The sequence below is a fragment of the Camellia sinensis genome, chromosome 15, assembly GCF_055761805.1.
Source record: "Camellia sinensis isolate YWXY chromosome 15, ASM5576180v1, whole genome shotgun sequence".
Lineage (NCBI taxonomy): Eukaryota > Viridiplantae > Streptophyta > Magnoliopsida > Ericales > Theaceae > Camellia > Camellia sinensis.
In genome coordinates, this window is record NC_138975.1 from 143,359,307 (window position 1) to 143,431,395 (window position 72,089).

The 72,089-nt window shown below is 35.4% G+C and overlaps 3 protein-coding genes across 9 annotated transcripts; 1 reads left to right on the top strand and 2 right to left on the bottom strand.

Moving 5' to 3' along the window:
• The first annotated feature begins 22,922 nt into the window (after positions 1-22,922).
• On the top strand, positions 22,923-33,726 carry LOC145788580 (uncharacterized). Of its 7 annotated transcripts, none has more exons than XM_082910223.1 (7): positions 22,923-23,156; positions 25,695-25,820; positions 25,945-25,988; positions 26,452-29,439; positions 30,051-30,155; positions 30,308-30,482; positions 33,118-33,726. In XM_082910223.1, exons 1-7 carry the CDS (start codon positions 23,154-23,156, stop codon positions 33,325-33,327), a joined length of 3,651 nt encoding a protein of 1,216 aa, XP_082766349.1. In that variant the 5' UTR covers positions 22,923-23,153; the 3' UTR covers positions 33,328-33,726. The 7 variants fall into 7 exon arrangements, with proteins under 7 accessions (XP_082766349.1, XP_082766354.1, XP_082766351.1 ...); XM_082910228.1 differs by lacking the exon at positions 33,118-33,726 and adding an exon at positions 31,308-31,530; XM_082910225.1 differs by having other exon boundaries at positions 22,945-23,156; positions 25,641-25,820.
• A 2,665-nt stretch (positions 33,727-36,391) lies between these two features.
• On the bottom strand, positions 36,392-55,692 carry LOC145813908 (DNA-binding protein RHL1-like). The gene is made up of 11 exons (XM_082910230.1): positions 55,332-55,692; positions 55,076-55,186; positions 53,422-53,490; positions 48,842-48,928; positions 48,531-48,742; positions 48,179-48,292; positions 44,662-44,836; positions 39,914-39,953; positions 39,771-39,826; positions 37,024-37,065; positions 36,392-36,783 (listed from the first exon to the last, which is right to left on the bottom strand). The coding sequence occupies exons 1-11, from the start codon at positions 55,662-55,664 to the stop codon at positions 36,748-36,750; spliced, it is 1,275 nt and encodes a 424-aa protein (XP_082766356.1). The 5' UTR covers positions 55,665-55,692; the 3' UTR covers positions 36,392-36,747.
• A 4,153-nt stretch (positions 55,693-59,845) lies between these two features.
• On the bottom strand, positions 59,846-63,705 carry LOC114278160 (uncharacterized). Its single transcript, XM_082907805.1, has 7 exons — positions 63,491-63,705; positions 63,284-63,380; positions 62,953-63,102; positions 61,224-61,396; positions 60,340-60,460; positions 60,221-60,273; positions 59,846-60,137 (listed from the first exon to the last, which is right to left on the bottom strand). Exons 1-7 carry the CDS (start codon positions 63,499-63,501, stop codon positions 59,861-59,863), a joined length of 882 nt encoding a protein of 293 aa, XP_082763931.1. The 5' UTR covers positions 63,502-63,705; the 3' UTR covers positions 59,846-59,860.
• Between the last annotated feature and the right edge of the window lie 8,384 nt (positions 63,706-72,089).

Genomic DNA, 72,089 nt, shown 5'->3' on the forward strand with positions numbered 1-72,089 from the left:
CTTGAATGTGTCATCTTCATTATCATCATCAACGCTATTAAACTTGAAAGTTTTGCTTCAAGTATAACGTATACTTCATCATCTTATAAGTTTATCTGTCTTGCATTAACATTCTCGGTCGTTTTTGGTCGTTCTTGTTTCGTTTGAGCTGTTCGATACTGGTTTGTTGACTATTAGAATTATGTTCGGTAATACAGTACTGAACATAATCCTTTCGTTCAATACATAGGTTCCGAACATTAATGCAGATAGTCAGTTATGTAATTTTCTTTGTTAAACTAACTTAGAATGGAAAAGAGTGAATTGGAATGGATTTAAGTTATGTATTTTGAATGGATTTAATTCATGTTATTTTAAGTTGTGAATTGGAATGGATTCAAATTACACAGTGATGAACAAATTTTGTTCGGACATACAGTTCTGACAGGATCATTATTGTTCGACAAAACAATTTTGAACAAAATACATTTTTTTCGGCTACACAGTGGTGAACAAATTGTTTTGGGCTACATTCAGAATTCTGATGGCGATTCAGACGATGATTCTGATGGCGATTCAGACGATTATTCTGTTTTTCTTTATCTTGCAAACGATCATACAAATCCCGTAGAAATTGGAGTATCTTCGATCGATCTCAGTGATGACGAAGATACAAAAAGCAATGAAGAAGATGATGATGAGAGGATGAGAGATGTTACTGATTCAGCGATACGGGAAGCGTTCAGAGAAGATTAGAGTCGTCGGAATGCTCCGTTGACGGCTGAGACAGCGACGAGAGTGATGGAGGGTTGGGGCCCAAGAATTCTATACTGGACCAAAGCTCCAAATTCTGAAGATTGAGTGAGTCAGGGAAGGAGAGGAATGAAAAATTAGATGGGTGTGCATTTCATTGTGAAAATATTATGAATATGGGTAGATTTGATAATAAGTGGGGTGTCCAAAAAAATATTATTAAAATTTAGGGTTTAGGGTTGGGGTCCAAAGAAATGGGAGGTCCAAAGAATTTTTGTAGGTGCTAATAGCAACACTAAAAAAAATTACTTTTTTATCAGCTTGCCAAAACGCCCCCCACAGCTTGCTCACATTATTTATTGTCCAGTATTCAGTTGCCCAAAACATCAATATAAAATAGGATAAATTACAAATATACTCCATGAAATTTGCTTAAAATATGAATTTCCTTTTGTGGTTTTAGAAATTATATCCCACCAATTGAAATTTCTAATTTCATAATAAATAGTCTTTTTTATTAATAAATTATCAAATTAATTAACAATTTTTAATGATATCAAAGATTTATTTTAATTAAGAATTTAGGTAATTTATTATTATACAGGAGAGCAGTTAGAAATTTTATTTTTTCCATTAATTCTATTAAATAAAAAATTATGACAATAGAATTTTTATAATTTTCCAAACTATAAAGGACAATTCATATTTTAAACAAATCTTAAGAAATATATTTATAATTTACCTTATAAAATAATATGCACACATTTTTTCATAGCTCAATTTTTTATAGCTCAATTGGTTGGACACCCCAATTTTTTCATTTTTTTAATGCCATTTTCTCCATTAGCTAAATGACCAAAATGCCCAAAACCCTAACTCTAGCTCATCATTAAACTCCAGCAAGGCTTCCAACTATGGCCACGTCTTCATAGCTCTAACTACTCCTTCTCAACCACCTTCGCCAAACACAATTTCTGGTCCCAAGAACATGAACGAGATGAGATTGGGTGTAGAAATCTTAACCCAATTCAGATTGAAACAACAACAAACTCTAAGAACTTTATGTTGGAAATGGTTATAAAATTCTGGATAAAACCAGAATTTTTTCCTAAGTTCGGTCTATTTTTTAGGTGGGCCCCGAGTGTCGATTTACTCGGGTCAAAGTGGTAACGCGTTCTATGCCGCGTTGTGATTCATGTGGTATATTTGGTTGCTCAAAACCATTACCGAGTGAATGGGAAATTGAAGCCAAAGTGTGCTCCATGGAAATGGAGTTTTGGTGGAAATTCCTTAAGGTGGTAAATTGGCTTGTCCCACATTGATTTGGTGGGAAGTTTTGAAAGGGTTTATAAGGCTTAGGGTGAGATACTTGGGGTGTGCCCCAAGGGTACCCAAGTGTTTTAGAGGGAGAGGTTATGGGTAAAATGGGCTAGACCCATTGGACCCAAAAATCACCACACACGCGCGCGCGCGCCGCCGTCCGTCCGGTCGCGCGGGTACGTGGTTGGGTTGGGCTTCTAATCTTTTTGGGCCAAAAACATTTGAATTTAATTTTATTTTTTATTAAAATAAAATCCAGAATTCAAATTAAACTGGTTTGGATTTATTGTTCATCCAAACAGGGCCCTTCCCGTTTTCAAACAAAATTAAACTGTTTTGGATTTATTGCTCATCCAAACAAAGCCCTTCCCGTTTTCAAACAGAATTAAACTGTTTTGGATTTATTGCTCATCCAAACAGAGCCCTTCCCGTTTCTATCTGTTTGAATAAACAGATTCAAATCTGTTTAAATTTGAATCTAACAGGTTTCATACCTGTTCAATTCAAAACCAAAAGCCACCTTTACATCTATAAATAGACTAGCCTCCCATTTGGATTTCATTCCAATTTTCGTACTCCATCCTCTGCAAATTATATTCTTCATCTTGCTGCATATTATTTCCGAAAGAAAGAGTGTAAACACTTAGTGTGTTTGTAAGGCAAACAATTAGTAGTACTGCTGTTGTTTGTGGTAAGATCATTTCATCCTGGGAGATAGACGTCCAAATTCTGAAAGCACCGTGGAGAGGACGAATCTGTCTTAAGGACACAGTGCTAAACACTGGACTTGATCAGAAAAGTTATTCAAATAAATTAACCAAGTAAGTTGTTTAATTTTATTCTGTTTTTTATTATGTTTATTTAATCAGATTTTATTTTTGTTTTTGTAACAAAATAAAATCTGTGATTTTATTTATTTATTTTTTATTTCGAGTTTGGTTTTTTTTTTAATCAAACAGATTCTCTCCTTTTCTCTATTTCTTTTATTCTTGTTGTTGTTTTGTACACAACAGAATTTAATCTTTTTAAATACAGTGAAGATTGTCCAACACTTTAGTCTCAGGGACGATCCAAAAATTTTCACACCTAATAGAATTGTTGATTTAACCAAACACAAGCGCTTGAGCGATGGACACGAAGATAAGAAGCTCTTGATGTGTTTTGCATTGATGTTTTCATATTGCACAAACAATGACTCAAGGGAATCAAAATTTGAAATATAGAGAAATGGGTATTGATATTGACCTCATTTTGAACTCACTATCTCCAAAACGAACTCATGAACGCATTTCCTGATCGCGAAGTTGACCCAACGAGCGAAATCGCTTCCAGATTCGACGTTAATAGCATTTAAGCAAATCCTGAATCTATTAAGTGATGAAGATTTGAGGGATTCAAAGATTTTGCTCAAACAATTCTAGAATTTGTTGGGTCCCAATCGAAGCAACTCTAGAACTTGTTCTACATAACCTAATTTGAGATTGGTTGTAATGGTCCAGAGGGAAGGGTTCTAGAGCAAAGAAGAAGAATGGGTTGGTAGCCGAGGGAGGGAAAGTAACAGGGTTCTGAAAAAAGCAGGGGATGGAGACTGACCGTCGATGGGGTTGCAAAGGGGGTAATGGGGAGGGGCGACGGGAAAAGAGGGGATTATGGGCATTGGAAAGGGGCACCAGAGGGCAAAGGAGGCTCCAATGAAAAGGGGTGATGAAGGTGGAGAAGGGCGGCAAAAATGGCTCCAGCGACAATGTTGGTCTTGGCAGCAAGTGGATGAGGTGGGTGAAGTTAGGATTAAATGGGGTGTTCAACAAAACATTCAAAAATTTGAAAATTTATTTGGGGTGGTTAAAGAAATAGAGTGCCCAACCTATTTGTTGGGGTGCATTTAGAAGCTCTCATACATATTTGAAGACCGATAATATCTTCCAAATCTCGTTTCCTATATATCTCTCTTGTATCTTCTAAACATATATATTTTTGCCTCATAGATGTGGCATAGCGTATATATAGAAGAATAGGAACAATATTAATGTAATTAACACTCAATTAAACTCATATTAAAATCATAATTGTTTTGACATAAAATCTCAAAATGATATAATAATAGCATCAGTTTAGTAATTACAAAATAATAAAGCGATATAAATTATAATCAATTATATTTTTATTAAAATATCTCAATAGGTTGTACATTCTTATTGAAGCTTGAGGTTGACAATATTCTTAAAGAGTTTTATCAATCACATCTTGTACTTCATTTCAAGGGAAAAAATGTACAGATGCTTTAGTTACTAGTTTTGGTAGAAGGAGGGATAGAAAGGAACGTTGTTCAGGTCAAGATGACTAACTTGTCAACAACTGATGGTCGAGCAAAGATGTAGATGCTTTTAGCATATTGATTGTGCATTCATGAGATTATTTGATTGTATAACATTCCATTATTCATAGTTAATTGAGATTTATGTTCATTGAACAGTTTTAGCAAAGGCATTAGTTGGCTCTTAGCATCGAATTACTATTTAGCGAAATATTTTATCCACATATAGACGATGCATTTGTGCTTTTGTGTTGAGCATTGGAAGTCTTTTGTTGTAAGTCTATTATGGCATTGACAGGTTCACTGCATGTAGTTTACAAGTATGGATTATGAGATTTGATGTATGACATATTGAGTTATTGAGGAGTCATCTGACTACTCAATAGCTGAATCATTTTTTTTCGCTTCTCTTTGGCACTTTTGGATTGGTCATATTGTCACAACAAAATAAGATAGGAATTATTCTAATAGAAATTTAGGTCTTTGTTCACTTGAGATAAGTTGTGTAGGACAAATATTTATAAAATTATAAAATATTTCAGCCACCAAGCAAAGACAAAGTGAAAAGTAAGTTCTTTTTGTCTTATTTGAATTTTGTTATTCTTCACCTTGAATCAATTAAAAAGCTTATGATTTGTTTCATCCCATTTCATTTAGGGGAGAGGGACGATGTGAGTCACCTAGTCTACAAATTTGTTAGTTGTTAATATTACATAATTTTGGGCAAAACTTAACTCTAAAGGCTAGCTGTTAAGGTAAGAATGGCTTTGTGCTTACATACTTGACATTATTTTACTAGTAATCATCGTCCTCGAGTATTTCAGGTCTGATACTATGTTACACGATTTTTAATATAACTCAATTCAAAAGTTGGCTGATGAGATAAAGGTGCCTTCATGCTTCTATACTTAATATCACTTTAGTAAGTGGGATTTTGCTTTATAATTAATTAAAATCACCTGTTGTGAAAACAAAGGTTCTCAATAGATCATGTCCTTAATAAAAATAGTATTTGTGATTGATACCACGAATTATCAAGTTCATTAGAGCCTTTTTCTTGGCTATTTTATAGCACAGAACAATAGAATCATACTTTATCAAACTCAATTCTTGGTTAGTTACTTTAGTTGAATATCAAACCACTAACTACATGTAGTTAGGGAAAGATGACTCAATAAATGATTTTAGGTAATAAAATATTTAGGCTTGTTTTGGGAAGTAAAAAAAAAACTAACTTATTGACTTTTTTGACTTGTTTTTAAAAAATATGCAAAAATATAGAGAAGTGATGTTATCTAAATAAGCCAATAAGCTGAATTTTTTCCGTATTTCCAAAAGAGGCCTTAATATATTATATTTCACCCATGAGATTTGATTAAAATACGAATTACCTCATGTAGTTCTAAAAATTATATCCCACCCCTTGAAATTTTTAATTTCATAACAAATAGCCATTTTTATAATAAATTATCAAGTTAATTAATAATTTTTAATGATGTTAGATTTATTTTAGGGTAAATTATAATTTAACCCCCTGTGGTTTACCCCAAAAACACGGAACCCCCTTATAGTTTCATTTGTAACACTTAAACCCCTAGACTTTATACCATGTTGTAATTTTTGACGGACGTAACAGAAGTGCACAAAATGACGTCGTTTTGTGTACCGCCTGATAAAAAATAAAATAAAAAAATAAAAAAAAAACAAGAAAGGAAGAGAGAGAGAGATTGCAACCAAACTCAGTTCTTTCTCAGCTCAACAATGGCTTGTCTACAATGGCTTCAAGGGTTTTACCAACAATAACAACAACATAAGCCTAAACGGTGTTGCAAAGATCCACAACAATGGTTTCCTCCAACCTTGGCATCGATATCAATGGCATGATCTCCAATGATTCGGTGAGCGCTGGGTATTATGTACAAGGCAATTCGACAATGCAATCAATCAATCTCAAGAGTGGGAACATGATTCAGGGATGGATTGACTACGATTCTGCCAAAAACGAATTGAATGTCTCGCTTTCACTCTCTTCGACAAAACCCAGTTCTTCAATTTTGACATTTCAGATCGATCTGTCTCCGATTTTTGAAGACACCATGTATGTAGACTTCTCTGCTTCAATAGGTCTGCTAGTGAGCTGTCATTATATACAAGGTTAGAGCTTCAACATGAGTGGACAAGCTCAATCTCTCGATCTATCTTCTCCACGCTCTCTTCCTAGACCCAAACAGAGAGGGCACACAACACACACACACAGAACACACACACTCTCTCTCTCTCGACATTGGGGGTGGAGTGGGGAAGAAGAAACACTCACACCACCACAGATGCTCATTTTCCCCCTCCCAGCCCAAGGCCATGTGATGGGTGGAGAAAAGTGAGACACTCACACACACAAGTGAGAGACTCACACAAGGCCAAACCAATCCCTCTCTCTCTTTCTCCTGTCACAGACAGATACACGCATACACTTGCTCTCTCTACCCACTGGCTGACAAGAAAAACCAACCAACGAACCCATCTCTGAGACAGAGAGTTTCAAAGCCATAAAGTGAGGAGAAAACACAACACACACACTCTCTCTCTGTGAGCTGGAGTGGTGTTGAGAATGAGGTGGTAAAAGACATATTTTGTTTAGAGAGAGGGTGGGCCTCGGTGTGCATGGGCAGGGTGGCAGTTTTGAAGCTGAAAACAAAACAAACATAGAATGGACACAACACAAAGGTTGTTTTGCTCACTGGTTTGATGGTAATGATCAACACATATATCTTTCTCTCTCTAAACTCTCCGCCTCATGAGAGTAGGCTTCTCGACCTCACTCCAGACCCGAGCTTCCTTCACTTCAACTACGTCAGAGTTTCGAGGAACTGTGAAGGGATGATGATGATGAAGAATGTCGCTACCTTAACCATCATTTGCATGTCTGCTGCGCCATGCTTGTGCTTGCTCTTGATCTGATTTTAATGTCAAATTCAAACTTTCACTCTCTCCCTTTTTCTGTTTTTTCTTTTTTTTTATTTTATTTTTTAGGCTTATGTTGTTGTTGTTGTTGGTAAAGCCATTGAAGCCATTCTAGACAAGCCATTGTTGAGCTGAGAAAGAACTGGGTTTGGTTGCAATCTCTCTCTCTCTCTAACTTTCACTCTCACTCTCACTCTCTCTCTCTCTCTCTTCCTTTCTTGTTTTTTCTTTTTTTTATTTTATTTTTTATCAGGCGGTACACAAAACGATGTCGTTTTGTGCACTTCTGTAACGTCTATAAAAAATTACAACATGGTATAAAGTCTAGGGGTTTAAGTGTTACAAATAAAACTATAAGGGGGTTCCGTGTTTTGGGGGTAAACTACAGGGGGTTAAATTATAATTTACCCTTTATTTTAATTAATAATTTAGATAATTTTATTATTGTCTATGAGAGCAGTTAAAAATTTTATTTTTTCAATTAAATCTATTAAATAAAAAATTATGACAATAGAGTATTTGTAATTTTTCAAACTATATGAGATAATTCATATTTTAAATGAACCTGGGGAGGTATATTTATAATTTATCCTATAATATGTATACATACATGAAGAAAACTCTCACAAACCATAACCTCTTCCAAATCTCTTTTCCTGTATCTCACTTGTATCTTTTGAACATATATTTTTCTTCCTCGTAGATATGGCATAGTATATATAGGAGAATAGGAACAAATGTAATCAAACTCATATTAATATCATAATTAATATCATTAGTTTTGTGAACACAAAATAATAAAGCAATATAAATTGTAATTAATTATATTTTTATTAAAATATCTTAGTAGGATATATATTCTTATTGAAGCTTGAGGTTGACAACATTCTTGAAGAGTTTTATCACTTGTAGTTCATCTTAGGGGAAAAGATGTTTAGAGGCTTTAGTTGCCAATTTTGGTGGAAGGAGGGAGAGAAAGGGACATTGCTTAGGTCAAGATGTCTAATTTGTCAACAAGGGACGGTCAAGCACAGATGCAAATGTTTTTAGCATTTGATTGTACATTCATGAAATTGTTTGATTGTATGACATTCCATTATTCATAGTTAATTGAACAGTTTTAGCAAAGGCATTAGCTGGCTCTTCGTATCGACTTATTATTTGGTGCAATATTTCATCCACATATAGATGTCATATTTGTGCTTTTGTGTTGAGCATTGGAAGTCTTTTGTTGAAGTCCATTATGGCATTGACAAGTTAACTGCACGTAGCGTACGAGTATGGGTCATGAGATTCGGTGAATGACATATTGGGTTATTGAAGAGTCGTCTGACTACTCAATAGTCGAATCATAGAGGTTTTTATCGCTTCTCTTTGGCACTTTTGGATTGGTCATATTACCGCAACAAAATAAGATAGGAATTATTCTAAAAGAAATTTAGGTCTATGTTCACTAGAGATAAGTTGTGTAGGATAAATATTTATAAAATTATAAAAAAATTCAGCCACCAAGCAAAGACAAAGTGAAAAGTAAGTTTTTTTTGTCTTGTTTAAATTTTTCTATTCTTTGCCTTGAATCAATAAAAAAAATTATGATTTGTTTCATCCCATTTCATTTGGGCGAGAGGGACGATGTGAGTCACCTAGTCTAGGAATTTGGTTTTTTTTTTTGGGTGAATAAGTCATAAAAAAAAAAGAAAAAAAAAAAGAATACAAAGGGAATGCCCCAGGACCTAACACATGCTATAGATAGAGAGCAACGACTAGCAGGCCAAGCATCAAAACCCACTAAACTTAAAACCCTGTCCCAAAAACATAAGAGCAGCACTATAAAGGGCCTAAGAAAATGTTCAATATTCCCATAAAAAAAAAGAGGATTTTTGAACACAAACTTGGACGTCCAAAAATAGTCACATAATACAAAATTTTGCATAGCCCGCAAAAAGTAGGAGAATAAAAATGATGAATCACCTAGAGATATATCTCCTCCCTTGCACAACCTATAAGGGTAGGCAACAAAACAACAAAAAGAGCAACTGTATCCACTGTATATACATCAAAAGGCCATCTGTAAACCCACCAACAACATATATTACATTATAGTTATTGATCATATTACTGCCAACATTCTTTACAATTGCTCCATCCATCTTTAGTCTTGGAGGATTAGTAAATCTCAGCAGCAGGCCACAACTCCAAATTGAATTCATTTTTACAAGACGACCAACTATGGTCCCCTCCTACTTTCTCATATAGGAACCTAATCAGTGTGTTTGGTTTGAGTTTTTTTAATTAAGTTTTTTGAAAACTGAGTTTTTTGGTTTTCGTGTTTTTTTATTTTTAGAGAATATTTTTAAAATTTTAAACATTTTTTTTTACTTTTTTAGATGCACCTTACTTAGATGTATCTAAAAAGTAAAAAATTTGTGAAAAAATATTTTTAAAATTAATAAATACATAAAAATACAAAAAATGTACTGAATTCTTGTATTTTTGGTATTTAGTGAATTTTTAAAAGGTTTTTTTCAAATTTTTTTTACTTTTTAGGTAATGTATGTTAGGTATGTTCAAAAATAAAAAAAATTGCTCAAAATATTAAAAAAAATCAGTAAAAACAAAAAAAAAACACTAAAAATAAAAAAGTAGAATTTTCTGAAAAGTGTTTTTGAAAAATGATAACCAAGCATAGTAATTCACTGAGCCAAAACAAGGAAAGTCCCCCAAGAGAATATAAGGAAAGTCCCTATACAACTAAGCCAAAACCTTCAACTTATTAAATAGAGGCCTCCTCAGGCCATACGTATTTTGAGCATACACAAAACAAGCAAAAAAGTGAATATCCCAATTTAAAACTTTAATTTTACACCACATGTATTGATCAGAGCTATCCAGGACATCAATAATACAAAAAGCAAGATTCCAACAAACCCAAATCCTCCCCGAAATAGCATGCTCATAGTTAGACAAACTTACCCAATCATGCAAAACATGGTTAAGAATTCTAACATGATTACTATCAATCACTTTAGTTTCAAGCAAACCAACAATATTAATGTCCTCCTTCTTCAAAAACTTAGCAACTTCTCGTTGCCTACTAGGATCATTTAGACCCCTAACATTCCAAGCAAAAATCTTTGAAGACATAAAGAAATATATACAAAAAGATCACACAATTTTGGATAAAACTCAAGTGGCTATATGTCTGATACCATGTTACACAATTTTGAAAATAACTCAATTCAAAAGTTAGCTGATGGGATAAAAGTTCATTCATACTTATATACTTGACATCACTTTAGTAATCAGGCTATGTGGGATTTTGCTTTACAATTAATTCTCAAAATCACCTATTGTGAAAACAAAGGTTCTCAATAGATCATGTCCTAAATAAAAATAGTATTTGTGATTGATACCATGAATTATCCTGTAATAAAGTCAAATTGTTGTTGATACCATGTTATCCCTTCCTTCTCTCTATTTCATAACCTCTTCGAGGATCAATTTTGATTTGTTTCCATTGAAAAATGAAGAATGACAAATGATGGAGAAATTTTTTTTCCACCATAATTGTATGATTTTCAGACCCTTTTGGCATTGAACCCACTAGCTTATTAGGATACCAGCCTTTTTGATCTTTGATTTTCAAACTTTTTTGTTTTAATCTCTCCGCATTTGAAGAGATTTGAAATAAGGGTATAAGAGAAATGTATTTCTCTAAACTTCGTCTCATTTCACTAATTTCTCTCATCTTTGCTTATTATATAAATGAGTGAGATGAATTTGAAAAAATGTATTTAGTTATTTTTCTTCTTAAATCACTTATTCTAAACAGGATTTATAAATTTAATAATTAAATAGAAGTTTATGGAGTGAAAAACAAAAGAAAAATGATAGTGTGGATAGTGTACACTTTACTCATTTTCACAAATTTCTCATCAAATATAAGATACAAGGAAAGTAATTTAACTTACGAACTTTACTCTTCTGGTATGAGGTGAAAAAAAGTAAAGAAAATATAGTTGTCTCTCATTTATGTAAGAAAAAAGAGAGAAAATATTAATGGTTAAATTAAAGCCTTCATTTGAAATTAGCTTTTTTAGCTCGGTTTGTTTTAGTTATTTGACTATTTTAACTTGGCATTAATAGTTGTGAAGAAAAAATAAAATAATTTTGATTTAAATGTAATATTTAATCTTATTATTATTTTAATACTTTTTAAAGAAAATTAGTCTAGGGTCACTCTCCCATTTTTAGTAATAGGAGAGATCTACAATATTATTTTGTGATGGCTAAGGTCCATATGTCTTATATATTCTCATTCTCTCTCTCATCTCTATCGCTTCTTCTCTCTCTCTCTCTCTCTCTCATCTCTGTCACTGCTTCTTTCGACGTTGCCACCTCCCCGCTGTCACCTCCAACGAACCTCTTGTTTGAAAGATTGTATCGATGAACCTCTTGTTTGAGCTCAGCGACTTGGAGCTCATCGTGTTTGTTTATGAACCGGAGTTTTCTCTTTCTCTCTCTATCGATTTGTCTTGCCGACAACTAGCTCTCACCTGCGATGGGCTTAACGGGCGTCGAAAGTCGATGTTCGATCATGAAGCAAGAATGGACGAAGCACAACATATGAAGGAAGAAGAAGTTGTCCATTCGCATCAGATCCATAGGAGGTAGGTTATCTATGTACTCTCTTTTCCATCAACCAAATAGTGATATGGTTTCTTCTAATTGGATATTAATTTGTTGTTGGTTATGTTTATATATATATATACATATATCAACTTGGTTGTTTTTCAAATTTGCATATTCCAACTTGTCAAAGAAATTGACAATGAGATTTGTATATTCCCCGTCTGTTTGATTATGCACTAAATGTGTTTGTTGTTATGCTTGTGAGAAGTGGTCAGTAAAATTTCTCTGGCTATATTTGTAGAGAAATTTTATAAATACATAAAATTTGGTTAAAACACAGAGAAAATTTGAAAACCTAAGAAATTTCTATAGCATTTGGTAGAGTTTTCTAAATATGATTTGAGAATAGAGTTGTATTTTGAGTTTTTGAGTTTTGAAATTATGATTTGAGTGTAGAAAATTTGTTTGGTTATGGTTTTTGAATAGACTATTGAATTGAGTTTTGAAAATTTGATATGACATGTGAAATAAGAAAATTTGTTTGGTTATGAGTTTTAAAAAGAGTTTTTAAAACTTAATTCAAAAAGTTATAATTCATAATAAAAAACATAACTCGAAACTCAATTGAAATTTTTTATCAACATTCATAACCAAGCTCTTTTTAAAATTCAATTCAAAAAATGAATTAATAACTTTTTTTCAATTAATTTTTTTTTTCAATTTTTTTCCCAATTAATTTTTTTTCAATTAATTTTTTTCCCAATTAATTTTTTTTCAATTACTTTTTTTCCCAAATATTTTTTTTTGCAATTATTATTTTTTCAATTAATGTTTTTGAATTTATTTTTTTCCCAATTTTTTTAAATTAATTTTTTCCCAATTTATTCTTATAATTGTTATTTTTTCAATTATAATGTGTATGATCCTATTGTCATAAAATGACATAAAATAAATATAAACATTTTAGACCTGAATAAATATATATTTTTTATTTATGTTTGTTAAATTTAGACAATAAATATTTTGTTCAAAGCAAACGTGTTTGTAATTTATATTTTTTAAAAAATAAATGAAAACTAATTAATAAATTTTTTGTAAATAGAAACCAAAAATATAAACGCTACCAAATGCTACCTAAACATTTTTTTCATTTGTTAAATTTTATTACTATGATAAAAAATCCGTGAACCTATACCTTTGTCTTCACTTTCATTATTGTGTCTCACCTGTCCATTTCACCCGTGAAATGGAAAGCACCATCAATAATATTAGTGTGACTATTCATTGATGTGTTTGACATTGAAATGACCACATTACCCCTCTTTTAGCGAATACTAAATTCATATGTTAGAAAAAAAATAAAAGGGACAACATCATAATTTAACTCATATTCTACAGAACCATCAGTCCTCTGCAAAACCTCAGTTGATCAGCTTTCGATAAAAGGGGGGAAAAAAAAAGAGAAAAAAAAGGCCAAAACTCAGCAGTGTGTTTTTGACCATTTGTTTGACCGAGACTTTATATCACTCTGCTAACCAACAATTTCACTTCACAACTTTCAGCAACACTTTATTCATTCCAACAACTTCATTACTTCACAACTATCACCAACTTCTTCACCATTTTCATTGACATTCATTATTCAAATAGTATCAATACAATCAGATCAGAGACCCAAACGATACAACCACCTCCTCCACCATCTACGTCAATTAATTTCACAACCAATTAATTTCATAAATTTAGTCTATATTTTTACAATTCATATCCATGTAAAACAAGAGACCAAGAGCTTTGATCAAAGGTTCTTTCAGAGCTATTCACAATTTCAGAGCTGTAGAAGTAAGTTGAACAGTTCAGCAAACAGGTCGACTTGGCAGTCAACCGGTGGGTCATCCGACAAGTCAACCAGTCTCGCCTGTTCCAGCTTCCAGCAAGTCTCAACCCGAGGCTGAGCTTTGGCTATCTGTTGTTTACCTTTTGCACACCATTTTCATATATCTTGCTATACATTTTTCATACATTTTTGTCACATTTTGCTATCATTTTGCTTACGTTCATAAGTCATGCCGAGAACAAAAAGAACTAGATCAAAATGTGGCCAAATTTTCTCACATATAATCATGAACAAGCTTATCCAAATTTTGCTAACCGACCAATTGTTACCAGGAGAAGGGTAAATCTACCTTTTTAATATGATCCTTTGTTGGTTGGCAGACTGGAGACGATGAGATGGCTACATTTAACCAATTTACCACAAAAGGTATGTTCACGTCTTGTGTATTTATTTTACCTTCACTTGAGACCTCAAGTTGGAGAGAATAGTTTGAAATCTTACGTCAAAGGTAAACTAATCACACTGAACCCTACACTTTGGCACAAATTATTGGAGTTCAGTCAAGAGATTTGCAAAGTTAACTTCAAAGTGAGTCTGACCTAGTTAACATTGTTGGTGATGTAAGTGAGGTTTATACTACAATTTGTGAGAACTGATTTACTAGCACTAATTTACAGGCAAGACATTTGAAACCCCACCTTTATATTCTTCATCGATGGATAGTAAAAAATGTCACTCCCAAAAAAGGACATTCTGATGCTGTTCCATTTTATAATGTTTATTTGTTATATTGTTTTGAAGTTGGACAAACATTAGATTTATGCTACATACTACTGAATGAAATGATGGTTACAAATCTTGGTACTCTCAGTGGCCGGTCACTACATTTTGGAGCTCTACTAACCAAAATTTTCAAAGCTTATCATGTCAGCCTTGTAGGTGAAGCATATGTGAAAATCACTTCACCAATTTCAGAGTATACACTGACCCGAGCTGGCGCTGACAACTTATTGAGATCTATAAATGTTGCAAATGCACCAATAGTTGATGATCCCGAAGACCCCAATGACAATGCCATGCCATCAAATCAACAACCTCAATACTGGACTGATTATTTGGCGATTGAACAAGAACGACACATTGGGTAATCGGTTCGATATATTTGCCGCTACTCAGAACTCACTAATTCAACAATTTGGTGAATTTCGTGTAGACACTGAAAGATGTGATGAAGTGACAAGCAACCGCATTGATCAGATTGACCATTGAGTGACTCAGGTCTACCATTACTACTTCCCTCCATCTCCACCACCACTTGACAATGACACTTAATTTGTTTCAATGAGCGATTAAATAGTTGACGCATGTTATGGTTTTTAGTTGTCTTGTAGATGTACTCATACTTTCTGTTCTTACTTGTTTGTTTCCTTTCTTAATTTTTTTGGTTCATGAATGTAAGCACCATTTGTCATTGTATTTTGTTTGTGTTTGTTTTTTTTTTTTTCCGTATAATTTATTGCTGTCTGTTTTTATTTTTAAATGATGCACCTATCTGTTTATTTTATTTTCCTTTTTTTTTTCATAACCAAACTCTTTACAAATTTCAATTCAAAAAATATTTATTAACAAAAAAAACATTGTTAACCAAACTCCTCTTAACATTTAATTGGAAAAATTAATTGTTAACAAAAAAAAAAAATAGTTATAACCAAACTTTTTCCTTCACTGCTGCACAACTTTTCAGTGAAATTTAAAATAAAATAATATCAATTACTTCCTCTGTCCCAAAATAATGGTCTCTTTTGGGGAATTTAACTTTTTTGGTAGTACAATTATTATACTTTAAAAAAAATTGATTTTTCAAAATTACCCTTTGATAGTACATTTTTTGAGAAATATCAATGTCACAATTGTACTTTTTATGTTGTTAATGAATTTAAAAGAAGGGCAAAATAGAAAATTTATATTATTTTTGTACTTGATTTCTGAAAATGGACTAACATTTTAGGATAATGAAAAATGGAATAAGGGACTAATATTTCAGGACAAAGGAAGTAGTAACTATATACCAGTTATAAAATATTCAATAAATTAATACTATCACTAACACTATTAGTAAAATTTTTAGTAAAATAACAGTTATAACAAAAAAAATATTAAATAAGAAAATATTCAGTAAAATTTAAATTGAATTAAATGTAACAAAAATAATTATTAGTATTTTACCCATTAATTTTCATGGAAAGTTTCTGAAAGCATGTAACTTGTGCATAGCACCTAATTATAGGTATGAGAATGTACGTATGATTTATAAGTTGGTACCACATTTGATAGTACGTAACTTTTCAGAATAACACTTTTTTTTCTTATTAAATATACAACAAAAATATGTCTACAATCATATTTTGGTTCCTAAATTATGGTTGATTTGTTAGAACAACAGCGGGGTAAATAAATTTTAACATGTTACAAAAATATTTTTTTTAATAATTTTTTTAAAAATTATGGTTGATTTTGTAGAACACCAACGGGGTAGATGAATTTTAAAATGTTTTTTTTTTAATATTTTTGTTTTACTGAAATATTTTAATATGTTACAACAAAAACAATTTTTTTAATATTTTTTTTAATTATGGTTGATTTTGTAGAACACCAACAGGGTAAATGAATTTTAAAAAGTTTTTTTTTAATAATTTTGTTTTATTGAAATATTTTCATATTTTACAATAAAATTAATTTTTCAATATTTTTAAAAAAAAATTATGGTTAATTTTTTAGAACACCAACGGGGTAGATGAATTTTAAATTTTTTTTTTAATATTTTTGTTTTACTGAAATATTTTAATATGTTACAACAAAAAAAATATATATATTTTTTAAAATTATGGTTGATTTTGTTGAACGCCAATGGGGTAGATGAATTTAATTTTATTTTTTTATAATAATTTTGTTTTACTAAAATATTTTATATTTAAAAAAGAAATTATTTTTTAATATTTTTTTTTTAAATTATGGTTGATTTTTTAGAACACCAACGGGGTAGATGAATTTTAATTTTTTAAAAATATTTTTTGTTTTACTGAAATATTTTAATATGTTACAACAAAAATAATTTTTTTTAAATATTTTTTAAAAAATTATGGTTGATTTTGTAGAACACCAATGGGTAGATGAATTTTAAAATATTTTTTTTAATAATTTTTTTTTACTGAAATATTTTAATATTTTACAACAAAATTATTTTTTTAATATTTTTTTTAAAATTATGGTTGATTTTTTAGAACACCAACGGGTAGATGAATTTTAAAATGTTTTTTTTTAAATATTTTTGTTTTACTGAAATATTTTAATATGTTACAACCAAAAAAAAATTAATATATTTTTTTAAAATTATGGTTGATTTTGTAGAACACCAACGGGATAGATGAATTTCAATTTTTTTTAAATAATTTTGTTTTATTGAAATATTTTAATATTTTACAGCAAAATTATTTTTTAAAATATTATGGTTGATTTTTTAGAACACCAATGAGTAGATGAATTTTAAACATTTTTTTTAATATTTTTGTTTTACTAAAATATTTTTATACTTTACAAAAAAAAAAATATTTTTTAAAAAATTATGGTTGATTTTTTACAACACCAACAAGATAGATGAATTTTAAAATGTTTTTTTTTTTAATATTTTTGTTTTACTAAAAAGTTTTACAACAAAATTATTTTTTTTAATATTTTTTTTAAATTATGGTTGATTTTTTTTAACATATATATTTTTAATATTTTCAAATGTTTTACACATTAAAAAAAAAAAGAAGTCGAATGTAATAATATATATATAATACTACGAAATTCACATTATTTCTTCACATCACAAATCTAGCCATGGCCAACATGATTTTGACACATAGCAGTAGCAATTGCATCCCTGAAGTTCAATTGGTACGTCAACCTATGTTGTGACATGTCAACATAGTCAGCTTGGCCTTCAACAAACCCGACTTCTGCCGCTTTTGCCGCTATTTCATTATCAGCTTCCATGAAGAATGGAGTCCATAGTTGCATGCAAATGGATCCAATTGTGCACTATACAACATGCAATCACAAGGGGTTGTTGTCTTGTAGACTTGTAATTTGGCATGAACCGCAATATTGGAAAGTGCTTCTTCAAAACACCAAATGTTCTTTCTATGATATTGCATAACGACGAATGTCGATGGTTAAACAATTCCTTGGGTCCAGAATAATGACGACCATGAAACTCTTGCAAGCAATAGCATTGGGAACAAAACGGGACAAGAAATCCAAGCATGTTCGTGAAGCCAGCATCTACTAAATAATACTTGCCTACATGTAAATAATGTAGGTAATGCTCTGTCAAATACATGTACACAAAATCAACATTTTAAGACAGCTCTTGTAATTGCATTAACTAAAATTGCGTCAATATTTATTTGGTGACGCTCACCATGGGGTGGGTGTGAGAAATGTAGATCAGCTCTTGTAATTGAGTCAACTAAAATTGTGTTGTCGTGGGTGCTACCTTCCCATCTAGAATTGATAAATGTGAACAACATATCGAAGTTGCAAGCTGCGAGTACATTTTGCGATACCGTAGCTTTGTGACCACGGAATGTATTATGCCTTGAGGCAAGGACCTACGCATTCACCAATGTGCCATAAATAGCACCGATACAATCCTACTTGAAATATATTAGTTTGACATTAAACGCGAAACAAACCTAGATATTACTTTTAAAACATTAAAAAAAAATAAAATTGTTACTGTTATTGAAAACTTACAGGACAAACATGTAGTCATACCTTGAACCAGGGAAAAAACCTCATATCATTTATAATTTTTGCCGGTATCTCATCTTGGTTATGTGGTTTGATAACCGTTGATGCAAGCTTGCACAGTGCCCGTATAACGATTTTGATGTGCCAACAAATAGTTTCAGTGGAGTGTTGATTTCTATCGACTAGTAGTCTATGCCGGTTATTTTGTGCGAAAGTGTACAAAAAAATGCCAAGCGATTCCTCGACACTGATATGCATATGTTCAATTTCCACAAAGCCATTTTGAAGTAAGGTGTCTTTCAATAAAATGAATGTTTGCGCATCCATTCACATGATGTCCATCATTGTTTATGGATGACCATTTAATAAATTGAAGATGTAATTATCACCTTTGAATGGATAAGTTCGCTGCGGTCGTCTGCTAGTTGACACATTCATATGCTCATTCATAAAAGCAATCATCAAAAAATTCATAAAATCTTCAATAACCTCATCCTCCTCTGATGACCTCTCCATTGCATTGTTTTCTGTGTCGGATGACATATTGTTTCGGCTACATCACAATAACGCATAACTATAAAAAAATGATTAACAACATGCTAACTGTTACAATTATTGGTGAAACTAAAATAAACCACTGGCTACAATTTGTCGGCCTTAGTCATTTATCGAACTAGATGGAAATATACATGTGAAGAAAAAAACATATTAATATTTAGTCATATTGTCATTACTATCTTTTCATATTGTATGTTGTGTGTAAAATTGAAAGTTGAAGCAAAAATAAGAAAACAGACATGAAAGAATGCAGAACAATAAAATTACATCTAAATGTAAAACAGAAACAATTTCAAAAAAATATAGAAATAAACAGAGAAAGACGAATAAAAAAGAGCATGTCATAAGGTGAAAAAAAAATTAAGAAAAACAAAGACATCATCAAATCATGTTGCGCAACCACAAAGAGAACCGCAAGCTCAATCAAGCCACAACTTCTTCCCTCACTGCAAAGTTAGGATCATAGCTAGGCGTATATGGGTAGGAATACGTATAAAAAACCTCCGCCATTCCTTGTTTTTGAATAGTGTTAGGGCCCTAATGTACTGGACTGATGGTATATCCCCAAGCTTTAACAGGGCAACTTGACATGCATCAAGGGAATATTCATCACCACCTGCATTTACAACCTCTGTGTCTATTGATCGGGCACGGGAATGTTCCATTTTTGCCTGTACGTAGGTAGTGAAAACTACGCAAACATCATCAAAGCCACTTGATCGTGACCTTTTAGAACGACCACTATCAGTTTGGCTATTTGTAGGGCCCCTCTTGTGACTTTTGCCCTTTGATGGTTCTATGTACTTATCACCAAATATGTTAACAACAATAGATTCAGCCGCATTACTCCCACCAGCTCCAAGTGACCAAAATTTATTGAGCATTTCATCATCTTCATCAGAGTCAGGAGCTCCTTGTGTGGATGCATGAGCTAAGGCCCCTGTGGCACAACAGTTTTCAATAATTTCGGCCATTTCCTGAAAATACTCAAATCCTTTTGTCCTAAATTTCTTAACATTTTTTTGCTGCCTACAACAATTGAAAATATTAAAAATAAGCGTATTGTATGTGTGATCAAATGTTACAAAAAAAAATTGAAAAAGGGTGCAGGTTAATTCAATACCTTATCCCAAAATTCATCGGGTGCAACAACCGTTTCTACAATGAGATCCCATCCTAGACTGGCCTGTGTCTGCAATCGCTTGAAGGTTTCGTAATCAGCTTTCAGTCGTTGATATGTTTGTCTCACCTGTTTTCGTGTGTATTGAAACTCATACAGATTTTGCAACTCAGTTGCAAAATGGTTCCAATGCCTAACTGTCCACATAGTAGTACGGCTTGTTGTTTGATTTTTTTGTACCTCGTCTCTTAACATGTTTATTAGCTTCATTTCAATTCTGAAACTTCACATTTTTGTGTCTTGATTGTCATCAGAATTGTTGCTATCCATCTAACAACACACAATTTATATCTAAACAAATCTGAATTGGATATTAAAAAATAACAATGCAAGAATCATCTACAATTATGTTTTGGTACGAAAAAAAATTCATCAATTAAAGTTGTTAACAGTGTTGGGAAAAACAGATACAACAAGAAAAAACAGAATATTGCATGCAAAAAAGTTTGTGAAAGAAGCGTACACAGTAGACAATCAGTAGAGATAAGCAGAAGAAAAGAAGCATCAAAGAAGGTGAATGGCGGTCGACCAAGAAGAGAGGGAGCTAGATTGGCGGTCGACCAGTCAGTTGTCCTAGTGGTTAACCGGTTTGACATATCATAACCATTTCCGTTTCTCAACTATTACATAGCAGATCGATTGAAGGATATACGTACCAGAGCAGTAGGAGTGGAATAATTGTCACTGGTGACGGAGTGGGTACAGTAGGTGGATATGCGTTTCTTCGATAGGGGTCTGATTCGAGAATACACTTCACAATTTTAACCTAACACAGATGAATTGGGAATGAATTTGGGGATGTTTGAGGAAATCAGTGAGTTGTAATTTAAAATTTGAGAGAAATTTGTGATTTATTTGACCTTGGTCTTGTCGTTGTTTCGTTGCTCGGAGAGTGAATCTTCCACAATGCACAAAGTGAAACTCAATTGATTTGTGGGAGCTGGTGGATGCGATTTTATGAATGGAGAGGGGGTTCACAGACATGGTTTAGATTTGAAGGTCTCAGTTAACAAAGAGGAACAAGACCTGTGAAGAATCTTGAGCTATGATCGTTCAAAGAGAGGAAGACGACTCGTGAAGTTCAGCCTTAAATTTCTTTCCACGTGAAGCTTTTCAGAAGTTCAGCTTTAAATTTCTTTCATGTGAAGCTTTTCAGAAATTGAGAACATTGAAGACACAGAGTATGTATCGTTGGAAGCTTTTCACAATGGAGAAACGAAGGGAGAAATCTACCAAATGAGAAGTGGAGATGTATTTTGAATTGTATGGTGGAATTACGATTTGAAAATTATATCCAAACATGAAGCGCAAATGGATGGGTAGAAATATATCTTAAGAATACAACCAAACATAGCCTTCAATTTTCTCTAGATTTTTCTGGTTTGAATCCAGAGAAATTCTCCTTTTAGTCTCTCTCTCTCTCTCTATATATATATATATATATATATGTATATTGGTTGTTGTTGTTACTTATTTAGGTGATTGATTTTGTGTATTGCACATCGTAACTGGAAAAGCATAGAAATTTTCTGATTTGAATGCAAAGAAATTCTTGCGAAAATCAGAGAAATTTTCTGGAAATCTAGAGAAAATCTCTAGACTAGAATCTAGAGAAATTGTTTAGCCTTCTCATAATTTCTCTTTGGAAAATTTCTCTAGAGAGAATTTCTCCCAGAAGTCTAGAGAAATTCTGTAGATCGAATTTTTTCTAAGTCAATATTGAGGAATTTCAGATATTATAAAAATATTAAATATTTTTTATACTATAAAATCTTAATATTAAAAATCTTTAAAAAAATTCCTATATTTTATCTTTATATTTATTAATTATTTTAACCAAAATTGCTCATCCGTAAATACCACTACATTTAATGAGAAATAAAATGGAATATTTTTTTTTTTTTTTTTGGGGTTATATAAGATATCTGTCTATCTTACGCATACTGCTGTTTGGGAAGTTTGTTTTTTGATTTTTTTTACTAAAAGATAAATTGGTTACAAAATTTAAAAAAAAAATTTAAACAAAATATCATATTAAATTTATAATTATTTTATTTTTCCTCTTATAAACATTACATTCAATCACAAAAAACCCAACTATCTTTTTAAATACCAAAAAAAAAAAAAAAAATCATTCAGCTTGCTTATTTTGAGTTTTCAAAAAATACTTTTCAGAAAATTCTACATTCTTATTTTTCGTGTTTTTTTTATTTTTACTAAATTTTTTTAATATTTTAAACAATTTTTTTACTTTTTAGACATACCTAACATAAATATACCTAAAAAGTAAAAAAATTATAAAAAAAATCTTTTAAAAATTCACTAAATACAAAAAATACAAGAATTCAGTATATTTTTTATATTTTTATATATTTATTAATTTCTTAAAATATTTTTTTACAAATTTTTTACTTTTTAGATACATCTTACTAATATGCATCTAAAAAAGTAAAAAAATTATTTAAAATTTAAAAAATATTCACTAAAAATAAAAAAAATACAAAAATTAAAAAACTCAATTTCCAAAAAACTTAATTTAGAAAACTCAAACTAAACATCTCACAACTAAAAAAACCTTAAAAAAAAAAAAAATCCTATTCCTAAGCACCCTCCAAGTATGAGTTTCCTCGCTAGAAAATTCAAACCTAACAGCTGTGGTTAAAATGGAGTATAGTTTCTCCTCATCATCGTTTCTCACAGTGATTTGTTGCCTGAACCAAACATGAGAAAGGGTAGAATTTTGTTTTGATCGTAGAAGATCGAAGGAAGAAGGAGAGAACTCTAAATAGCAAAGAAAACAGATTCGACTTCAGCTTCATGTTATGGTAGCTCTCTCTCTCTCTCTCTCTCTCTCTCTCACACACACACACACACACACACTACTATCTCGTTGCTGTTTCTGCTATCTAAATTTAGCACAAAATATCTGAGCCAACTTTTCGATCCTTTTCCCTATATACATGTATGTATATTTGTATATAGATGGGTATAATGAATATGTGTGATTGAATTGCTCCCACATGCATTATACTGATTTTTCAATGAAGCTTTTATTTTGTGTGTGTGTGTGTTTTCGTTTTTCCTTTTGCTGAATTTCCGGCTAACAAATTTGGGGTTGGAGAAATTTAAGGGATTTCTCTGACAAATTTGGCGGTTTGTTATATTTTTCGTTCTTTTCCTCCCCTAAATCTGGGGAAAGCTTCACCTACCATTAAGTTTTTTTTTTTTTTTTTTTTTTTTTCTGAATATTTTTTTTAAAGATATTATTTTGATGGACATTCTATTCTATTCTATTCTATTCCATTTTTTCAGTGGTTACATGAGTGTTTGGTTAGAATTTATCGAATGATAATTTTGACTGGTGGTTGAATTTCAGTTCCATAGGCTTGTGTTCTGTTAGTTTGTCTCCACTGTCTCAAATCTCAATAGAGAGAGAGAGAGAGAGAGAGAGAGAGAGAGAGAGAGAGAGAGAGAGAGAGAGGCACCCAATTTGGGCTTTAGGAGCTCTCTGGAACATGTCTCTGATTCCCATTTGTGTTATTATTTTCTTTTACTACCTTCAAGTTTCTTCAAGGTCAGCATAAAAATAAAAAGAAAAAAAGAAAAAAGAAGAAAGATAAATACATACATTTCTGAATTCAATAGGTTAGCATATGCCTCAGAACAGGTTAATAACATTGTCTCCATTGTTGTCATTGCCATCGTGGTTGGTTTCGTTATCTTGTGTCTGCGGTTTGTATGGTTATTCCTTTTTCTTTCTTTAATGCTTCATTATGCAAAAAATTGCAAAATAGAATATTTTGTGACCTATTTCTGTTTTCATGATAATCAATTCAAGCAGCCTACCAGACAAGTTTTTTTGGCTTTTCGAACCAAACATGCTTAGGGTTCCTCGAGCCTTAGAAGTTGTATTCTATTTAGTTTTTTTTTTTTTTTCCTTGATGAGTTTGAGGTTATTTTGTGTTCTCCCCACACACGTTCCTTTAACAGTCTAACTGGACCTTTTTCGTTGATTGCAAGCATTTGAATGCCTCATTTTTGATAAATGACTATTGTCATATTGGAGAATTTGCTAACGTCATTACTATTAGATGGTTCTGTTTTCATTTCGTAACAAATTTACTGTTTTAATTTTGAGTTAACATGGCACCTAAATTGGAAATTTTTTTCATTTGAAAACTCATTCACCTTATTGGATTTCCCAGTTGTTGTCCTTTTTGTAATAAATTTGCGTTCTATTGTAGCTTACCAATTATTTGAAGAGGTTGTCAATGTTACGCGATCTTGGGTAGAACTCAACCCCAAAAGCTAGCTTAAGGGGTGAGGGTGCCCTCATGCTTATATGCTTAACATTATTTTAGTACTCGGGCAATGTGGGACTTTGCTTCACAGTCAAACCAATCAAACTTGCTCAATTGCACATTAGTTTGGCCCCCTCTACTCATGATTTCTGGGTCCACCACTGGTTATAGCACTCTTTGCAGTTTTCATCTTCACAAGTGATCCTGAATTAGGCATTTATGAAGCCTTTATTAGGATTAAATCCATTAGCTTCCTTTCCTGCTTAGAATGCTTGAGAAGACTGCCAAGATAGAGATGGCAGTGATACAACGACAATAAGTGGGGTTCATTATTGTGCTGCCTTTGTATGACATTTGTATCCTTTATTTTACTCTTCTTTATAAGATGGAAATTTCAATGTTTAGCTCATGTATTTCACTACCAATGCCATTTTCTGTTTGGATCCATTTGTTTGTTGTTTCTCCTTTTCTGTTGGGAGGAGGGATACACACATCTTGTTTAATTCATTATAAGTATGATAAACCTGGTTAAAACCCACTTTTCGCCATGGTCAAATCTGCTTGTTACAGTTTTTTTCCCCATGCTTATATGATTTCTTTTGTAATGTGTTTAAATCAAGTCACGTTGAAGTCATTTCAAATGCATCATGGAGAAGCTTTCTTTTCCTCACCAGCATCAACATACCTTCTGAACTCATTGATGAGATCTAACCTTGTTGGTGAAATCATTTATTGTTGTTTGGGTCTTTTCAAATTTTTAGATGCCACCACCAACCCCCCCCCCCCCCCTCTTGTTCGTCTTAAGTTTACCACTGCTATGTTTATACTATCCTTATGGTTCCTACCAAGTCCCACACCTTTTGCCTCAATTTTTTATTGCAACTGTGATTTATGTAGCACATCTGACTGAGTTTCGAAGCTCCTTGGTTGACTAATAACTGCGGATAATTTGCCTACTAATTTTTATGAGGAGTTTAGTTTTGAATATCTTGATATCTTTCTTGCTAGTTCTTGTCCGACCAGCAGTTCTTGTTCTTTTACCAGCTTTCTTAACATGGACAGGCACAGCAAAAGATGCATTGTGCTCTTCAAAGAACCTGTAACAATACTCAGAAAATTGTAGACCAGGAAAACAATTCCACATTCAGGAAATCTTTGGAAGAAAATAATTCAAGAGCATCTTCAAACGTAATTTTTGTATTTTGTAATAAGCCATTTGATGTTTTTTTTTTTTTTTTTTTGGTTCACCCGTCTTCATTTTGGCTCGTGTGACTTTTTCTTGTTATCAATGGATGTTCATGCTTCATTTCAGGACTGTGAAGTGTCTTCTCTTGCTTGGAGGAACTCTGATCATAGGTAAAACAAATTTTGGAACCTATTATCATGATCGGATACTGGTCACCTGTAAATCAGTTTGCTTATGGTATATATATATATATATATTTTTCAGTTCCTGGAACATACAGCAAGTACTGTTCTATGCATGTCTATGTTTGGATGTAGAAATAGTAGTTTCTGAATATGATCATACAACATCATTATTTATATATATGTATGTCTCACATTTCAAAAAAGAAGAGTGGCATTATGGCCTACTGGTATCAGCTCTCCATGAGTGGAGATTCAGAAATTAAGTATTGGGGTCTTACAAACAGCTGTAAATTTGGTGATTTGGGAGCCTGAGCTATAGGCCAGGATCGGCAATAGATTGTCAGCAAGGGAGAACTATAAGAAGAAACAAATAACCATATTATTTAGTATAACTCTCGGTTCTTTCTCCCTTTATAAATTTGATTTGTTATTCTTTATTAATTTTTAGGTATACAATCTTCACCTTCTTCAACCCAGAACCTGATGGACACTGGAGAATTTTTGCACTGCCATTGCAATGCCCTGATCACACAGGATCTGGATCTCAGCTAAAATTGGATGGTCTCCATTTGGTTTCTCCATTGCTGGTTAGCTCGGTAAGCGTTGATCAACAAAAGGCACGGAGAGGGCCTACAACTGAGAGGAGTTGCTCTGTCAAGTCATTTACAGCTAGAAGCTTTTCTGGGTCAAAATTTCAGTATCAATCTCATAACAAAGGCTTGGCAAACAAAGTGAGTAGATGTAATGTGTTGCCAGGCAATTCTTCTTGCAAGACTCCTTTCAACAGCAGTGATTCCTCTGGTATGATCCCAACTGGCTCTAATGCTACTAATTCATCTGATATCTATCTTGCTAAATCCAAAGTAGACAAGGCTGTAAAAAGAAATTCAAAAAAGAAGGCAAGGAAGAAGGGAAAGCAAAACAAAAAGCTTTCATGTGATACTGGCTCAACTGACTTTGAATGTGTTCATGGAAGTTCAACATCTGAAACTGGTGTCAGTAAGAATACAGATTATGGGTTCAGACCACTTCAACATGCAACTAAATTGGCAATGTCATCGCCTGAACATAGTGGCCTGGACAATGATTCTGAAGGAAACGGTTGTGGCACTATAAACTATTCTGAAACACCAAAGGCATCCACATCTTACATTGATGAAGTCAATGTCTTGGAAGCTAACTTTATGCCAAGTGAACACACTTCACCCAATTCTGAAAATGGGGTTCAAACTGTTTATCCAGAGTTTTCTATCTTAAATGGAGTGCAGGATACACATTCTAAACAACTCAGTTGTTTCAATGATCAACGATCCAGTGTTTTCTCTGAGACAAAGGACTCTCCTGTGTTAGATTCTATTTCAGTCTGTTCAAATGGTGATGAAAGTATAAATGCTGGTTATGATGCTAAACTTTCCACCAAAGACAGTGGTGGAATTAATCTTTCAGAAGCTTCTAGTGATATTTCCAAAAAGGGATGTTTTTCTCATGGAAACATGTTAAATGGTGTTGAAGATTCCTATTGGCATACTGAGGGAACAACCTCCTGTGAGCAAGGATGTATCAGTGGTGAAATGGCCAGGAAAGGTAAGCAGATTAAAAGAGTGCCCAGGAATTCAAGTGTCTCCTGCCTAAGCACTGTCGGAAAGTTTTATGGCCACTCTGGAAAGGAAAATAATCATTCCATCTGGCAAAAGGTTCAGAGGAATGACACTGGTGAATGCAGCTACGGGTTGAGAAAAGTAAACTCGGCTAACTCACAGAGTGGTATTGGGTTGAAAGAGGTTCCATTCCTTAGAAAGAACTGTAATATTGCTCAATCTAGTATATTATCAACATGTGAAGATAAAAATCAGTCAAAAGTCAAAGCGTCTAGAAAGTTGAAAAGGAAACCTATTTCTGGGCTGAAACAAGAGTTAAACTATTATTCTAGAAAGGGACCTTATGCTACTAAGGCAAGCTCAAATGTGTGCCTGAAGATTAACATGCAACAGAATGAAGTATTGGATATTCCAGCACAATTTACTGGGCAAAAAGGATTAAACGGTGTTTCAAGATCTCGCTTTAAAATTGGTAGCCAAAAGAATGGATTCCAAACTAATAGAGTCAAGTCTACTACTTCTAAACCCATTCAAAACTTAGAAGGTCGTCCCAATGAGTTGGAGCCGCTTCATCATGTCTGTGCTACTCTTTCCAGTTTGAATGATCAAACTGCCAAAAGAGAAAGTAGCTCTCTATCAGGTTTCTGTGACCATCAAGACCAAACAGAGCTGCCTGACGGGCTGTCCACAGAGTACCATCTTCCTGGAGTTGAAGAAGATATCAAAATAGACAAAGCGGTTTGTTCTGTAGAACACAGTAAGCAAGATCACAGTTGTGGATCCATTTTGCAAAAATGGATACCTGTTGGAATTAAAGATTCTGAGCTTGCAAGGTCTGGCCATTCTAACAGTTCACTATTGGCCAATCATAATAAATCAGCCATGGAAAGTTGTACTTTGGAAAACACAGTGAGGGAAATGGCTTACGATCCCAACACTTTTACTTCTTCAATAAATGCTCATGTAATGTGCAGTGTACAGGATTCTAGAGATGACAATGGCTTACATTCTGAAGATGAATTTCAGATCGAGAAGTGTAGTAGTCAGAGTACATGCGCTCCGAAAGAGTCCTGTGTCAATCATGCTGCTGCAAAGTGCTCAAGTCATGATCTAATAGACCAAAATAATTCTTCTGTTGAAAATGATTCAAGCAAGATTGCAGTAGTGTTGAATGATGCCTATAGGGCACAACTGGCGTCTGAAGCTGTTCAAATGGCTACTGGATATCCAATTGCTGAATTTGAAAGGTTGCTTTATTCTGCATCACCTGTTATTTCTCTACCACACAATTTTCTAAGCTGTCAGACTTGCTTGACTGATGAGGTATTTGGTGCTCCTCTGTGCAGACACGAGACACCCAACATCTCTTTGGGGAGTCTGTGGCAGTGGTATGAGAAACATGGGACCTATGGTTTAGAAGTAAGAGCTGAAGATTTTGAAAATTCAAAAAGATTGGGTATTGATCGTTTCGCATTTCGTGCATATTTTGTTCCATTCTTGTCAGCAGTTCAGCTTTTTAGAAACTGTAAGAGTTATCTTCTGGAAAGTAGTAGTAGGATTCCTGGTACAGAGGCTTGTAAGTTGGACAGAAGTTCTGAAGACTCCTCCAATATTGGTTCTCTTCCAATATTTTCAGTACTTGTTCCTCAGCCTCTCATTGAGGACACAAGCTCTCTGTCACCAAGGAATTCTGTGTGTTGTTCAGACACATCTTCAGTATGTATTGAAGGCAATGCAACTATTCAATTGGATGATTCTACAAGCTCTGATGATTTGGAGCTTCTTTTTGAATATTTTGAAGTTGAACAACCTCAGCAAAGGCGACCGTTGTTTGAAATGTAAGTGTTGTTTCACCATCATTATTTGTCTCCATGTTTCAGTTGTATGTTTGATAAGTCATAAAGGTTACTAAGGCTGTAATCCTTCTATATTAATGAATGAAGTAGTAGCATCCTTTATGTTGTAGCTGTTATATGCATAAATTTTATCAATGTTTTGCAACTACAAATCTTCTGGAGTAGTTGAAATTTTTCTTCTGCACCTAAACTCACCGTGCACAATTTTTTCGATACTAGTGCATGGTACTAAATTATTGAACAATGAATTACCGTCTGAACAATATTGCTTCTAATATAATTATGTGTTCATTTTCACTAATAACAATGTACGAGTTGTTATTTTCTACATATTACGACAGTTATTTTTTCCTACAGGACAAATGCACAATAGATGTTTACAACATATTATTTGATTGTTCCCATTGAATTTCCTTGTCTTTGTTATTCAAAAGAATGGGTATGAGGAACTTTGCCAATAATTTACAGAAATGGAAATGATGTCTCATGTATCATGTCTGTCTGATGATCCCGAGGAGCTGCAGTTTGTTTACTTAAAAACTGCTTTTTGGTCAATGGTTTGAATTGATCTTCGTCCCAACTTGTTTTTCCAGGATAAAAGAGCTGGTTAGAGGTGATGGACCTTCACAACCCAGAGCCTATGGGGATTCCACTAAACTCGAGTCAGTGCCTCTAAATGATCTACACCCTAAATCCTGGTCAGTAATTAATGTGATCCAGGGTATTTCTGTATAATACTGTATGTAGTGAAGCAGATCAAACAAGCTGATTGTAGAACAATTATGTAAATAAATTATGATCTGAAAGAGAGAATTTCTAGATGCATCTGCTGAAACCATGCAATTTTCAGGTATTCAGTTGCTTGGTATCCTATTTATAGGATACCTGATGGCAGCTTCCGTGCGGCTTTCTTGACTTACCATTCACTTGGTCATTTAGTTCGTCGAAGTGGGACATCTGATTCCTTTGGTGTGGGTGCTTGTATAGTTTCTCCAGTTGTTGGCCTTCAGAGTTACAATGCACAGGTACACAATGGTCATGCAGTTGTAAATATTCTAACTGTCTTGGTTTCAACTTCTGCTCTATGATAGTGGTTTTGTTAATTCGTTAAGATATGCAGAAGATACTTGATCTGGTTCTTCTGAGAGGAGTGCTAAATTTCCCTTTGATGGAGCCCATGGCTCCTTGGGGTTGCTGATATCAAGCTTTGGCCTTTTAAGATTATCATTCTGTCATGCACTTGAGAATATTCATCCAGTTGTGAAGTGGTGTAAGGCTAGGAGTAATCACACCAAATATTGATTTAGTTGTGAAGGAAGTCTCCTTATAACTAGATAAATCTTATATATATGTGAATTAGAATAGGAATAGTAAAGAAAGATAGTCAGACGTAACTTGTTGGAGTTTCAGAAGCTTTTCTCTCTAGGATAAGTAAAAGGATGATGGTCCTGACAAGCATCATTGATGGTTGACCTCATATTAGATCTCTTCAGAAGTATAGATGATTCTGCGAAGCAATTTCTTAGATTATGTATGTGGCTAATTGATGTAGCGCCAATAAGAACAAATAAGAAGAATAAATCAGAGGTCACAATCCCAAAATGATATCTCAATCTCCATTAATCAATATTCATATCAGTTCTAGTCTCCAAAACTATTACATAAGGCCATGTCTATAAGCATTCTAGAAAACCCTAATTAAATTAAAGTTACCAAAAAAAAAACACTATAATAATTAAGTCCTAACAAAAAAAATCTAATAAAATAATAAATGCAACAAATATAAAACCATGCCGAAATAAATTACTAAATCTTTATCCAATGCCTTTTCTATCCCCATCTTTTCTCAGTTGAAAGGGAAACTCTCATCTCATCCGGAGAGTTGTGAAGATAAAAGTACTCCATAAGATGAAGCTCGTGCTGGCGAAATTGTTCTTCACCCATATTGCATGTGATCAGTGAAGTACTTTCACAAGAAGATGAGAATGAGAAGCTCCATGGAAGAGAACAAAGTCTTGGTTATGAGCTGGTAGTAGGAACGGATCAACTCCTGTAGAAAAATCTACAATCGAGGTAGGAGGCTGCAAAGGGCCTTGATCAAGTAAAATATCGTCCATATGAATTTTGGACAAATATGTAATTCAATGGTAAATCAGTAAAATATGCATTATATCCATATTCAAGAATTGCACAAATATTTTCATTAAATATCAATGTCAAGTACTTGGAGGAAGAAGTAATGTGGTGTGAGGGGTGATGACAAAGTCCTGATGATCTTAAATATCTTCAAAACAACTGTTAAGATAAAGTAAAAAGGATCATAAAAACAACACCCAATTAGTACACATTAATGTGTGTTTGGGAGGAGAAAGATTGAGTACACACCTAACATTTGGCATAGTGCACAAAGCGGTTTTCCCGTGACTTGAACCCATAACCTCAAGGTTATTAGACCAAAGTTTTACCATTGAACTATTATTATCAGGCAAAGAAACAAAGTCAACTGACTGAGGAGAATGATCAACATTAACATCAAGTGGGCTCTCAGACTCAATATGTTCTTCCTAAGGTCACAATTAGTGGTGATTGGATCTCTAACTTTTTGAGCACTTTCAGATGACCAAATCATGCAGACATGTGAACATCATTCAAGTAATCATGAGATTCATAAGTGACTCTAGTCAAATGAGATGTATGAACCATTGTTAACTTGGTCAACATTGTCTTTTTCCAATAAAACTGCAGGTTCAGGGTGTGTATCACAACAGGATTATGGGAAGGTGCAACGACAGTCGGGTGTGTGATCCCTACTAGACAATTTGGAAGAAAATGGTTATATCAACAAACCTTTCTAGCTAGATAATGTTCAGCCTCTAAAGCATCTTCATAGGCATTTTCTAAAGTGTTGTATGAGGTGAATATCTCACTACGGATTTCAGGTCTCAACCCAAGTAGACAATGCTTAACAATAAACCACGATTCAGCCTATAGTGAGAACTAATCAACTATGGTTTAAGTCCAAAATTAAACTCAACCCCACTACAAATTTATTTTAGGTTTCAGCATTTTCACCCTCTCAAATTAGGCTTACTGTGCACCTCTGTTAATCTAAATATCATGTTCTTGAGAGTTTTCTTTTCATTGATTAAAAAAGCTTATTGAAAATGTGCTCACTATAAGTTGGTCAGAGACAAGTCCATTCTTAAGGAAATATTGATGAGTTTGATGTCATCCTGTTAATTTTTCCATTTGAATGTACATGGATTTGACTTATTTAATAGCTCTGTAATAGGGTTCATTTGATCAATTTACTTGTACTGGTTACATCAGTCACTTTCCCATAAATTCAACAACAATTACTGAAGGCCATTGGAATGTCCAATATAAGATAACGGAACTCTGAAAAATAGTGTCAATGGTCATCTTGATTCTCCCTCTCTATGGTATGACAAAATAATTTACAAACAAATATGGCTCTTATCCTCGCAGCTGCCTTTTTTGTCCATTTACTGAAATTCTTTCTGGATATTAACTAATGAACTGCCCTGTATTCACTGAATTTTGGTGTGCAGTTCAGGTATAGATGCTAAATTTGGCTTTTGGTGACATCAAGAATGTCTTATAAAATACTTACTGTAAGTTTGAATGGCTAATGGACAGGGTGAATGCTGGTTCCAGTTAAGGCAGTCTGCACAGTGCCAGACAACAGAAATCCCAAATTTAAATCCTTCTGGAATTCTGAAGGAGAGGTTGAGGACACTTGAGCAGACGGCATCTCTTATGGCAAGAGCTGTTGTAAGCAAGGGGAATTTGCCATCTGTAAACAGACAACCTGATTATGAGTTTTTCCTCTCTAGGCGTCGCTGGTAACCACTACTGCAAAATATGTTTTGAGATATGAGTAGTTCCTTTTCCCTTTCTGCCAAAAGTTTTCAGGCAAATCAACTAGAAACTAATCTCAAATAGGAATTACAGGGGTACCTTTACTTTACTCCCCTTGGTCCAAACCGTGGTATTCCCAGCTCTGTGTGTAATTTTGTGCACGGGCGCACACGCGCACACACCCATATATAGATAGATATTGTAGAGGAAAAATACTATGTTCAGGATTGGAAATCTCTCTTTTAGGTGATAGAAAATCAGACCCTCGGACAATCAATGTCAGGTTCTGCTGACATTGATATTGATTTAGGTGTTATTTGGATGCTTTAATTTATAGTGTACGTCTATTTTAGAGGAAAAGTGCTACATTCAGTTTTGCTTTGTTTCTTTCCCTGCTTCTGGGTTCAGTTTGATTTGGGTTCAGGTACTTTTGGTATTGGGAGTTGTATATTGATAACAGGAACATGGTCTTCTGCTCTTCTAGCTAGTGGAATGTGCTGTGCTGTGATTGGTTTTATCTATCAGCAGGTCAAACCATGAAAAGAAGAATTCTCTGACAGATAAAATTATTGGTATGAATGAAAATCTTTTTCCAGTGGTTCTTGGATCTCCACTTCACTATTTCTTAATAATAATGCTACACTTGTGATCTTTATATACGACATTTAGTTTATTATCTTATGTGGCTCATTTTGAATATTAGTGAATACATAAAAATGGTTAAGTGTAGCATTTTGTATTTCTGAATTAGGGTTAATTACATTAGTCCCCAAAGTATGTGATATGTTGCATTTTAGTTCCCAATCTTTTAATTGTTCCACTTTGTGCCCTATTCGGCAACCCCCCTCCCCACTGCAACCCCTTTCCCTACCCTCCTTCCAAAGACCCTGCTCCCCACTACAACCCTTGCCCCACCCTACCCCACCGGTAACACCCTGCTCCCCACCACAACCCCCCAAGTCTTATGGTTGTTGGGTGTGTGTGTTGTGTTGCAGTGGGTTGCCACTATTAGTGTTGTGGTAAAAGGTTTGCATATTATTGGTGAGAGATTTGAGTATTTGAGGTTAAATAGTAAAGGAAATTTGTATACCCTAACGTTTGGTTGGGAGACTTGGGAAGTGATTTGGAAACAGAAAGGGAAAAGGTGGGTGAAATGTAAATAAAATATATTTATATTTCATTTAATTTTACACCTTTTTCCTTTCACTTTTCAAATTTCTTCCTAAATCTCTCAACTAAGCACAGCGTAAGTAGGAATAGTTTTTGGAAGGATAAGTTTGAGTGTTTTTATACAGAACATTTAAGTGTAAAGGTCCTACAAGCATCAAGAAGCTTCCTGGCTGTAAACTATTAGAACATGGCGTAAAAACTCAAGAAGAGGCCTTGGAAAGTTGACACTTCGTCTTCGATTGAGTTGAACCACTATAGCTATTTCTCTTACTCTATTTAATATTTGTGTTCTCCCCATTTTCTTTGCCTTTATTGTATATACAAATAGCTTGCAGTTAGCTCACTTGACACTTGCAATGTACTTTGTTTGGAAAAAATTAAAACCCGATTCACCACCATTTTTGGATTGCCTATCTGGGTAACAATTAGGCTAAGTTTGGCATAACCTAAATAATACAAAAAGTCAAAAAGTCACTATCTTATTTAAGTCATATCATCTTATTTAAATCACATCACCTCTTTAACACATCACATCAAATCCAATCCAAATCCAACCCATATAAGTCAATAAGTCAAAAAGTACACTTTTTTAGAACATCCAAAACCAACCCTTAATATTAGAGTTTGGACTCTTGCATTGGACTTCACCTTCTTAGAGTAAACATGGCAACTATAGTACAGTTCACTTCGGGATGGTCAATCATTAGTAGAACTATAACTATTGAAAGGGTTAGAATGAGGATTCACATCCAATCCATTGACCCCATTTTTTTTGGACAACTAATCCACTGACTATGAGCTTTGGATGGTGTCATTATAAATAGAACACCTCTGTTACCTCTGTTTGAGGTTCCCCAAGACCAAAACTGAGTTAAGATGGGATGAGAACTTGAAACTTACTCAAGTCAATGCCAAATCCACGATCCTATTATAATGTGCTTTAGGCCCAAATAAATTAAGTAGAACTCCATTCGTGTGAGTTGGCAAAGAAAAATGTGGACTAGAAATCACTCACACATGAAGGTACAAATGAAGTTAAATAATCTATCATTAATAGTAATATGTTTGTTCACATGTTCTCAAAATAATAAAAAAATATATTTGTTTATTACGTATAAACTTTTTAAAATGAAATCGAATGAATCCATTTTTAAGATGTTTACTAGATTTAGCAAATATTATAAACAACTTGAATTATCAAGAAACGATATGTACTAATGTTGAAATGGTAATTGATGAGTCTTTGCCAAGGAATTGAAAATCAAAAATGACAGTCATTCAAGAAGCAGAAGACTAGACAATATTTAGTCTTGATTAGCTATTGGGATCTCATGACTTGTTAAGATAAACAACGAAAGAGACAACGAGGACAATAACAAAAAGAAAAGACTGAGTTGCCTTCAAGTCATCCCTTAAAAAAAGGATGCAATCAATCAAGAAAGTAACAAGACAAATCATATGCTACGAATGCAAAGAAACCCAATCACATAAAAAATTGAGTCCCTTGAAGCCAAAAAGCCATGGAAGAAAGGCAAAAAAGGCAATGGTAATTGCTTTCGAGAGAAAGTGATGCTAGCAGCTTGGAAGACAAATGAACCAACAATTAAGTAGACAATCACTGCTTTATGAGGAAGGAGGATGACATATGTAACGATCACTTTACTCATGACAAATTACAAAACATTTTTTATGAGTTGCACATTGAACTCATAAAAAAAAAGCATTCACCGCTTCTCTCACTCAAGAAAATCATCCTTTAAAAAATGAAAATAGACTTAAAAAGGGAAACAAGTGATTTGAAAATTGAAAATGATGATTTGGCCCCCCAAAAAAAATTTGAAAATTTGAAAAATTTTATTTCAAAATTGACATAAGGAAAAGATACTATAGAAAATATCATTGAAATTATAATAAATAAAAAATTTTAAATGTGCTTTTTGATAGAGCCAGCACTGACTGTAGACCACGTAAGAAACAAAAGTTCTACAAAACAAACCAGAAAAACAGAAGGCTATACCCCTCTCTCTCATATGTGGTTGACATAATGCTTTTTTCTCTATAGTAAACAAGAAGACAAATACATTCAAGCCACAATAAGCTTCAACCAGCGCCTGGAAGAAACGGTTCTATGCTTCTGTACTTTTTTCAGTTGTTACCAAACAATACAATCGCATGTGAGGTGCCATACTTTCTCAGTTGAAAATTGTTTTAGCATGTCCACATCAAGATGCAGCAATCTTAACCAGTCCAATCGTCATCACTTCCAGTACTATCCTGAACAATATAATTATGAATTAAATTAGCAACGATCAGAAAGTCATGGCCTCCATATTTACGACAGGATAATCACTGAAGAGATCTGAACTGTTTCGACCATAATGGACAGGATTAACTGTGACATTGTTACTTCTAGTGCAAAGCATTTGCAAACAGGCATCATTTAATAAACTGATGTAATTATACCAGCCATGTCACCAAAAGTTTGTAAAATTGCATATTAGTGAAAATTCAGACCTTTGATGTGCTTGAAAATTCTTCAATGTCATCATCTTCAACCTACAAGGTTCAGCAACAACAAAAATGAGCACACCAACAAGAACATTAACCAAATTGAATTTTGGCTTACCATTACAAAACAAGATTCACCAACTTCCAATGCATTTCAGATTTAACATTCCATTTTTATTTTTATTTTGGCACATGCATGCGCTCGTGTGTGTGTGTGTGTGTGTGAGAGAGGGAGAGAGATAGAGAGAGAGAAATAACAGTAGTATACTGGATTTATGCCATTGTGTAGATCAAAGATATCATAGTGCCAGCAATATCACCATGACCTATATATATGAAGTTATGAATCCCAGTAGGATTATCTACTGAAGAATTTTCAAATATAATCAGTTCTTTTGTGACTCTTTCAAATCTTGCATTGCAACTTTGCAATTTGCCTAATTAAAGACATGTTCACAAATGTTAGACAATCTAGCAATCTATTCTAGTTTTTAAACTGCATTAATGCAAAAACAAATTTTTTATTTGCTACATTTGGTGACTAGCTCCATGTGCCGTGCTTAATGTTTTATCTTTACAGAGTTGGTCTCTAATCTGGATAAAGGAGAAGAGTTGTGGTAGGTTGACATCCAATGGTCACACCTTTATGAATATAGATCCTAAGAACTCTTCAGTTGAGAAGTTCCTATTTGCGATACGGTGCACCAGAGCCCGTGTGTAGTGATCTATGAAGCACAGATACTTCAAAAAGGGTGACGTATCCGTATCGGATACTTATCGAATACCGATACTCCTCGAATACTCGCGGATACATATCGGATACTTCTTAAAAGTATCGGATACTTCTTAATTAATTTTTTATTAATTTTGAAGTATCGGATACTTAATTTTGAAGTATCGGATACTCGAAGTTACATATTACTTATAATATTTTGTTTAGTTCTTTCATAAGAGGAATATAGTGAGAGCTTAAGTAATAGAATTTGTCAAATTGATGTATCCTTGTTGTCTCTCTCACTTCTCTCTCACTTTCTCACTCTCTCACGTTTCTTCTCTCTGCTCTCATTCTTTTTTTGGTGTTGGCATGCAAGGATGATGTTTAATTTGCATTTGCATTTGCATTTGCTTTTGCTTTTAGTTTTGGATGTTTTATGAATGTTTGAGCACTTTTAGGTTAATAGGAATCCCTCTCTTTATTTATTAATTTACTTTAAGTTTTATTTTCATGCATATTACATTATTAAAATCACACCAAAAAAAAAAAAAAAAATTATGAATGTATCCCTGCTATACCCGTATCATACTTTTTCAAATTTTGACATATCGCCAGATCCACATCCCCATATCACCATATTCGTATCCGTGTTTCCTAGGCTATCATTGATGACTTAAAAAAGTATATTTGCTGAAATTTTTATTTAAGAATGGTTTTTTGGCTTTGGCTTTAGCTAAGGTCTTGTGATATTCACTGATGAAGGGGAACAAGTTGAAACTATTGACCTTGAAGACTCTTAGTTTTGTAGGAATCTTTCTTCTTTATCAAGTTGTCTTTTGCTTTAAGTTTTATTTTTATGCATACTGCATTACTAAAAATTGTTAAAATAATATTTTTTACGAACGTATCCCTGCCGTACCCGTATCCTAGTTTTTCAAATTTTGTCGTATCGCCGTATCGTATCGTATCCGTATCCGTATCCCGTATCCGTATCCGTGCTTCCTAGGTAGTGATAAATAGGCAAGGGTCAGCTAGAGCACTATCCCAAGCGACGTGCCACATTGACACCTGAATGTGGTGAGAGGGAGGCAAGGATAAGCACTTTGATGGATGAGTGTGGGAAATAAACTGCATTTGTCATTTACAAAAATAGTCACCAATCATAATGAAGCCTCCATGAGCAAAATAAGGCTGAATACCAAGTGACAGTAGTAGGAATGTGGCAATTGCTGAATTGGTTTTACATGGCTCAGTTGGTCATAAAAAATTTTAAAACTAGGGCTATCACCATTTGACCGTGCCACATCTAACCTAAAATGAATGAGCCCAAATCGGTTGTGCACGAGAAACACCACTTTCTCTAGTGCAATTCTGCAATTACTAACCTTCAATCAGGTAGGTCAAAAAAACTAAAATATTCTAACATAAAGAAAATTATTATTTCCAAAGTCAGATGATCTAAGCAATCAAAATTTGATTGCCCATAGGGAACAGTCATTTATGATTGAATTAAACTAAAACTGGCAATATTAATTACCAAAAATAAATAAAAATCCCTTCAATCTGAATAGTGTTCGTATTACAGAAGACTAAACTTGAAGTTGAACAATAAGCATTTGAAGAGGAAAATACTGCTACAAGCTCATAGATCTAAACGATCCGAATTTTCAATAAGCCACATGAGTAATTTATGATCGTCGATGCTATTGGACGACAATCTGAATCCGTTTCTACAGTAATTGGCTAAATTCATGGACCCTAACCAGGATTGACTACCATTTTACAGGCAGCAAAGATACATCAAACAACCAGCGAAGAGACTGACCAGATTTTCTGCCCCAATCACCTTTACTTTTTTTCCGTGGACCCTCATCTTGCAAAAACACCTAGCACATAATGATATATCTAAGCCAATACCAAGAATGCAACCCACATTGGCACCCCAATGTCCCACCTTAACTAGACATTGCAACAATATGCTACAGATGAATCATGCTCAATATAAACTTCATAAAGTAGAAAAGAAAAGATATCTCACTTTTGTTTTAGTAGTCTTTTTTCCTGAAACAACATGCTTCAAATTCTGGCTGGAAGCTGGAAGATTTAAACAAATCTTGCTGGTTTGAGTATTCCAATTCCACTATTCTCATGATAAGAAAAACAATTAGAACAAGCACATACCTTTTGAAGAAGGGGACTTCCTTAGATTTCTCGGTGCCTTCTGAAATTTGAAAAGTTTTGTAAGAGATGCAGCTCAAACAGTGAGACAATAGTCGTATGTAGTATGAAGTAAAATCCACACATTATTCATCGCAAGATGATGAATCTCAATGACAATAAGGTAATGTTACTGAGGAGAAGAGTGAACACAAAGCATCCATGATACATGGCCTAATAAATCTAACAGAGGATTAAAATGATCACGCCAACCATGTGGTCTAAATTAAATGGGTTTTGATGCAATTTGGTTAAATTCTGATGTAGGGTGCAACCAAAATCCTAGGGGCCAGCCATGAAATCAAAAGGAAATAAAAGATATAAACCAGAGTTGAAAATTTGGAACAAAGACTTGAAAACACAAGTTTTGGCAGTATGACAAAAAGCCAAGAAAACATGGTAACTAAAATTAACAAAGCCAAGATATGGCCATTGATCTTGAAAAGGTTCACTAAAGACCTTGGTGCAACAGCTGCCAACTAGACAGTTACAGAATTTCATCATTGGCATCGTTGATCAGGATGAAGTTTTGAAAGTGATACTCTTCGATTCACTGAAAATTTCAGAAAAAAGAGCCTTGTAGGTTTTTGAAGGCAAATCCTAGCACCCTAAGACAATGCATCAACACATAATTAAGGAAAGGTAATCCAACAAAGGACAGCAAGGAGGCGCAAATCCATTCCCCTGTCATTGCATTCTTATCTGTTAAAATCTACCATCACCTACTCCACCTACTACACCTACCACCACCTACTACCACCTACTACACACCCACCACTACCACCTACTCCACTACATCTCCTACATAAGGAGTCCCTCACCATTTGTAATTAATAACATATATCAATCAATAATACATCAATAGATACATTAAATTTTACATGGTATCAGAGCAAGGTTAAGAACCTAGCAATTTCGTTTCACCGGCGGGCGGCAATCTCGCCTTGGCCGCCCGCCGGACAAACCCAAATTTCCTAATTTCTTCTTCCATGACAGCTTCTTCAAACGTGTTTCAGAATGATCAAACGCTCAGAGCTTCCAGTACCTTTGTAATTGACTACATCAATATATTCATGGTCCCCTCCAGGGACCTTCCCACTTGACAATCTTTTCTGCTGCTGTTCTCAGTGTTGTTGTTGTTGTTGTTGCTCCTTAATATATCTTGTCCAGAGTTGAACATATAGGAGTTCATTCCACGTGTCAGGTACACCAGGAAGGCACCAATGGCTGCAATCTTGGAATCTCAATGGTGATCGTCTCTCCTCCTCCGTGAAGTTCAGCTACGGCGGCTCTCCGAGCCCCACCCAAAGATGGGTCTGTTTCGAGACTATGGAATAAGGGGTTTTCTTGTTCTTTTGACAACAAAGAGGTCAACTCTTCGTCTTCCCAGAACAGGTCTTGTTCCAGTAGCTGTGGAGGCTTAAGGCTAACAATATTATCACTGTAATGGCAATCTTCCTCTTCTGAATCTTAGTCCAAGCCCCAACCTGCACTCTCTTTCACACGCAGTTCCCAAAACACATCCACTATCTCACCTTTATTTTTATTATTATAAAGCACTGCCCCCTGTTGATCTCAGACTCATGACTCATTATTATGCTTCTCCCTCTCTCTCTCCAACTTTCTTTATTATATATATATATATATCTCTTTTTATTATACTATATTACCCAAACTCTCTCCACTTTCTCACATGGGTTTGTCCCTCTCTCTCCTCCGTTTGATTTCCAAATCAATTTCTTTTATTTATTTTTTTCCAATTCACTTTTCATCTTTTTTAAATACCCACTCTCCAATAATCTATCTTTTGTAGGGGCCCTCACCCCCACTTTATTTTGAAACCATCACACTGATGTTTTTCATATAATCCATCTCCAAATATTTTTATCTCTTTTCTTTATCCCTTGTTTTCTTTCATTTTATTTTTATTTAAAAAAAAAAAAAAAAAAAACAAACAAACAAACAAAACAAAACAAAACACCCTTTTTACAAACTTGTCATTTCTTCATGCCAGGGATCAACCCCGATCAGCATTTTACACCAAAAAAAAAAAAAAAAAAAAAAAACACACAAACCAAAACACACATCCACAGGCAGGATTTTTCTTCTCTACTCTGCCGCCGGTCTCTTCTTCTTGCCTCCGTCCGGGGCAGTCCTTGCCGGTGCTGCCTCCGTGTTTCCCACTCCACTGGGCACGATCACTACTCCCTGCTCCTCCACTGCAGTATATGGCGACCCTCCAAATCGGAACATCACGGTGGCCTTCCGCTTCAGCTCCTTATTTTCCGCCTTTAGCACACTTATCTCTGCTCGCGCATCCTTATACATGCGCTGGAGCAGAGCCAGTTGGGCGTTTAACTGCTGCACCTCATTTGTCCTACTCTGCAGCCGGTGCGACAGGTTTGTGACCGCCGTCGTGGTCTCCACACATGACTTCAAAGTATACTGATTGGCCTCAATATCAGTTTGCACCGCCATTTTTTGCTCCACAGACCGCATCGGAAAGTTCAACGGAGCAAAACCAGAGGTGTTTGGTTGAGGTTCACTGGCCACCGCACTGGTTATCTCTCTTGTTGACTCGTTGAGGTCGGGAAAGAGAGTGAGTAGACCACGGGACGAAGAGGCCATATTCTGGGTAGCTGAACGGGAAGAAGAGGCCATTGTTCAGATGTTTCAGAATGCAAATATTCAGATATTTCAGAATGAAAATGTTCAGCGGTTTCAAACTGGTTTGCACAGCCTCCGCCTCAACCTTGGTTTAAATAGCCAGGGCCGATCCGCGCATCGCGCGCCACTTGATGCCAGACGACAAAACGGGCGCGCAAGCCAATGTGGTGACGCGCCTCGCCATCATGTCCGGGACATCTTTTTATGACTTGGGCTCGCCTTTTGATGGCACGCCTTTTTATGGATTGGGCACGCCTTTTTATGGCACGCCTTTTGATAGATTGGACACACCTTTTGAGGGTGCGACTTTTTAGGGGTCCGACAAGACTCTGTAAACTGTCCCGACATTGATTCCGGTTAGCTCCTTCATGGGTCCGACAAGACTCTGTAAACTGTCCCGACATTGATTCCGGTTAGCTCCTTCATGGGTCCGACAAGACTCTGTAAACTGTCCCGACATTGATTCCGGTTAGTTCCTTCATGGGTCCGACAAGACTCTGTAAACTGTCCCGACATTGATTCCGGTTAGTTTCTACAAGGGTCCGACAAGACTCTGTAAGCTGTCCCGACATTGATTCCGGTTAGCTCCTTCATGGGTCCGACAAGACTCTGTAAACTGTCCCGACATTGATTCCGGTTAGATCCTTCATGGGTCCGACAAGACTCTGTAAACTGTCCCAACATTGATTCCGGTTAGATCCTTCATGGGTCCGACAAGACTCTGTAAACTGTCCCGACATTGATTTCGGTTAGTTTCTACAAGGGTCCAGCAAGACTCCGTAAACTGTCACAACAACTATCACAACATTGTCTGCTGCAACGGTCCGACATGACCCCATAAACTGTCTTCTACATCGGTCCAACACGAGCCAGTGTCTTCTACATCGGTCTGCCATAACCATACAGTCTTCTACAACGGTCTGACACGACCATACAGTGTCTCCTATCCATTTTTTAAAATCTACCATCACCTACTCCACCTACTACACCTACCACCACCTACTACCACCTACTACACACCTACCACTACCACCTACTACCACCTACTCCACTACATCTCCTACATAAGGAGTCCCTCACCATTTGTAATTAATAACATATATCAATCAATAATACATCAATAGATACATTAAATTTTACATTATCTAATGCTTTTGCATACAAAATCTCGAAAAACAATCAATAACCAACCTCCTTGTCCCCCTCATACCAGACCATACATAATAAGTTTATTTGTCTCATCTAAAATCCTAAATGGTATTCATTATTTTCTTTAAAGTTCAAGTTGACTAGGTGGGGTAAACAATCTTACAAGAGACTCTATCACATGTAAGCCTTGAACACAAAAAATGAAAAGTAAAAATCAAAAAATGAGGATCCAAAAGAAATGAAACCGTTCTTTTCTATATCCACATTACTGGGAGCATAAACACATCCTTTGAGCATTGTATATGCAGAATTAATATGGAATGACCACCAAGTACTGGAATTATACCAAGAAAATGATGATATAAGTAAGTAAATTATATCATTTTTAAAAGTCATAATTCCTAAAATCATGATCCCACACAGAATGCAAGGCACACCCACTTCCACAACAGCATGGGATTAATGCAGGTTGAAACCACTAGTCCATACAAAAAAGGCCGTTCCAATTGTGGGTCCCTGATAGTCAATTATGTTAGGAGTGGTGGACCGGATACAGATGTAACTTTGGCATCATTTGCACAAAATGGCTGCCAGCAAGCTCAAAGCCACATTTAACAGAAGATGCTATTAATATTGTCTCATGGCAGAGTTTTGATGATGGGACTTCTACTGAATTATACAGAGGCATCATTTCAAAATTTTGATCCCCTTGCTCTCTGCACATTGAGCAAAACCTCTGCCCAAAATAGAAAGTATACTTGCATACATGGAAGACAATACAACGTAGGTTGATCGTATTTTTGTACTCTTCAGTATCTATGCAGCATTGACAAATGAGAACTTCACAATATATACATGCATGTGCATGCTCTGAATCAAAGGTTGCAATATTTCACCTTTTCCTCCACTTTCTTAAACAAGGTAGATATGGTAGTTTGAACAAGAGAACTATGATTGCTGTGAGAGACTTCCTTTGACTTTGTCACCGCCATAGCAGATTGTTGAATTTGTGTACATGCTGCAGCATCCTCGTTGTCAATGTCAAAAATGACAGGACAGGACCTTTCAGTCTGTATCTACCAATTAAGGGAATCAGTATATAATTGGTGTGTAATACCCTAGGTATTACCAAGTCATTGCATGTTAGTGTTGTTCATTTACCATATATGTTACTGTTTTATGCCACTCGTGTGCATGGTGATTGAGCATGTTCTGTGCCTGCTTAAATTGTGAATATGTTACTCCTAGTAGAAAGGCTTAACGGGAGGTCAGGGTTCACTAGAGAGGACATGTCAATGACACCGGAGATGATGGGGGCAAATGGGAGAGAGATGGAGCACTCTTAGGTGAGAAAGCAAGCAAGAGACTGGAGTAATGCAGCCTGAGTATAGAGCTTAGAAGTTAGAATCCAGAGTATAGAGATGGCCTCTCAAGAAGATAATGTATGAAGAACTTGTAATGTAAGGAGTACTTCCTTCTATTTATAGAAGGTTGGTCATGTGACAATAACAAACTTCCTGAATATTTCAAGAATTTTGTCAAGTGTGTCAGAATGTATCAGAACATATCAATTTGTTAGGATTTACCTGGATCCTTGAGAATCTGTACACAAGCTCACTGGCTTGGTCTCTCTCTCAGTGGGACTGGTGGGTCCAAGGCAAAAACACCCATGGGGCATCATGCCGAGCAAAACCTCTATCTCTAGCCACCAAATCACAAGATCGAGGGACCACGATGTGCACTGATGACTTCAGCATACCTAAGCCCTGCCTGATAGCTCAAGTACATAGTGTGGCACAGTACAATGGCGGCAACAATGAAGTAAGGTTAATTTGCCACCGTCAAGCACTGAGATGCGCGGTAAAACTACCATGATGATTGGGTTCATGGTATAACCTCAAGCAGTAGGACTGGCGCACACAACATGCTAGCAAGTCCTTAAATATAGCTCAGTTCTTCCAGGCTGAACACGTCAACCTCATGTCCCATAAAGGCTAACACGTGTATGTTTGTATGCTGCTGTGTAAGATCCACATCGTCCCCATGTGCACACAACACGTGGTGGTTCAAGGGATATGTGAGAACATGAAAATTAAATTCTCTCTCTTGTATGCTTGTAAAGGAACTCTTAATTAATATATGTTTAATTTAGATTAATATAATCCTAATTAACTCAATCAAGGATCTTAATAACTCAAGTTAATGTTGCTTACCATCATAAAGCCTAAGTCTGATTAAACATGATTAATTAGACTTAAGCATGGATTTATTAAGATTATGCAAGGTAATAACATAAGTGATGAATCACTTGTATTAACTATAGGTTGTTGACACCTCACGCTTAGTAGGACACTTCATTATCTGTTTGTGAGACAAATGTCTCCTTTATGCTGACAATAATATATGTAATTGATCTTAGATTATAAAAGGCAGAGACAAGAAAGGAGATCTCCCATTTGGTGGATAGAAAATTCCATGAAAATAAGAAATAAAGTGATGGAAAATGAAAGAAAATAAGAGGAAAGAAGAAGAAAAGAGAAGCAACAAAAAAAAATACTCAAAGGTCTTGGTCAGGCTTGGAATCAAGGTACGAACTTCAGTTTTAAGCTTACATTCTTGCTAATAATCATAAAGAAATCTCTTAATCAAGGCTACCACTAATCAAGCAAGGTTAAGTCTCCAACCTCGCTTAGCCTAATTGATTGATTAGGTTTAATTAATCCAATTAAGTCTACTAATCATGCTTAATCACTAATCTCATTTAAGTTTTCACACAAATGTATAGAAATGTCAAGCAAATTAGACCATGACAATTAAGCACCGTGATTAGAGAATAGAGACATATATTTACATTGCATTGCATAAAAGACTACTCCCTAACTCATGTTTCTAATCTTTGTATAATACATATCAAGTGAGCATGCAAATATAAGTTATTCAAAGAAGCAAGTATTTCTGAAACACGTCTCAAAGAACTAGCAAAGCATGCTTTCAAACATTCCATATAACAAGGGAAGAAATTTAACTATACGCATTCAAGCGTTAAAAATGAGAGATAAGCAAATCTCATGCAAACGGTAATACCTAGGGCCGTCATATGATGAAGGCTCTTTATTTTTATGATGAGACATGTGCAACTCATTTTAAATGATATAAAAATTATACTTGTGCATTATGGCCTTTCATATGTTGATCAGGAAGGAAGTTCTGCAATGACTTTCTATCAAGTCTTTTGTTCAATGAAATGAAAGAGTGGGACCAAGGTTCTGAAAAGCGGTTGCAGTCGCCGTAACGGTGGCGGTGACGCGGTTGCGATTGACCGGAATCGTAAATTTTTTTTATTTTTCGCATAATTTGAAAAAAAACTTATCGATACGCATGTTTTTTTTCCATGATCATATTTATTGGGTTAAAAATAAATATTGATCAATTTTTGTAAATTTTTAAGTACGATCCAATATATTTCATATTTTTAAATCACTATAAACTGAGTTTTTTATGTTTTATTTTAATAATTAATGACTTTATATTATACAAAAAATCAATTACTAACTATTATATATAAGGTAAACAATGACAAAAGTAAGAGAATAAATAAGAGCCTAAATATATATATATATATACATATACATATTTTAACCAAGCCAAATAGATAATGACCACACTTATTATTATTATTATTATTTTCAAATAATATATAGATAGACACACAAACAAAATGGTTTAGTGATAGCAACTGAATAGAATAACATAAGTCTTACAGTTTCAACAAATCAATAACATATTCTTCATTTTCCCTCTTCTCTCTCTATCTCTTGCTCCTCCATTTTCTCTCTTTATCTTCTCTCTTCTCTCTATCCCTCTTCCCCCATTTTCAGCTTTTTTTTGTATGTTTTTTTCGAAAGAAACAGTTTGGAACCGTTACGTAACGATGCGTAACAGGCCGTTACGGCTGTTACGTCACCGCTACGACTGCTACGGCAGCCGCTACGACCGACACACCTGTGAATCTCAATCACACTGCAAAAGCGGCCGTAATGTGTGGCGGTAACCACCAAAACTGTTACGTAACGGCATTACGTAACGGTTGCGGCCACTTTTTAAAACCTTGAGTGGGACATAGGCACTTGCTCTGATGAATGGTTATGGAATGCAAGTTATTCACAACTGTAAACATATGCTTCCTTTATCATATAATTGTCAGTAATTAACAAGTGCATTACACTTCCAGTTTAGTTTAGTTTAAGCCTTTGGTAGTGAGATGTAACTGGTTGGAGACGTTACATGATAAGAAGGAAAGGTCATTTGATTAACTAAGAAACCAATGAGGATAAATAACAATGAAATTAGAAGATAAATAAACATCGAATAGAACAAAATAAACCAATTAGCCAAAGCAAACATAATCGGATATTTCCAGGAGCATAATCTTTAGATAGATGTTCCATGCCACCTTTCTTGTCCTCTCCTTCAAACGTATCAACATCATTTGCAATAACATCATCTCCAGAAGAAGCTTCTGCAAAACTGAACCCAGAAAATGCATAAGAGAACTGAACCACAGAAGAAGAAGAAGAAGCAGGAAGAAAAAAAAAAAAAAAAAAAAAGAAGAAAAAGCCACTGAGATATATAATAAACAATGACACTAGTTTTTTTTTTTCCCCCTGATGAGACAACAATGGCACTCATTGTTATTCTGACTATATGAATTCACATCGTCAAATTAGTATGGCAGTCACTCAAGTATAAAAGTCAAGACAAGTACTGAAATCTTTTTCCTGCAGTTCTCTCTGAATGCCGAATTGGAGTCACATCAGGCAAATCTTCCAAATTGTTTTGACATTCAGATGAACCATCTTCTAGGTCAGTTTTGGGAGACTCTTGTTCTACATATTTCAATCCAGAATTGTTAACTCCCTGCTTAATTTCTGATGCTGCACCTGCACCACTTTTGAAATCAATCTCCGCATGATGTGCCTGGAACCAACAAAACATTGGGAAGTTTGACCATAGTACATTTAAAAATTATAAATCACATATACTACCCATAGGCAACTACTTTTCAGGTGAACTAACCTCGTGCAGCTCCTTAGGAAACTCGAGATGAGCTTCTTCTGGATTCTCATGTTTCTTCCCAATCCACCATGCATCGGAAAATACAATCTAAGAAATGAAGAAACTGAGAAACAATAACATTGACAAAAGCCATGAATGATAAAAGAAAGCATGCATAGAGGTGTTCTTAAATTATCAACCACTTTTCGGGGATTAAGGAAGTAACAGAAGGCAAGGAATAAGATTAAGGCTTATTGAAGGTTTTAGAACCAGGTTCTAAGTCAAATCTGTATGCAATATTCAACACCAGAAGGAAATAGTACGGCAATAAAAAACCAAAAATTAACCAACACCACCACCTTTATCCAATAGAAAGTTAACAAAAGAAAGTAAAACAAAACAAACTAATGATAAAAACACATATAGCATGCACAACAAAGGCTTAAAGTCATAATCTTTCCATCTCACCCACGAAATGTGAGAAAGATGCTCATAAAGCTGAGGGTTTTTTTTTTTTTTTGATAAATAAATTTTATCGCCCAAGTATCAAGAAGATGCCAAAAGAATACAAAACCAACCCCTTAAACAGGGGACCTAACCAACCAAGTCATCAACAAAGTCTAAGAAAACAAATAAATCAGGATTCACCCTTACCAACACTCAACTATACAAAACACCCAAAAACCGAGACTCTAAAAGAGCAATCGGTTGTTCACTCCCCTGAAAAGTCCAACGATTCCACACTAACCAAAGTAACCACATCAAACACAAAGGAACTAACGCCCAAGCTCTCCGCCGCCTCTTCCCAACTCGACCACCCCCCTAACAACGAAGAACATCCATGACCTGCTTTGGCCACACCACTCCAAACAAAGATAAAATAAGCACCCACAATTGAGAAACAACCGGACAATGAATAAGCAAATGATCCCTGCCTCCGCATCTGCACAACACATGCAACGCCAATTAATAAAATATGATGTCGACGGATCAGATTATCAATAGTCAAGAACCTACCAAAAGCTGCCGTCCACATAAAGAAAGCCACATTCGACGAAACACCGGAAACCCACACACAATGCCACACAACCATCACCATATAATAGTCTAGTAAAACGATGAGACGAAAAAAACACCTTTAGCACTTGGAACTCCCCAAACCAAATCATCCTCTCCCTCCTACCCAACCTTAACCCCATATAAAAAGGTCAACAAATTCATCAATTGCCCAACCTCCCAATCCTAAGTTTGCCATCGAAGCGTAATATTCCAAACCAACCCCTTACCACCTCCACCTAAATAAGAAGCTACCATCACATCAGGATCCATCACCAGCAGGAAGATTAAAGAAAAACGCTCCTGTAGAATAATCTCCCCACACCACCGACCCTTCCAAAACTGCACACGTTCTCCATTGTCCACTCGAAACTAGACTTGTTCCCAAAAACCTAACCTACCCAACTAAATCCCCTTCCACAACCCAAACCCATGGGAACCCCCCACCTTCCTAGTACACCATTCTCCCCTCCCCAACCCATAGTTAGAAGCAACCACCCTCCACCACAATTAACCTTGTTCCTTGGAAAACCTCCACAACCACTTCCCCAACAAAGCCAAATTAAACTTACATAGCCTTCGCACTCCCAATCCCCCATCCTTCTTACAGCAAAATTTGCTCTCAATTAACGAAATGATACTGAAACTCTCCGCCATCACTCTCCCACAGAAAATCTCGCTACAACTTCTCCAACCGACGAGCCACCGACATAGGAATGACATGTACTGACATGAAATAAGTCAGAATACTACCCAACACACTCTTCACCAAAGTTAGCCTCCTACCCTTAGATAGATATTGCCTCTTCCACCCTACCAACTGATGTTGAACCCTTTCCAACACCCCATCCCACACCCCCTTCACGTTGTAAGGAGCCCCCAAAGGCAACCCCAAATAAGACACTGACAAATGAGACACCTTGCATCCCAAAATGGCCGCCAAAGTCGAAAGTTGAACAACCTCTCCTACCGGAATTAATTCTAACTTCGCCAAGTTCACCTTCAGACCCAAGACCGCCTCAAAGCATAGCAAAACACATCGCAAATTGCGTAACTGCTCTGGATCAGCCCCATAGAAATTCAAAGCATCATCAGCGTACAAAAGGTAAGAAACACCAACCCCATCTGCTACAAAAAAATCCTCCAACAAACCTTGCACCACTCGAGACAACAATCGACTTAGCGCCGCCATGACAAGAATGAACAACAAAAGATACAATGGATCCCCCTGCCGCAAACCTCAAAACGTCTGGAAGTAACCCGCCGACGTCCCATTCACCAATATAGACATCCGCACCGTCGAAATACAGAACCAAATCCATTGTCTCCACCTTTCTCCAAAACCCATCCGCTCCATAATAGACATCAAAAGTCCCAAGTAACGTTATCATAAGCCTTCTCAATATCCAACTTACAAATTATGCCCAACTGCCCTTCTTGCAAATGAGAATCAACACACTCCTTGGCCACTAAAACCGCATCCAAAATCTGACGACCGCCCACAAAAGCATTATGGGCTTTCGATACTACCTCCCCCACCTGCAACCAAAGCCTATTGGCCAAAACTTTCACCAATAGCTTGTATACACTCCCCCGACAAACTAATTGGCCGAAACTGGCAAATATCCTCAGTCCCTCCCACCTTAGGGATCAAAGCAATAAAAGTCGCATTGAAACTCTCCCCTAAACTAGCCATCTAATAGAACTACGCCATCACTGCCATCACATCCCTCTTTATGACCTCCCAACAATGTTGGAAAAAAGCCTTAGTAAATCCATCCGGACCCCGGATCCTTATTTCCACTCATCCCTTTCAAAGCACCCACCACCTTCTCTTTAGAAAACGGTTGCCCCAACACATCAGAATCCAAAATCACCCCAAACTCCACACCATCAACCCCCGGACGCCACCCCTCCTCTTGCCTCCTGAACAAATGCTCATAAAACCCGACAATTCCCGCTCGAACCTCCTCCTCTTCTGTCAACTCCACCACATCAACCCAAATCTTCCCAGTCTGATTCAGCCTCCAATGCACATTTTCCATCTGATGGAAAAACTTTGTATTACGGTCCCCTTCCTTTAAGCCAACACCTCCGCCTTTTGCCCATCCAAATGACCAAAAACTTCCTTATTCCAGTGCTTCAAGTCTGCCTTTAGCAACTTTAACTTGTACGCCAACATACGACTTAGAGATCCGGACACAACATAGCTCTCCCACCATCGCTTCACCCTATCAGCAAACCCATCTGAACAGAGCCACATGTTCTCAAAACAAAAAGGCGACGGGCCCCTCCAAATACCCCTACCATCCAATAGAATCGGCCAATGGTAAAAAATCAGCCTAGGTAACCGACGCTGAACCGCCCCTAAAAAATGCTTCTCCCATTCTCCTAAAGTTGAGATTTATCCTAAAAAAGTTGGGCACTACCACAATCAGGGTGGAAAATTGAATGTTGCAAGCAAAGATGGGGACGAGGTCCAGTTTAAGCACCAATATAGGGTTTGGAGTGGGACAGGATTTGGTTGCCCACCCTCTTAAAAATGAAGTTAATGTAGACCAATCAATGGTGCCTGGTGTTGGTTATGCTACATTCAAATACGTGGGCTAAGGCTATAACCTTAAGGTTTACGAAGAAAGAGGCAAGGTTATGGATTGAGAAAGAATTTAGCCTTGAATTAGCTGAGGCTTAGTGCATTTTAGGATCAGAAATCAAAAAACAACTTGTTGAATTTTTTGAAGTTTGGACTGGCATGGTCTAACAAGGTATTTAGGCAATTATGATAAAGATCACTGTATGGATTAGGACTGAAGGATCAAATAGTTAGGCTTTGTGGATGAATACAGGGTCTTAGAAGGGTTGGTTGTGATTGTAGATGTCAAAATTGTGAAAATTAAAGTTAAGAATAAGAATAAGGCCTCGTTTGGGAACAAGCTATTTTAATAACTTTTTGACTTTTTAGCTAAAATATGAGGTAAAAAAACTAGTATGTTTGGAATGAATTTTTGATTTTTTACGAAAATATGTGCAAAAAGTAGAGAGAAAAGGGAATCTTTGACTTTTTGGTATAAGTTATAGGCTTTTTGTTTTTTTAGTAACTTTTTGACTTTTAGGCTAAAACTGTTGCATGCCAAACGAAGCCTAAAAGAATAGAATGTGTTAGCAAAAGTTTGGTTAAGTCAAATTGACAGATAAAACACTTTTTACTTTAACAAAAAAAAGTTGAGTTCTATGCCTTAAACAGATTAAGGATTTCTTTGGAGGTGATCAAATAAAGAAGAAAATTATAGAAACATAACTGAATTTGTATTAATCAAGTCAAATGTCACTTGCTACAAGTTACATGAACTTCAAACAAAACAAAGAACTGAAAAATACAATGATCGACAGAGAAAAAGGGGGTTGGGAGAAGCTATCACTGATCTACTCCTAGAATTGCTAAATTGACTACTCCTAACTAGAAGCTCCGCCTAATATCACGATAGGCATCAATAAAACTATCAAGTAGCTTCCTTCAAACACTAATAGGAAGTTACATATGTTACCTCTAGTTTCCAAGCCCTATGTTCTTCCAATTGCGCCATGATACCATGACCCACATTGCTAGTTACCTCCTGCGCAAGCTTAGGAACACTAATAATAATAATAATAATAATAATAATAATCGGCATAATTATTTAAAATGATAATTTATGGTCTGATTTGACAAACCACAATCGACTGGCCACAATTAATAAAATTAGATTTGGCAACAACTGATAGGCCACAATCAACTAAAATAAACTTGCCATAATCAACAAGGCACAATCGACAAAAAAATAATTTTTGGTGCCAACAAAATGGAAACATTATAATCACTCTAAGGCCTTCTAAGAGTCCCACCTAGAAGAAAAAAATGGTATGATCATTGAAAAAATAATAAACCTTTGCAAAGAAATATTATTGATCAATTTGTCTAATTGTCTTTACAAAAATTTGCTTGTATAGAATCATGTTACCTTTCCCACTAAGAAAAGGATCTCCTAAATCCTACTAAACAAGAATTTCCTAAACTAATTAAGACTAAACTACTTCAAAACAAGTATGGGAATGAAAAAAAGCTCATAACAAACAACCTAAATAAACCTGGGCACTAAATCAAATTACATAAATGCACCTAATCTGCAAATTTACAAAATGCCCCTACTTTGATAAATCTGAAGTTTCTCGAATCCAAAGAATTGTTTGGGTTTAACCAATCCCCTTAAAAACAGCAACCCCCCCCCCCCCCCCCACCCACCCACCCAAAACTCCACATGATGTAATAACCAAAGGTGGGACCCATTGGTCCACCAACCCCCACATGATGTGATAACCAAAGGTGGGACCCATTGGTCCATGGGTGGGGCCCACAATGTTTTTTCCTTTCTCCTCCTTTTCCAAGAATAAAACTGTTAAGGTGTAGGTCCCCATCCCATCACAAGTGTATCAATTATGCTACTTCAATGTGTTTGATGTGTGGCTACATAAAGAAGTCTTGCATCCATTGAAATGTGGGATAAAGAGTATATGACAAGCATGGGATTTAGTACAACGAACAATGTGATTTCCATCAATCTTTTCTAATGAAACCAATGGCCTGTTGAAGTATAGAGGAGGCACGAAGCATCCCACCCACTGTAAAGCAAGTTCCATTCCCTTCCTTTGCCTACGGCTCAAAAGCAGTTGTGTTTCTTTGTGGATGTGTGGGTGATCTAAAATTTGCCATGTGGGACTCAATTAGCAATATTCTGGCTGTGAAAACAATCACTCTTTGAATACATTATAACCCGGGTGGAACCCTCCCAATTAATCAGAATTTATGCCCTGCCTCTTTAAGTTTCGGCGTTGGGTGGAGTAATTATTAACTAAATAGAAGTAGGGAAGGGGTAACACATATCAACCCAGCCCATTTCCATTTTTATCGTAGAAGTATGTATCTAAAAAGTAAAAGATAAATAAAAAATACTAAAATATTAAAAAATAAGTTCACTTGTGTTGTGGTTGATTGGGTATTTAGAAAGTGATTTGGAAAGGGAAAAGGAAAATATAGATAAAATATAAATAAAATAAAATATACTTACATTTTTTTTAATTTTACATGTTTATTCTCTTTTCCTTTCCAAATCTCTCTTCAAATCCCCAACCAAACAATGGCGTTAAAGACAAACGAAAGCATACCATGGTATCGAAATAGTCCTCACACATGACATTCTTGCCACTTCTAGAGAACTGCAAGGTCAGGTATCTGTTCTTTGGATAAACAATAGTCCCAAACAACTTCATTTGACCCTATACATTCCATCGAATAATAATTTTGAGTTTAATAAACTTGTGCAGGCAGGCAGGATTTTAGGGGGTATTGTATTGAGTATTGATTGAGCAAGTGTAAAATTGATGGACAGAAAGAAGAAATGGGAATGGAGTCGAAACCTACCTGAGGGAAATCGAGGTAGAGAATGGGATTTTTGGTGCCGAGGTCCTTGAGCTCGCCTATCTTGCCGCCGGAGATGGGGGAGAGGAGTCCGGGGAAGGAGAAGAGGAACCTGTTCTTGCGGTGGGACTTCCTGAGGATGTCTCTGCCGTGGTGCTTGCTTACAGTCTTCGATGGGCTCAGCAGCCTCGTCGTCAACACCTTCGCTGGCGCCTCCGATATAATCCCCTTATCAAACGCCACTCTCTTCCTTCTCTTCCGCTCTTCTGCTTCTGGATTCGCCTCCCTCCCCCCCGCCCCCCCTGCATTTTCCTTCTTTCCACCACCTCCAACCATTCTCTCTCTCTGTCTCTCTCTCCCCCTCCCTATCAAGGTTTATAACATTTATTTCTATTTTCTTTTAAGATAATAAATTAATATTTAATTTTTTTTTTTTTATCACACGAACCTTTTGACTGCATCTAAAAAATCACCTATTTTTTCAAAAAAAATTATCCTTTAATAATTTTATTTTAAATTTTTTTATTTTTTCAATTCAACTTATCAAACCGAATCTAAGACATATATATACTTTTTTAAAAAAATAAAAAATTCAAAATAAGCAACAAAAATTTACTTTTTTTGTTTATTTTTATCTTTATTGATTTTTTTTTTTGAAATTTTAGAAAAAAAATTATAATTTTTCGATTCGTTTTGTCGGGTTGGATTTAGAAACTTAAAGATTTTTGAAAAATAATTTTTTTTTTACTAAAGACGAAATAAATCAAAAAAAAAACGTAGATTAACAATAGTTAGGCCATTTCTAATCCAACGCTAATATTTCATCAAATTTAAATTTAATTAAAAAAAACTCACATTTTACTGTTTTAACCCAGCACCAAATGTTTCATTAAACTTAAGATTTCTCAATTTTTTTATCAAATTAAAAATGAATGTCCCTTTCATCAAAGCACTGTTCATAACCGCTAAAGCTGTAGGTCATTTTTACTACCAGATCCCTCGGATGATCACCTTCTTGCAAAAATTTGTAAAAAAATTACACTAGCCGGTTGACTGGCCCGACATTTGCCCGGTCAGTGTTTTGATGAAAATCTGCTAGAGCGCGTGATATTAAATGGAGTTTTTACTCAAATTTAGTAGAAAAAAAAAAGAAAAAAGATATAACGTTGGAGATGCTCTTAAGATAAATATTTTTGACAAGGTTTTTTTAAAACTGTCTCATTGAAGTGTTAGTTGAATGACAGGAATTTTAATGGAAATGGAGATTTCATTACCAGAAATAAAATGATTATGTCAATATGATTCAATCATTTGATTTCCTTATAAGTTTTTGATGAAAAATTAACAAAATTATAAATATTATAGGCTAAATTATTAAAATTATAAAATTATTGTTGTACGGAGAGTAAATATTCTTCACTTCTGTATTCCTTGCCTTTGTATTTGTTTCACTCCAAACGGCGTTGTTTCTCCTACAAACAGAATAGAGGTGAGTTAAATGGCGTATGTCTTGCTGAAAAACCCCTTCGATAGTTTAGTTAGCACCCTCAGAGAATATATGAGAATGAGAGATTTTTCTGACTCAATATTGCTTACCTTCAAGAATGAACTTACAGGTCTTATATAAATAACTTGTCCCACTTATCCTTATGGTGCACATTATTTCCATTGTATTTGGGCGAGGACATTTTGCCCATTAATTCTCTTACACGCGTGCACTTGTCAGAAGTAGACAACCTGACAAACAACAATAATTTGGGCAGCACGCAATTTATCCTCCACGTGGTACTGGACCAAGAGAGGCACTCAACTGAGTTATCCCCAGCTGTGATTGAACCTGCACAGCTTGGCCTAACCCAGACTGGTTCTATCAGTCCAAGCTAAACCTGGCCGGTTAGCCTCGCAAGGTTTTCACAACTTGGCCGAGCATGTTTAGCTTAGTCAGGCTACTTTCATTTGTGGTCAGGTCACACTCCACGCGGCCATACAGCTCGATCCAACCTCACAGCTCGGTAAGGATTTGTGCGCATCTCTTTCAGTTTGGCCAATCTTTATTGGCTTTGCTTAGCCAATCATGGATTGACGATCTTAGCTTGGACCTTTTTGTTCGGCACAATTCCCCTCACTAAGAGGTAGCTTGGCCCATTCTATTCGACGGAAATTTCCTCTCTTAATTGCCTTTTAATCCCATCTGCTACAACATGATTGGGATACTTTGGACTTGCACAACTTAGCTTAAGCTCGATTAGGATAGCTTAGTCTATTTACTAAACACACTATGCCCTTTCAGTGTTCATTTTCTTTGTTGTTTGAATGTGTTTAGCTCACTTAAGTTTTATCCCTTGTCTCCAAGGTCTACGCTGCACTACTGCATAGGATTTCATGGCTCAGCCGAGATAGATAGCTCAGTTTAGGCATCCAAGTGCCATTTTTCATCTTGCCCCTTCATTTGCATCTGACTTAAATTTATTGAGTGGGGGCCATTGTTGATCTCAGCTCAATTTATTCGTGCCTTTTTTGGATATCTCGGCCTACTCACATACCGTACAGCGTGGCCCTCCATCTTGGCATGGCACTTAATTGACGCAATTGATTCAGCTTTGCATTTGGTGGAATGGATGTAGGGCCTAGAAACTTTATTTTTCAAAAGTTAATCAATTTTGTAAGTTTTACTCACTTTTGATGGAAGTGCTTGGTGGATAATGCCTTGTTTCCTATGCATGATCATGGCATGCATATTCTTTTACTTGGAAACTCTGTACGTACATTATCTGAAGTGTTCAAAATATTATTTAATATGTTTATTTCCATTGCTTGGTAGGTCTCACCATAAAGCCTTTGAATTGAAAAAAATAAAATAAAATTCTCGGCTAGTTTGTCGTGGGCTTACTTTTGCTCGGTCATCAAGCATATATGCATAACTCGATCCTCTTCTTTATAACCAATCTCGGCATGTCGGTGAAATAGACTTGACAAGCATTACACTGCTAAAAAACAGACTTTTAGTGGCGTTTAAAAAACGCCGCTATATCTATCAAAAACGCCGCCAATTCCTTTCGCGACGTGTAGTACCAAACGTCGAGGCTGCCGCCGTCGCTGTATCTTTACGACGTTTTAAAAACGTTGCGATATTAGAATAGGCGGCGTTTTTAGAAACGCCGCGAAATGTCCCTACCATAACATCACTATGATTTTAGCAACGTTTTCAAAACGCCGTGATATCTTTTTAAAAAAATTGACAGTTTAGGTGGCGTTTTAAAAACGCCTTGAAATCCACTTGTTTTTTTTTTTTTAAATTGTGCTAATTTTATGTGATTAAACTAGAAAAATACCTGTAATAAAATTGAATAGCCTTAATATGAAATAATAACTCCCATTCAAATAATAAATGCAGTATTAATTCACTTTCCTATTCAATTTAATATCCAATCATCATTACCCACAAAATAACATATTCAAATATTAAATTCACAATTCTCAACCAAAAAATCAGCAGTCCTATGGCAGCAAAAATCAACACCATCCAAAAGTCACACACAGCCTTGTTCTTATCAACTAGACCAACTTGTATTACAAAAGCTTTTGTAAGATAATTTGCTCCCAAAAAATGAAAAAATGGATCATTATCCACATCCATACTAGATCTACCAGGTGTCTCTGGAGTATAAATTGTAGGAATCACATCAGGCTCCCTAGCTAAGAAGACAATGTTCACCACCCCATAATTTCCACTTACAAATGGTTGGTGCTCATCATGCCGCCATTCTCCATCAACAAAAAACTTGTACTGCACGGAAATAAAAACAACATATCTAAACATCAGATACTAGAGATAGAAGTACACTTTTAGGATTGTTGATGTAGATGAACTCATCTCTTTGACTAAACACTGAATTTCATGATCAATTTGTTAATCTTGCATAATATTTCTGTGAATATCATGTCCGTTATATACAATTTTGAAAGAATTAAAATGTATAAAATGCATGCACCATTGTGCAACTAATCAATCAATAATTCCAAAACCTTAAGCTGACATACAAAAATAGAAAGCACAATGCAAACAGGGAACAAATACAAATGGACTGTCTTGAACCCAAGACCTTCCCCAACCTAAGCTCCAATACCATGTTAGATCACCACTAATCCCAAAAGCTTAAGCTATTAGGAAATGGGCCCAAAAGTGTATATCAAGTTATCCAATATGATGGATCTAAAAGCATACAACAACAATAAATTTAGAGGGAGTACCCTTATGTCCTGTGTGTTCAGACAACTGCCTTTAAAATTAAATAGCAAATGACCATTGTTTTCTACACATGTACAATTCATAATAACTTGGGTCACCTCAAAGGTAGGTCACGAAAATAGAGAGATAGCAAATCCTAGAAATAAGAGCATTATGAAGTCTTTGTGGTTTAAATTTCTTTTCTTAAAAAAAACAAAATAAATACATGCATATATATACTCACATGGTTGAGGCACTAGAATTGGAATTAACATGCTGAGCAATGTCAAGAATGTATAAGAAGTCATTTTCCAATCCATGGAGAGAAGTTGCAAAAAGAATTAAGTGATAATATGGATTGTGTGATTATGACCTCAAAATTTGACCTACGTAGAACAACCTCCCATAATTCCAGTACAAAAAAGCTACGACAGTACTTATCTCCTTCTACCTGTTCAACTGCAATATTCAAGGACTGTAGAGCAGCCACAACTTCATGAAGTACAGGGGAAGCAGCATCAAATGCAGATGCAGAACAGTAGGGCGTCGTATCAAATGAAAACCATTCTTCTTTCCCCTCCCTGCAGATTTTTATAGTTAATACTTGCAATATCGACTGGAAAACAAAATTAAAAGAAGGCCTGGTAACAATTGCATCAAATACCTTAACGCACTCTTCAAGAGATAAAACTCACTTTCAAAACCTGCATACATCACCTGTATATATACACAATTAGAAATTGAATGACAACATATTTCATATGAATAAACCATCATGCTTACCAAGTTAAATTCATCTTTCAAAATTTTTGAAACTCTACGCAATGCCTCTCTTGGGCAATATTCCCAAGCTTCACCAGGTTTAAGATGCATGTCACCCAAAACCATTCCTTCTTGTTTTGCCCTGTTGAGGTCAAAAAAATAAATTAAATTATGATCACAAATATATCTGCTGCCCAACCAGATGATTCTAGACAACACACTTGAGATACGCATATGTTTATTGAATGTATATGATCCACATTTGTTATAGTAGACCAACAGAATAAAATATGTGAAAAACTATTCTGATTACTGGGCACATAATATTACTTTCCATGCCATGTGCCATCCTAAAGTCATATAATGATTTGTTGTCAAAGATCTCAAATGAACTATAAACCACTAAGCAGACCATCTTATTAGGGCCTGTATGGTTGCATGAATTTACTCATTCCATGAATTGCTCCATTTTGAATTAACTAATTCAAATCCTATGCACACGTAAATGAGTTCATTCAAGTTTGTGTAGAAATTAAACATAAAATATTTTGAATTCCACAATTTTAGAATAAAACTTTTGTCTTTATCAAGTTTTGGGTTGTTTCATTTTGATAGTCAAAACACGTCCAATTATCTGATATTTAAATGGGTAAACTCTAAAATTGCCCAAATCACATTTTTGGGACAATCTTGTAGGCCCTTAGTGTACATCTTCCATGTTTGGGATAAGAGTTTTTTTTTCCTCTTTGCATTTTCACTCTTCAAGTTTTGACAACGGGGATATTGAACTGTGAAATATAGAGTGCAAATATAAAAAATAAAATAAAAAAAAGATCGTGAATGTTTAACAAAAATTATGTTGCAATGGAGAGACAAAGGTAATACTTATGAAAGAGATGTACTACCAAGGAATTATACACTTCATTGATAAATCAGGTATTAGTCTGATCTCACCCACACCAGTCAGATTAGTCTCATCTGCAGGACAACCAGTAGCTGAACTCATTGCCATACAAGCGACAGTTAGACCTAGACCATTCTTTACAACAACATTATGGAAACGCTTTCTTGGAACAGCCTGGAAAAATGATATACAAGGAACGAATAAACATAAATCAAACTATATCTAACTTTGCTGTTGTTCTAAATCCATAAAATTGCCTTAAAACAATGGATTTTCTTAGCAATCTGCCAAGACTGCTATATTGTATACCATACCCTATATCAAAATGCACAAGTAAATGATAATGATACCATTGAATCACTTCCAGCCACACATTGGTGTGCAGACATTTTAAATAAATAAAAATAAAATAAAAAAACTACCTCAACATTTGGTAACAAAAATTCATACAAAAATGAAGTCTACTCTAGGAATCTAATTTAATTGATTAACTATTATAACGTGCATACCCAATAAAGGGGTCTCTTAGTTTGATCAAGGTTTTAAAGAAGATAGCAGAAATGAGGGCCAAATGGCTCTCCTGCAGTTTTGGAATCAAAGCAGAAAATCACATCAAGTCTAGTGTGAGAACCAATCAAATAAACTTTTGTACAAGTACAGGAACCTACATTACAGACTAATTTGAAAATGGTAAATAACTATGAAAAGTAATCTAACTTAACTAAAATTTGATTGATTAATTATATATTTATTTTTTCCTTTCAATACTTACCAAGCCAGAATAGCAAATCATAATTTGCAGCACTACCTTAACCTCACCTGCTCATTATGCCATGGTGCTCTCTAACCAATATGGTTTTGATTTATTTATGATACATTTAATACAAAAATGATTTCTTTTGAACCCAATAAATAGTAGTAATGCTACTACACAATCCATTTTTTGTATTGGCATCACATTAAGAATTATTAAGAACTCTTTAATTTTTTTTTATAGTAATGTTAATTTAGCCAAGACTTGCAAGTAAGAGCGTGAACATTCATTCACTGTTTAGGCTTCAAACTTATTGTACTTGTTTACCCAATCAATAGGAACATCATCAATTAGACAATTACCCAACATCTTAATGCATATAAATCTACAACTTAAAACATACTATTTTTCCTCCCTTCTTTTTCCCCTTTGAAATAGCGAGGGGAAAAAAAAAAACATACCCAACAAGTTCAACAATTCATATTCAATTAACATATAATTGCAACAAACCCAAACAAATTTATTATATTATCAATATCCAGAGGGAGAAAATAGTTAAAGATATGAATGAAGAAAATGCCTTTCTTTCTTGGCTATCTGCACAAGTAGTCAATAACAGGACCACCCATGTGTAGCAGCTTGAAAAAAAAGGAAACTCAGAGAACATACCAAGATGAAAGTTTATCAATTTACATGGGAACTACACCGAAATCATTATTAGGAGAGTTAGAAAGTAAGAAATGCCAAAATGGGATTCCAAAAAAAGGAAAAACAATGGACTAAAGAGAGACAAAGCAGATATGATATTACCAAAAACAAAATCACAGATTTGAAGCTCAAATAACAAACAATCAACAATCAAATTAAATTTCATAAATACAATCATATACATACATACACACACACACACACACACACATATATATATATATGCAATTTGTATAGATCAAAAAGAAAGTAGAGAAACGAAACATACCTTGAAGATCGGCGATCTCACGGTGACAGTGAGGAACAGAACGGAGCTCAAGAGGAGAATCAAACAACAGAACAGCAATTTCTGAACATCATGAGCGGCAATTTCTGAAGGCACATGCACAAATACCTTCTGGCTTTTCTGAGTAGCATTCTGCAAACATATCCAACTGTCAGATAAACTTCCAAGCAGATTTGGAGACATTCTGCTGGCAATGACAAGCTTTAACCATTAAAGCATCTCAGTTAAGTCAGTCATGCATTAGTAATTACCACGTAAATCACTGAATGATTAAAAATTATGATTGAAATGAAAAACTAGATGGCTATTTTACCTCTTTAACCTCTTCAACAGCATAGTAAGCTTTAGTTGGAATTCCCATCTCCTTAGGCTCGACATCAATTATGACCAAGACAGGATTGGGAACGTAGCTGCAATACCACCAGTAAAAATTGCACAAAAGTGCAAGAAGGCCAAGAAATTATTATAGACAACAAAGTGAATTCTAAAGGTAAAACAAACATTCAATTTGCAAAGAGACATGTTATACATATTGTTGCTTTCAAAATGCTACATGCCACCATAAAAGCCTGTTTCCCTTGATAATCCACGGACAAAATTGAGAGATATGGTGCCAAGATGACAGATACATGACCAGCTTGTAAGAGAGTTTATTGTGGGACAAACCACAATACACATTGGGTAAGGCTTGTGATTAGACAGCTGATTAGAAGTCATTATGGACCAAATCATCATAGGGATAAGTGATGTGCCTTGGAACCAAATATTCAAGAACCTTCTGGAAATGGTATAAAAAATCGATGATTCTAAATGGGAGTACATAATGATACTCTTCCATTAACCAAACAAATAAATAAACAAACAAACATAAAGGAACAAATCGAGCAGACATAGTGAATAAATTCAAGGCAGACATAGTGAGAAAATAGCATAAATCTTCAGTTTGACAACATGTTTTCTTACCACATTTTGAAAAAATCAAATTCATATTCATTTAGAGAATAATAAGACGAGAGCTACTTTCTGATATACATAACAAAATTTTTTATGGGTCACAGATACTAAATACTTATTTCGGCATACCCTGACGAAATCAAATTGGTCCAACTTTTTTAGAAGACTTGCCATTTCAAATTTTGCTTCATTGTTAAAGTCAAAAAAAAATTATAGAAAGACACAGGAAGGAAAAGAGAATCTGGAAAGAAAAGGAAAGAAGAGCAGAGACAGGCAACTGTAATATCTAAAAGTTTAAAAATTATCAATACAAAAGACGAGATTCGAAAATTATTTATTGTTTAAAAAGTTTGAAAATTATCAGCACAGCAAAGTTTGAAAATTCCATATCTCCAGATAAGAGGAGGTTCCATTTGTTTGACAAATAACAGATGCAAATCAGCCTTAAACTTTATTAACTTGCGCCTCTGAAATGCATTAAGCCACTGCTAACATATCAAATCGCAAGCAAAGGAACTAAAATGGAATCAAAACAACATTTAAACAATAGAGATATTTAAGCACAACAAAAAGTAAAATTGCTATAGAAATGATGATATGACATACAATCTGACCTCACATTCAAACCCTATGAGGAGATTCAAGACTGTAAACCCTAGGAGAAGAATTAGCGGAATGAAGATTTTGAGAGAAAGAGAGAGAACTTCGACATCGAAATCGAGATTGTAGACAGTAGTGCTCACCTTAGTAGACGATGCAGATGGTGGTGGTGGTGGTGGTGGTGGTGGAGCTTCGAAATCGAGAGAGAGAGAGAGAACTTCGAAATCGAAATCACCGAGCTGAAGAAGGTTGAATCGTATCTTCCAAATCGATATTGAAATCGATTCTGCTCTACGAAATCTATTTTGCTCTACGAAATCGCAATCACTCTGAGATTGGATCACGGAACTTCGATATCGAAATCACTTTAACGGTTTAGAGAGAGCGAGCGAGCGAGATTCATAAAGTGGTGTTTCTCAGATTTGAGTGAGTGAAAGTGAGAAGAAGGGCTTCTCAGATTAGAATGAAGGTTTGAAGAGGGAGAGAGAGCGCGTGAGAGTGGGACACATTCAAAGGCGTTTCCAAACGGGTTAAACGGTGCTGTTTTATTAAATTAAAATGTGGGATACATTCGAAGGCGTTTTTAAACAGGTTAAATGGTACTGTTTTATTAAATTAAATTGCGACGTTTATAAAACGTCGTTAAATATTAGAAAATGTGGCATTTAAAAAAACGCCGTTAAAAAAGCGCCACTAAATCACACATTTCCTGTAGTGTTATTACTTGAAGATCATCTTGTTTGGTAGGGCCCGACCAAGACCCTTGTTCAGCCAACCAACTTCTTATATATTGTCCACTCGGTTCTTTGATTAGCCTACAACAGCTCGGTCTATCACAATGCAATAGCTCAGTTTTGACTTCTTCATGTGCTATCTTCTGCCAAACAACCACATGGTCCTTTTGGGCTAGACTTTGGAGCAGTTGTTTTTGCACTTTCTCTCTCAAAAAAATTTAAATTTTGTGAACCTAACAACTGTTGCTTTTTTGTTAGCGAGCTTTCATTAGTGCATTCCTTTTTGGTGAGCTAAATCTGTCCGATAAGGTGTCTTTCTTCTTGGCGAGCTAAATCCGCTTAACAGGGCATCATTTTTTGGCGAGTTAAATTTGCTCGGCAGTGGGCCATTCTTTTTGGCGAGCTAAATTTGCTCAGCGAGGCATCCTCCTTTGGCGAGCTACATCTGCTCGGCGAGGAGCCTTTTTTTTAGGCGAGCTAAATCTGCTAGGCAAGGCATCCTTCTTTGGTGAGCTAAATCCGCTCAGTAAGGAGCCTTTCTTTTCGGTGAGCTAAATCTGCCCAGCAAGGCATCTTTCTTTGGCGAGCTACATCCACTCGGCAAAGAATTCAAAAGTTGATAAAATCCATCAACTACCCTCTAGCCAAGCAAAACTCGCTTTGGCAAGGAATTCCAAAAGTTGATAAAATTCATTAACCACCCTCTTGCCGAGCAAAACCCGCTTCGACAAGGAATTTTAAAGTTGATAAAATCCATCAACTACTCTCTTGCCAAGCAATACCCGCTTTGGCAAGGAATTCTAAGTTGATAAAATCTATCAACAAACCTCTTGCTGAGCAAGATCTACTTCGGCAAAGAATTCGAAAGGTGATAAAATCCATCAACTACCCTCTTGCCGAGCAAAACGCGCTTCGGTAAGGAATTCCAATATAAGAACCTGAATTTTTGGACAACTAATTAGTTTGTTAATAATAATATTAAGTCAATTAATAGTGATTATTAAATTATTAATTTTAATGTTAATAACATCATAATTAATACCAATATTAAACTCCTTTAAATAAATTTATTTATCTTTCTATGATTAAATTTCTGTATCTAAATACAGTTGTGGAAGCTAAATGAGTAAGTAGATAATAACTAAGTTAGTCAGAGGACAGTAAGGAGCAAAACATCTAGTGAATAGGTTATATATAAATAATGATTTTATAAAAATACAAAATTAAAATTAAAATTAAAATTAAAATTCAGATTTTTGGCAGAGCACTCGGCTGCCTTTTCTCCCATGAAAGCTGCTGCCAAGGCATGCTAAGGCATGCATACATCTATGCACTAAGCCTATCTTGTAGATAATAGTCCCCAAGCCAAGAGAAAATATATATATATATATACACACATAAATAAATAAATAAATTGCCTCCAAACTCCTACATATAGAACACTATTCATCCCTTTCCATATCCACGGCTGAGCAAAGAAAAAAAAACAGAGAGAGAAAGAGTAGAAAAGAAAGAAAATAGAGGAAGAGGAGAGGGTGCTTGGTGGTTACCCTTTCAAAACAAATCTTAAGAATAGTTTGTAAAAACTCTTGAGGTAGGAATACTCAACCTCTATCCTCTCTTAGATATTTTCTTAATTGAATCTATATATTAAAAATATGCAAGACACATAGCAAGAATAGCTCAATGCATGTTTATATTTTGATAGAATGATAATCTTATGATTATATGATTTCTATCCTTCTTGCAAGCATAGATTAGATGGTTTAGCTACTGATTTTATCTTCTTATGTGCTCATATATTCTCCATTGTTTGAAATAATTTGCATGGGGGTAAAATGAGATAGGGTGGGTTCATTTTTACTCAAAACTTATATTTTCTTCACTTTTTTCAGATTTTATCGGAGGTAAAATGCTTTAATAAATTGAAAATAACTTGTGTCAAAAATCTGTTGGTACTGGGAGTATATATAGGTGTTCTATACACGTGTAAATTTTTATAAAATCATTGGACACCATTTTCTTACCGAAATAAATATTTGTCCTAAGTGTTGTTCACAACACAGCAGAAACAGTGACTTCAAACAAGTCTCATTTTCCCTGAAAATGGTGTTTTTCTGCACGACCACTTGGGATAGTTAGATATAAGAGCTATCTTTCATTTGCCACTGATTTCAAAAAAAAAAAAAATAGACAAGTCTAAAAGGAGAAATTGTAGTTTTACTAAAATGCGACAGAATCTGTTCAGATTTCTTATAAAAATTATTTGACCATCTTCCATTGGTTTTCAGTCTTCAAACTCTTCTGGAAAAATGTTCTAAACTCAAATATCTAGCAAGCCATTCTAATCATACGTCTTTTTTACACCATTTGAGGCCCCTTTCTACTTTTCAAACACAGATCACCTGTGCTGGAAGTTACTGTAACTCACTGTCCCAGAAAAACTAATTTTCTCCAAATTTTATTTCTCCATTTTAAAATCGTTTTTATCCCTAGTATTCTTCTTGAAATATTTTCCTAACTCGATGAACTAGCACCAGTTAAAATATTTTAATGGTTGAACTTCGTTTGGTATGGGTTTCATATTTTTTTGTCTGACCATACAGTGCTGAAAGAAGAAGTGTGTGAATTCCTAAGAAATTTTGTGATGATTCGTAAGACATTCTATCATATTTATTTTGGTTGCCATAGATGATTGTATTGTGCTATATAAACATTATGTCACTATGGTTTTCAAACTAAAACTCGCACATGCATCAAAATGTGAATTCGGTGAAGTAAAGAAACACAAAATTGAACCGATGATACGTTAAAATTTAAAATGATGTAGTGAGCCCGGTTTAGAATCTTGTGCAAGTGAGTTGCGAACCCTAACATGGAATGGGAAGGTATTTCGGCTCTTATCAGTGTAGGCGATATAAGGTTGGTGGTGCGGGTGTCACAACATAGACCATTCCCTTAGGGCAGACCGTGATGTCACGACTCGGGTACGTAACCCTGGTGCATGGGCATCATTGGTAATTACAACAAGTAACATTTGAATATTTGATCAAGGGGGAGTCAAAATTGCCCGTGACCATTGCTTAGTGGTTGAGTGGAAATAGTGCTCTGTGGGGAGTTACTTAAACTTACCTAATAAACTAAGCCTATGTGGATTTAAAAGAAAAGTTAACATTCTCCTTATGATGAATTACTGCTTCTGTTTGCCATTGTTTTTATTATCTATTGTTATTATTTCAACTTGATAGCATTCTTGTTATGCTTATTAAATGCTACTTGTTATTCGGTTACTACACATTATTCATTAATTGTGAGTATTATTATTAGGGTGGGTTTGGATTTGTAGTATCTCGTTGAGCTCTTCGCTCATTGGCATTCCCGTTGCCTTGGCATTTTATGCCAAGTACCGAAGAAACCGAAGGAAACACTGAGGCCTTGCAATGCGACATCCAGGCTTGGTTAGTTTGAAGAGTGCCCAAGTTCTATGAACCATTTTTCTAAGTTTTCTAGTTTTTCTTTAGTTTTCTTTTTTATATTTGTATTATTTTTTTTATGTACTAAGACTAAGTTTTAAGTTTTATTGGAGTCATAATTTAAGAACTTTTAATTTTTGGGTTGTTAATTAATGGATGCTGGTAAACTTGGTGGCAACATTGATGAGTAGTTCTTAATTAAGAAAATTGATTTTAAGTTCTAAATCTTATAATGATGTCCTCAAATTTTGGGGTGTCACAACATGGTATCAAAGCTTAGGTCTAGACACCCTTGAGACCTTGGGTAGACTTAAGCACACGTCTCTTAGTACACTTCAATTAAAAATATTTTATGATCTAAAGCCTTACCAAAAGTATAATAGTGTCGTATTTCCTCTGTAGGATGTCAAGCCCACCCGACAACGATGATTGGCTCTCAGATCCAAAAATACAGGCGGAGATTTCAGAGTCTGAACTAGAGGAAGCGGATCCGGAAGAAGAAGTGATGGAAGAGGTGAACGAGGAGGTTGATGTGGAAATGAACTTTGTGGAACCCTTAGTCGACCTTTCCCCTAAAGAGCCTGAAGAAGAAGAGAGCGAGATAGAGTCGGACCCCATCTCCTCCAGAGAATATGCCTTCGAAGAAGATGAGGTAGACTCGGGAAATGTGGCGTATGAGGTTAGGAATGGCAATGGGCCGAGGCGGGGCCGGAGATCACACTCTTCGATCCCCGATCCCCGATTCCCGATCCCTGATGGTGGAAATGCCCTCGTCTCCGATCCCGATCCCCGACAGGGAAGCTATCATTGCCCCCATCCCCGCCCCTAACGGGGATCGGGTTTTCCTGACCTCGAAAATTCCTCAGCCAAAAATAAAAATCAACTTTAGATCTACAATAACAACATCACCAAATCATTTGTTCATCATCATCAATCATATCTGTCCAACCATACGGTTCAGTCCATAAAATAAATTATTAAAATAAAATCAGTAATGAGTTTCATAAATCTAACCATACTGTTCAGTCTATAGATCTTAGCTCAAATGTAAAAAACAAAAAATCAAAAATCAAAAACAGATCTCTTCTTGTTTTGAGGAACTTCCATATCGGATTTTGGCAAAATCAAAAACCAGAACTTCCAAATCTGAAGAGCAAAATCAAAAACCAAAGAGAGAGAGAGAGAGAGAGAGAGAGAGAGAGAGAGAGAAAGGTCTTTTCTTGTTCTGTGTCGTCCATGACGGCGAGTAGGTCAGATCTTGGCACCGAAGGGAACCTAATTGACGTCGTTGAAAATGAGAGGTCTTTTTTTGTTCTGTGTCGTCCGCGACAGCGAGTAGGTCAGATCTTGGCACTGGAGCGATCCCAATTGACGTCGTTGAAAATGAGAGGTCTCTTCTTGTTCTGTGTCGTCGGCGATGGCGTGTAGGTCGTCGGAGTCGTTGAGATAAGTGGATTCGAGAAGAGAGGGTTTGAGGTGAAAGTGCCACCAGCAGAGAGAGAGAGAGTGAGATCAGCTTCAGGAGCAACGACAGAGAGATAGAGAGAGATAAACTTCAGTTTGTGAGAGAGAACTTGGAGCAACGAGAGAGAGAGAGAGATTAGCTTCAGTTTGTGAGAAAAAAAAAGGAGAGAAAGAGTGAGACTAATATAACCCTATATATATATATATATATATATATGTGGGAAATTCGGGGATTAATGGGGCAGGGCTGGGGCCGACGAACCTATCCCCTTCCCCGGCTCGAAAACTGTCGGGGATTTAATTTTTAATATCATCCCCGACCCTATGGGAAGTAATTTTCGGGGGACACCCTATTTTAATCAGGGTCGGGGGATCAGGTTCCCGTCGGGCCGGGTTCAAATTGCCATTCCTACATGAGGTGGCATTCCCAATTGGACTTAGGGTGTATATCAGGCTAGAACCGATAATACCTTGCGAGTGGAAGCATCGAAAAGAGGATGACAAATACATGGGACCTGTAAAAGTTGTCCAGGAATTTGCTGGGACCATGTACGAGGTCGACCCTTTACCACTAGCCTTGGCCGACAATTACACCAGCCTTTTCCACCAGCGGGACATTTCCTTAGTAACCCCACCAGCTGGAAAGATTATCTCTACGGATGGGATGACCCACTCACTTATGAAGAGGTTCTTGTGAGGATTCTGGGCTAGCGCATGGGATTAGAAGGGCCTAGGTTGTTAGTCCGTTGTGTGATGACCGGGTACGTAACCCGTCCTACTTTCTTTTGTGCGTGTTGGGTTCAACACTTTTGAAATCTATCTCTTGATTTTCGTCTCTTTTAACTTCAATTCTGAGTCCCACTTGTTTCGGAAGGCTTGAAGTTGAATTCGGAGGGGTTTTACACTTACGCTGAAATTTTTCTGAACTAAGGGATGAGCTGCACGTGCGGGGCCTTGGGTCGCACGTACGGGATAGGGGCCACACGTACTGGAGATGAGGCCACACGTGCAGGAATCTGGGAGAATTCTAGGTTGCACACTGCATTATATGCAGGTGCGGAGTGTCGTACGTGCGAGGGATCAGTGCTGTATGTGCAGGAAGTAGGCTCTGCACATACGGGGGCAAGTGTTGCACGTGCGGGACAGGCTGGATCCAAGAACTCTGTGTTTTTTTTTCTTCTTCTCTCTTTTGGCTGAGTGTGTATCACTTTTACCCCTCCCTTCTCACTCTAAAAACACTTTTGCTCCCCCTTCTCTCTAAAAACTCTTATCAAACACCAAGAACCTTTGATTTTCTTACAATCCATTGAGTTTTGATCCATCATTTTCCACAAATCTTGGAGAGCAAAACAAGAACTTCACTTTGTACAGTGGAGATCAATTTCTACAACTTTTGATTCTAGGGTTTCATCAAATCTCTTCATCAAACTTGAAGTAGGGACTTCTTTGAGTTATATATGCATGTTTTGCAAGGTTAATGTTGAATTAGGGGTTTTCTTGAAGTTATTATGTAGGTTTTGATTTTTGGCCCAAGAATGTAGGGATTTTCAAAAGAGGGTTTCCATATCTCAAATTTTTGTTGTTAATCCTTAAGGGTTTCACTCTCATTGTGTGAGAGATAATGTTTGATGTGTGTGTGTTCTTTTAAAAGGTGAGGAGATACCTCATCCTAGTCAAAGACCCAAATTTATGGATTTGGTTTTTGAAATGGGTTGGGGGTCTATGAAATCAACCAATTTGTTGTTATGCCGTAAAAGAAATAGTGCATTGCATGGAATGTGTGAAACATGGGGATGGAAAATTTATAGTTAAAATTGTAGACAAAGTTATGAGATGGCAAATTGTCGATTAAATACGAGATGTGGAAGTATTTAATTGTGATGAAAGTAGATGG

Coding starts and splice junctions, on each gene's coding strand:
- LOC114278160 (XM_082907805.1), bottom strand. Junction 60,461..61,223: donor ATGAAGTGTATAATTCCTTG/GTAGTACATCTC, acceptor TGACCTCAACAG/GGCAAAACAAGAAGGAATGG. Junction 60,274..60,339: donor TGAAAGATGAATTTAACTTG/GTAAGCATGATG, acceptor GTATATATACAG/GTGATGTATGCAGGTTTTGA.
- LOC145813908 (XM_082910230.1), bottom strand. CDS start 55,664: ATGGTTGGAGGTGGTGGAAAGAAGGAAAATGCAGGGGGGGCGGGGGGG. Junction 48,743..48,841: donor TTCCTAAGGAGCTGCACGAG/GTTAGTTCACCT, acceptor TGTTGGTTCCAG/GCACATCATGCGGAGATTGA. Junction 44,837..48,178: donor AAAGATTATGCTCCTGGAAA/TATCCGATTATG, acceptor TTGGTAGATACA/GACTGAAAGGTCCTGTCCTG.
- LOC145788580 (XM_082910223.1), top strand. Junction 25,821..25,944: donor ATTCAAGAGCATCTTCAAAC/GTAATTTTTGTA, acceptor GCTTCATTTCAG/GACTGTGAAGTGTCTTCTCT. Junction 29,440..30,050: donor AGGCGACCGTTGTTTGAAAT/GTAAGTGTTGTT, acceptor TTGTTTTTCCAG/GATAAAAGAGCTGGTTAGAG.